The sequence below is a fragment of the Dreissena polymorpha genome, chromosome 10 (genome assembly GCF_020536995.1).
Source record: "Dreissena polymorpha isolate Duluth1 chromosome 10, UMN_Dpol_1.0, whole genome shotgun sequence".
In the NCBI taxonomy this organism is placed as follows: Eukaryota; Metazoa; Mollusca; class Bivalvia; order Myida; family Dreissenidae; genus Dreissena; species Dreissena polymorpha.
In genome coordinates this window covers 89,551,106-89,623,194 of record NC_068364.1, presented here as the reverse complement: position 1 = coordinate 89,623,194, position 72,089 = coordinate 89,551,106, and the positions used below count along the sequence as shown (strand labels likewise).

At 35.8% G+C, this 72,089-nt stretch overlaps 2 protein-coding genes across 2 annotated transcripts in view; both read left to right on the top strand.

Moving 5' to 3' along the window:
* Nucleotides 1-7,409, top strand: part of LOC127849320 (craniofacial development protein 2-like) — a 12,567-nt gene extending 5,158 nt beyond the window's left edge. The window contains exon 3 of the mRNA XM_052382040.1: nt 7,280-7,409. Within this exon, the coding sequence (XP_052238000.1) occupies nt 7,280-7,409 (130 nt within the window). The remainder of the gene's footprint in view (nt 1-7,279) is intronic.
* A 14,362-nt stretch (nt 7,410-21,771) lies between these two features.
* On the top strand, nt 21,772-56,292 carry LOC127849319 (uncharacterized). The gene is made up of 7 exons (XM_052382039.1): nt 21,772-21,898; nt 28,919-29,114; nt 31,720-31,826; nt 32,663-32,785; nt 54,520-54,702; nt 55,260-55,357; nt 56,131-56,292. The coding sequence occupies exons 1-7, from the start codon at nt 21,772-21,774 to the stop codon at nt 56,290-56,292; spliced, it is 996 nt and encodes a 331-aa protein (XP_052237999.1).
* The last annotated feature ends 15,797 nt before the right edge of the window (nt 56,293-72,089 follow it).

Below are 72,089 nucleotides of genomic sequence, written 5' to 3'. Positions count from 1 at the left end.
CTTTGTTTTTATAACTAGTATTCCGAAAACATTAGATATGTGCATAGTACTGCTAAAACTCTCTATAATGTTTTTTAACATGCTTGGTTGTGGAAAAAAGTATTTGTTGTCTTTGCACATGCTGTAAAATGATAGAACTTATTTCAATTCCTTTCCGATACGACATTTAATATCTATCAATATCTATAATGAAAAAACACTCGTAATTGGCGATCATCTCAATCTGTATCTTCATCCATTGAGCAAATAAACTAGTGTTGACAAAATGTTCCTATACGGGGTTCTGGCTTTGAACCATCAACATGTGCCGACATGAACACATGTATGCATGTAGGCGCAGAAGTGTGCCTGTAGGCGCAAACGTGTGCCTGTAAGCGTATATTGCATACGAAGGCATATATGTATATATATTTAAAGCCGATGTAAAGATTTTCTCGCGATAAAGAACTAAAATTATGACAAAATAGTTAAGCAACAATAAACATACCTGTTTTGGCTTGATTGTTGTTAATTTTCTGTTGCAAAAATATTAATAACAGTGCACTTCAAAATGGAATTAGCAGAGTATGTTGCATGCTCGACTAGCAATAAAAAGCATAGTATACAATACTTCGATTATGAAAGACAAAAAATAATATCGATGAACGTTCCTGCAAAAACTTTGTAGAAAATGTGATTGAAAAGTTCGTAGGACTTTGACACAAACTGGAATTGTTATATGTGTTTGCAGCCCGAGCCGCTTTAGTATGGACCGACTGCAGCAATAAAAACTGTTAATCCCATTTGTTTTATCGGATGTGTGCATATTCTAAGACGTATTACGCAGAAAATTAAAATCATTTCTAAAGAAGCATATGTTTTTGAATGTGTATGTAAGACGATTCGTAATTATGATAACGTTATTATTGTTTGAACTTAAAACACCCAAAACAGTGTGTTGATAATTTATGTTGAATAACATGCACGTAGTTGTACGTACTATTTTCTCTATCGATACGTGTACAAGCATACACAGTTGAGATAAAAAATTCTTATTCGCTTCATCCGGTGGAAAGGTATTTCAAAAGTAATTAAATACTGCAGTTAGCAGGTAAATATTTTCGTCCAATTAACATAAAAGTGACTTTTGCAAATGTTAACGTCTAAAACACGGTATTGGTGCTGAGAGTAGTCTCTCTCACTTAAAAAATTAAAATGTTAGATAGAACATTTCAATGAAGCTCATTGTATACCCTAGGGTATCCCCTAGGCAGATCAAGTTAAATAGATGATGCAACATTACATCAAAAAAGATGGAACTTTCTATTGAGAAAAACAATGTTTTAATGTAGAACAATACTTTTATCTTTCATTTTTATACCGGTTTGTGTAGTGTCTGTAACTTTTTTTTATTGAGTTGCTGGTTTTTTGAATTGTACAATATAGCACCACCAATTTCGGCCAACTTGGACATCACATGGATACACGTGAGCCGTTGTAGGATTTATACTTTTCCATAATGAAACAACAAAATTATTGCCATATTAACTTGTAATGGTTACAGACACTACAACATTTAGAACTGGACACTACTGACGGTATTTTGCTTATAAAAGCTATAATATTTTACCGATTTCTTTAATTCAAGAAGCAATATTTGCAGGATAAAATTCCGCATATAACAAGACCAATAAATGCATAATTTCAGTATGATATTAAAAGAATACTCTATTTTATATTAAAGCTTTTTTCGAGTGAAATGGCCATTCTTATAACTTGTTTGCATGCATATCTTAACAATGGGTTACACTAACCTCTTGAAATTTTCAAGAAAGTATATGTCAGGCTTACCAATTTTTAAAATTGGTTCATATCTTGTTAAATGTTTCTTTTTCATGTATATAACATGAACATTCCTTTATCAGCACTAATACCGTGTTTTAGCCGAAAGTGGAAGCGTGTCATGCACATCTTAGGACAAATTGAATATAGCACGCCCCATCATAAAAAGCACATTATCCCAAATGTTAGTTGAGAAACGAAACCTGTAGACACAAAGTTATGACCAAAATACAACAATATGTACTATTAATAACGATTAATTTTGAATAAACTACGACTATTTTTTGCAATGTTATTTGAATTACATAATATATTATTTATGTTTATTTGCTGAACGTGGCTTCATTACGGGCACTTAAACTATATTGTTTGTACAATATAAACAAATAAGCGAAATAATGTTTTTTTTATCAAAACATTATGATGATGATACAAGTTTATGTGAATTGATTATGCTTGCTTATGCTTTCATAGTTTATATTTTACATGAAACCGCGTCATGATAGTCCCGATTTAATTTCTAATGTTATTAAGATGATTGCATTAAACTTTCTTTTATTTTAATATAGACGCTTGTAACTATAGACAACTACCCTTATTTAGCAACCAATAATAAAAAGAAACAATTGATAGTCTCTAGTGCCAAATAAACCTAGCCATTTCGGCAAGTCATTTTCTATATATACTGAATGCAGTACTAAGGCTTTATTTTGTTGTCTTCTCTTAATCGGAGAAAAATGCGCTCGACGTTAATATATACTCCATATATATTAATTAAATAGTTATTTGGATTGCTGCGTATGTTTGTGTTAAGCAACCTTTTCCGCACCCAACACGTTGAGATAACATCAAAATAACCAGATAAAGAAAATAGCACATAACAGAACGATTGAGCTGAAATGTTTCTGTGTTAAGAACAAAACTGTCAATAAGGCTTTACTTATATCATGATGTTCTTTTTTATTATAATAACACTTATTATTAGTTAAGTAGTTTATGCTTTAAAAATTATGATAAAACGGCTATAAATATGTAAATTTGTAATGTTCTAAAGCTGACAGTCAATATAACTGCATATTTATAAATAAATAAAGACGAATAATATATACGTGTCTATGGCACAATTTCATTATTTGAAAGAATTTATTAACTACGTACGTGATGAAGTCGTATTCTATTCTATGTACACTGAGGTTGGTTAATCAAACATCTTCATAAGCCGTTTTGTGTATGAGCTAATTGTCAATACAGCGGGTCAAAGATTCCTAATAATTATTGTGGCGTTCATGTTAACAGTTATATGGGTATCAGATGAGAAGGAAGAGAAAATACGTCCAATCAAATTTAGCATACCTGAAGAATAAGGAGTCCAATATGAGTGAGTCATTTATTGCTTTCTTGAGTGCTGCATTTTTTCTCAATGGCGGGTTAAGACGAAATACCGTGTATTTATGAGTATAGAATCACATAATATACGTTTATATATGTGCGAAGATTTCCTTATATTGGTTCTTTGGTGTATTTAAACTTATAGTCTTTATATTGACCAAGAAAAGAACAAATGTTATCATTATGTATATTTGACGATTTTTTCAATAGGTTATGCTTTTGTTATATTTCTTCTATGAATTACTTATTTGAAACAGTCAACATTCACTTTCAGCAACAGCCTCTTTAGAAATGAAGACATTGTTAAACACAATCAAAAAATTATATTTCGCACACAACGAGTTTTAACCATTGTAATTAGGCGTCTTTCTGAGCTGCACCATCAACATTTTAAAATAAGAATTAAAAAATAATGGGTTCCGAATGTAAGTTGTTTTGAAAGGATATAATATATAGGTGTACTTACTTCAATACTTAAAACTTGAGAACAGTTATGTTACTTTGGTGGTGATTGTCCACTAACAAAACTACTTGTTCTTAAAAAGTGTTATTCTCTTTGAGTGCTGTTTAATTGCAGTGAAATGTGATTTATGTTTAAGTATACGTGAATTTAAAGCGATTATTTCTAGGCTACATGCGAGGTTCATATTAAAAGATGAGGCTTAAAACCGGCTTAAGCCCCAACAAATGTATTGACAGTTTTAAGGCGTGGACCAGTGTATTATGTGAAATGTTGTGATGTATATAAAGGCGCTTTGTCAATCGCCTTTTACAAAAGAATGACAGACGGTTACCAAAATACATCTTCTAATATTTATCTGAATTTTCATTTTTGTCCCTTTATATTGCAATGGTTTTCCTCACTCACTATCTTTAATGAGGTTATTTTCGATTTGTTTATATAATCCATATATCAATAAATACAAGAAAACACCTATTATTCTAAGTCAGTTATGGCGATCCATATAGCCTGCGACCAATATAGTTAGCTCATGGTTCTTGTCAGTTGCATTGAATTAATCAATTAATGCAATGCATATACTTACAGTATCACCTTCAGTGTTTGTATGACGGCGGACGTTGTGTTGCATTAAGTTTAAATAAAAAGTATCAGCTCGACCCAAGACAACTCGTGTCGTGTACGCTTTAAAATTGAATATACGATAATCGGATTATAATGTTACCTAAGCATGTATTCACCAACCCATTTTAAGACAATGAAGAATAGACTAACAACCGATGACAATGCGTTTAGTGTTATATAATGGCGGGTTATAGTTTTTGAGTATTTCCTAACTTGTTATAATGCAAAAGTGTGTACTTATAGTCGTTATAAGTACATTCCGCGACTAATTGTAAATTTAATGTACTCTGCAAGTATAACTGTTTAAATAATATTTTCTTCATTTTTCATTCTTCATTTTTGTAACAGAATGAATTTGTGAATTCGGGTCCATGGCGTAAAACCCACAGGTATGTGACGAAACGCTTGTCTGCATGTAAATGCGAATGTTAAAACAGGAATTATTTATTAAAAAAGCACATCGCACAACACGAAGTACTTCTCGTGTTGTTTAACATTTCAGAATGAGTAAGCTTGTGCTTTTTAAGTAACCCTACTAGACTACAGCCTTTGAATGACTAAGGGGACACACTACAGTTTTTCTCAAATCGGCTACTGGCTGCCGGGGTGGGGGCACTGTCCGTCCTCACAGCTGACACAACGTCTACACCTAAAATCATACAAAACATATCTTCCGTATTGTTGGGGGTATGTCTTCCAAAAATACATGGATAGCCATGGTGCAACCACTTGCTCTATATTTTTATAATGGAAAATCAGCCAATTTGGGGGTCTGAATATCACCCGCTTCGGCGGCCATTTCCGTGATTTTCAACACAAATTTACCACCAAACTGCAAATACCAGCTCATTAAACACTGTCTGTTTTACTGCATCACTAACCAGATAGTTGACCGACAATGAAGGATCCTAGTATCATCAACGTGGTTTTTCACAGAAATTCAGTTGAGTGGAGGCACCTTTAAAATTCAGGCAAAATTAGCCTTCGGAGCTGGAAACCAGCATGTACGTCTTTCATGACCTTGGCGGCACAGCAGAGACACTGGCTATGCACTGGACACATTTTCGAATTCACTAAGCATGCATTTCAAACCACCACCACTCAAATCTGATACTTTAAACTTGTAAAACACTATTATTGCTGCTCAGTTTCATTGTATCCCTATTTATTAGAAATTTCTCCCTTGCCAATTCGAAACTAAGGCTAAAAACTGTATAGTGCTACCTAAATGCTAGAGCGTTTGTTACGGAATACCGTTATTGCCATTATACAATGATATGAACAAAAAGAATAATCCCTAGTGAAACCCGCTCGGAATCATCGCAAAATTTGTTAAATGCAAATTTACCCTATGATAAAACAAAAACACATCCAAAACCGAATATTTTCAATAATGTTATCAACGCTCTGAAAATTTGGTACGTGAATTTACGGAATACCGTAAGTGCCAACGTTGTTAAACATTTAAATCCAGAGGGCGATGCGATAGTGCGATAGTACAATAGCGGCAATGCGATAGTACGATTGCGACAACGCGACAGTACGATGGCGACAATGCGATAGTACGATGGCGACAATGCGACAACGCGATAGTACAATGGCAACAATGCGATAGTACGATGGCGACAGTGCGACAATACGATGGCGACAATGCGATAGTACGATGGCGAAAATGCGACAATGCGATAGTGCGATTGTACGATGACGATAGTGCGACAATACGATGGTGACAGTGCGAGAATGCGATAATACGATAACGACGGTTCGACAATACGATTGCGACAGTTCGAAACTATCGCATTGTCGCCATCGTACTATCGCATTGTCGCCATCGTACTATCGCACTATCGCATTGTCGCCCTCTGGATTTTAATTTGTAACCACGATTGCCCTAACGGTATTCAGTATATTCACGTACCAAATCGAGGGGTTAGAGCCAGAACGTGATAAGTGCACTTTTTTATCAAAACTCACTTTTTGCACGTATAGAAAGCTATTTCAATGCTCTTCAATTTGCACTATTCCCTGGAATCATATCTTGTATTCAACATGGTATATCCGACAGAACCAAGGTGCACTAAGTTCATATCGACAAATCAGGTGTATGCCAGAATTCTTTATATCCATTTCATGACTGCAACAAAGCTTTAATAGCACTTAAGTCTTTTGGGCACAATATGTTTTCATACATATTGAGAGGAAATACATGTGCCAAAATGATTTTAGTGAACTTAAATCATTTAAACATAAGCCAGTGGTGCCCCTTACTCAAGGTAAAAAACAAAATATTAAGCCCTTACCTTGTAAAAAAATTACTGTATCTGGTTTTATCAACAGGAATACACAAACTATTGTGCTAATGGATAATTAGATAGGAAGAAATATGACATTACCGGTGTTAATGTTGATAAAAGACATTGTTCTCCCACTAAGATGGTAAAATAATATAATTATTTCAACACCTCTCTCATTGAAAGTTCTTTCTTATGGAAAGAAGATGTTTTAAAAGAAAACTACTTTTACAGTAAAAGATAAGATTTTTTTGTATTAGATTTGTGTGTAAAAGCTGTCTATTATCATTAAAATACTAAAATGCTTTAAATTTGGACTTGAAAGCGCAGGAAGAAATCACTGCTTATCTTTTTTGAGATTTTGCAGTTATCAATTTTATCCTTGTATTACAGGTATATGTCTCTCTGACTTCAGTGCCATTTAATATGTTCACTAGTGACAAATTTTATTGCAGATATATAATATTATGGTTATAGCATTCAAGCAGTTCATTACACATTGAAAAATTGGAACAGCATGTTAAAAGCTGTGCATCTATTCACTTTCTTTCAAATACAAGTTTAACATGCCAAAGTGATGGTGCTTATATTTTAACAAAGAGTCTTTAAAGGCCGAATCTTTTTTTTAAACCAATCAGCATCCTAAAATATGAAGCAATATGTGCATAGAACTGTTCTACAACATTCTTTACAGCATGGCAATATCAGAAGAAGACTTGGAAGAGATTTCAAATATATTGGACGAACAATTCAGTGATGAGATGGAAGAAGAAACCACACTTAAGTTTGTGGCTACCAAGATCGATACAGAAGGCTATATATAGTATTCATCAGCCATTGATTACAGATATTGAAACCAATTATAAAGTACTTAAGTCAAGCAATATGCAATTGAGCCAATGTAAAAAGGGGGACAGTGATTCTGACAGTGATTTAAACATTCCTCTGGCGAAGCTTATTCAAAAGAGATAATTGAGAACTAAAAGGGCATTTTTTCAGTTAAGTAGTACTGAAAATGAATCAGACTTTGATGACGATGTGAAAGATCCAACATATAAGGTACAACAGAAAGAATTTAACAATTCTGATTCAGACACAGATTCATGCGAAATCAAAAGTCCACATTAACGGCAAAAAGTCAAACCCAAAATATCAGGTTTCAAAAAATGTTTGACGAATCGAATAACAGATAAGAACTAGAAAAGAAAACAAACTGCTCTATCGAGAAAAAAGCGTGTGACTCTAGACAGACCTAATGTCTATCATGCAATACATAAAGCAAAAGAGGAAAGTTACAAAACAAATAGAGCAAGAACATTTCTCAAGGAATCATAGATATATAAAATATAGATGCTCTGCTTGCAAGCAACGGAGTAAAAAGAAAAGTTGTGGACGGTGATGGCAATTGCCTGCTTAGTGCCATCAATATGTCGACAAATGAGTTTCCTTCGCCCAAAAATCTTAGACAAAACTGATAACCTTAGTGCAAATTCACATATATGGACTATTAGCTTCTGAAGGACATTCTTGTCAAAATGAAAGACAAAGAATGCACACTGAGCAAATCAGTAACATAAGGGGAGTAGGCCATTGGTCGAATGATCTTGCTGACGCAAGGATGTTAGTCAACATATATAATATGAAACCTATTGGCATTGCATTTTGAATGCGCTGATGTTGAATATTATGTGATATTTATAAAATATATATAAACCATGCGACCCTAAACCATTCAGGTAATATTTCATTTGACTAAGTTAAAACAATCAAAGCATTTATAGGGTTCATAAGCTTTTGCTTAGATTTGACATGGTAACCTAAGTTTTTAATACACTTTACTTAGATTTCATCTGTGTTGTAATATTGTGATTATACCAATTCTTACCAAATGTCATCAACATTTAGTCATAAAGGTAGCTTCTACAGTTGTTACGACTTTAGCGTAACCTTTAACCTGTTGACCAGGTTTTTTATATCAATTGGCCCAATTTTTACCTTGACATGCATATTGTCGAGATAAACATTTTACTTTTATATTTTATTTGTCCTAAACCGAAAATCGGAGTTTGCTTTGCTAGATCTGTACTGTAACTTTGCTCTACTTTGCTGTCAGATCCATGAACTGTAATGGAATCATTGTAGGTCCCGACTTTGATGGCATGAAAATATTAAACTTTGCATGTTTTGTTGATTTACCCAGACAAATTGGACATGAGTTAAATAGAAGCGAATTAATAATTGTCTTCGTGAGGTAATCACTAACGATTTGGAGTTCCAATGAAAAGGAATTAATAACAAGCATCAGAATAACAAACCGTTGGTTATTACCTTAACAAACATTGTAAGTTATATCATTTTAAATATAATATGATTTGTTATACATAATATGCCCTTCTTTCACAAAACAATACATACATGTGTTTTCATGACGAAAACACACTTAAATTATAATAAGTGTTGTCAGGTTCATTAAGATTATTTGAGAAATTACATTACATGCAATGAAAATATTAAGCTTATCATGCAAAATGTATACCAAGTAAACATGTTTGGTAACTTATGTATGAACATTTTACTACTTAAATGTGGTTTCAATGGGCCGAATGCAGAGATGATATGTTTGTCAAACGTTTCCTATATCACATATTTAAGGAGGCACATTTTACTGAACTGAACATCTGGGAATTTCTTGAATTACTGTTATCCTCATGCCGTCCGTCCTTCACAGCTTCGTTTGCAAAACTGATCCTTCCTTCGGGAGCGTCCTATGGAAGTTTAAATACCATCGTTCAGTTTGAAATAAACATATGTCGACACATGTGAAAACCGTATTACAAGATATATAAGTTTATGTTAATTATCATCTGAGCGACATCTTGAACCTCTACTCCAATTATGGCATTTTTAAATTACAATGAAGTTTGGAAAAAGTTTTTCAATGTGATACGATCGGACTGAAAGTGCGCAAGCCAAATTGTGCTCGGTCTTTTTTGCCAAATTATACACATTGGTTTATGAAAGTAATGTTTTATGTGTACACATATTATTCGGATCCATCGAAATTCTTGCAGACATAAAAAATAAATCAAAAAGGTATTACAAAAAGGGCAATTCAGTATTTAGTTCACACTAAAAAACTTTGCAAAGCTACAGTATTTTGAAAACAGCTGTATTTTTCGGCTTTATGAATAGGACACGTTATAGCATACAAATAATACAAAAAAACTGATTGGTATTTATTATTGTTTAAATATTTGGATTTGACAAGGACTTGACAAGACCAAGGGTTGAACGTATGTGATGCAACAAACTAGTATATGTAGATCTGTTATATGGTTTGGTTAAACAAACACCTAATATTATTTTCCGTATGACTTTTCCAGATCATACCAGTATTATTTTTGTTGTGAAAGACATCATACTTGTAATGAAAATTTTTTGCAGAATGTTTCATTTAACTACTGTCAATTGTTGTCCATTAACCTCCAGAAAATAATTATTGAAATGTTATCTTAGTACTCCTGAGTTATATCTGAGAAACGGTTTAAACAATATTGCAGTTCGAACCACCCATATATGATGGGTTTGTGTCGGGTCTATATGTGAATCTACAAAGTTCACCATTAATATGTACTAGTTTGTGAGTTATAACTGAGGGGGGGGGGTAAGGTTTAGACAATGTATATTTAACAATGTGTACACGGCAGAACAGTGCATACATAATGTTAACAGAGTTTTAATTTAGATACTGCTCAACAGAACTACATTTAAGTTCATCGTCATTACTTTGGCAGTACTTTAGACTGAAGCTATTCGTCAGCATGACAGTTTACTTTAACACTAATTGCATTCATAATTGTAATACAATTTTACTGAAATATTGCCACAAATGCTCAACAGATAACTACAATCAGTATGGAATAGCTTACATTGATATGTATAAGCAGCATTACATTGTTGGATTCTGATTTTTCAAACAATACCGTTCCACCAGTCTTTTGAGAACAATACAGTAAAAAGTTTCTGGCACGTGAAAAACTAAAACAAGATCAAACATTGCTTACAAAACTGTAGCAAACGTTGTTAACTGCTTGGACGACTGTCGACTACACAACTTAGCAGATGTTTACACATAAAAAACTTTTGCTCAAGAGTCCTTTACAAAAACCCAATTTCATTTCTTAACTCATAGGAATTCTGAACTAAATGGGTATAATTGGCTCAACATTTTAAAATAAACATTTTACAGAATTGTTTCTAAAGGACTAAAATAGATACATGTTTTACCTATGACTACTGGAATAAACACTGTTTAAACTTTATTTCTTGAAATAATAACTACTTGTCAATTTCTTTTTTTTTTCTTTCCTTATGGCACTGGATCTTTGCCATTGATGATTACTGAGAAAAAAACTTTTTGATTTAGGGCAAACCACACACAGATAAAAACTAAGAAGAACTTTTTTTATAGTATTACATTATTCTTTCAATTTTAAAACACTGTAGAAAGCAAGCACGAAACAACTATAACGCTTGGAAAATTTTGGATTTATCCTAGTTGGAATGTCACTTCGGTGTAAAAATACCACGCTGTTTAGTATTTGAGTGACCTGTAAATACCATATTATACCAAATATAATATTGCATAATAAGCAATCAAACTTTTTCATTAAAAAAAATCAATCAAATATATATGATTTGGCTAAATGTTCTTATCACCATTATTACAAAAAACTAGGTATTTGTCAACTGTAAAATGAGAATTCATTATGGTGGTTTAAAAAGTCTTCAATTTTTCAATAAACTATGTATAATTACAACTGAAAATTTTGTGTTTACACAATGGGTTATGTAGCATCCTATCTTATAACTGAATCGTGTGATAATTCAGTAGCTTAACTAATTAATTTTGACATAAAGCTGTTCTTAACTTAAATGTTAATCAATAATCAATGCCTTTGTGTTCATTATATATTGCTACTTGTTATTTTCCCGATCCCAGATGCTGTAAAAAAGGTATACAGGCATTTTAATTGTAACGATATTCACAATAACGTGCGCTCTGAAAACGATGTTGAAGGCTACATACATGTCGGCATAAGCTAAAATGCGTATGCCCTTCTTTTTCAAAATACTTGAAAATTAAATAAAATAATTTTGATTTATTTGGATTATCAAACATTCTTACACGGCACGCGACTTGTTTTCTATAGACAAAGAAGGAAATCAAATGTGGGTTATTCTGCAATAATGTATGGGCAGAGCTTAATGTTTCGAAAAAAGGTTCCTAATAAATATAGAAAATATTGCAGTAAAATGCACGTGCTAAAACCTGCTCTCAAAAAAATGTAATAAATGTAGCATGTATATAAATGTAATGAAACAACAAATTGTATATTTGGTGATAAGTGGCATAACCACGCCTGCAAAGAATGTTATTTGTTAAGAAACGTAATTAAGAAAACATTTATTGCATGTCAGCTTTTCAGTAGCATCAATAAAAGTGACGTCAATTAGTTTCTGCGATTATTGTTTTCTATGAAAGTGACGTGGTTTGCAAAATATTTATGAATGAAAACGACGTCATATGTATGTACAATTCAATGACGTCACTAAATAGTGAACTTTGTACTAAGAAGGACGGAGTATTGGTAAATATAGTTCACTGCCAATCGTGAACCAAATCAATCAGAATCGTGTTAGAATCGAAATAATATTTTTCTATGATGGTTTGTTGTCGAATAACCCACAGTAAGGATTACAGGTGCGTGTTATCAAATCACTCGTGCTTCACACTCGTGATTTAATTCCTACGCATCTATACTCCTTACTGTGGTTTATTCGACAACAAACCATGATAGAAAAATATTATTTCTTAAATTTATTCTGTATAACTTAAATAATATCAGATCACGTCGTTAACAAACGGTAACGGCTGCCTTTTGCATTTCCCAATCATGTTTGTTAAATGGTTTCCAGACGACTGTACATTTGCTCATGTTAATCATATGGAGATACCATATACTATGTTCTAAGGAACATAGAGAATAATAGGTTAGTGTTGATTATAGATCAGGTTTATCATGCGAGGCTTAGAAAACAAAAAGCACGACCTATTATTCTATTTATCCCACTTTTTATTCAGTTAACTTTTTTTATTTAAACAAAATAAGTTTTCATGAGTGTTTGTCGTACTTTGATAATGACTGTAGTGTAACCAAGGTCAGTGTATTACTCCGCGTTCCAAAAATAACCGCTGATCAAATAATCTTTTTTTTTAATCAGAATATCGTTCTGTAACAAAGTGTCGAGCGTTATTAAGTACAATTTTAATCATATTGAATTGCAAATCTTAAAGTTTTATGATATCTATATGACATTAAGTTGTTATATACAAGGAACTACATTTGTTTACAACGTTTACAACGTAGCCTAACACCACACACAATTCACTTTCGATATGAAACTATCAAGTCGATCACGAGGTGCACAATATTTGCTTCTTTGTTATAATATGTGGATATTTCGTGACGAAAAAACAAAGATTGGCACCAAAGAATTGTGAGGCAAAGTTGATCGAACTAGAGAAAGACATTTGCTGGTGAAGTGACTGGGTGGGGCGAACATAAAGATCAACTTGTTCGACGGTAGACAGTGGTTGTCTAGGCTGCAGTTCGGCCATCGTTTCGGTGCATGAAGGTGAACGAGAGGAATCTGTTGGATTGTTACATTTACTGGACTGAGCAAGAATGAACACTTTTGCTGCTGTTTAACAGATATGTTGGAATAATTGGTAATGGACTGGACATTTTTGTGCCCTGTTATGCCCATGGTTTCAGTGGGTGGAATGTTTGCATTTCGAAGATTTTGGACCAGGAATTTGCGAACTGAGTTGTTCGTTATTCTCTTGTGCTTGAGAAAGCCGGCGTCTTTTGCCATGGCCTTCAGCATCTGACCTAGCTTGTTGACACCCAATTGTTGACGCAAAAACCACTGGGATGCAGTATCATTTGTGCGTATTGGCAGGTTGAAAAGATGCTTTGAAGAAAAATAGATGGATGCATATCCGAGTACAGCTTGTAAATTAACACAGGATTTATTGGTCCAGACGATTGTTTTCTACGGTCAAAGGGGAGCAACTCGAACTGACTTCTTCAAACGGGAGCAACAACAACAGAACCTATTTTCATAGTGTTAAAATTACCTAATACTAGAGGTTTTAATTAAATAAATGACAAAAACCACGTTTTTTTTGCTACTTTTCTTTGTTTTAAGGTCATTAAGATTGACAAACTTTTGAGATTGTTTTTATTATTGATGCACTTGGCAAATACAGGTGACGAGGTGCGTGGGAAAAAGTAGTCCCGGTTCGGCAGTTGATGACGTCATTTCGTGCCATTGGTTATAGCCTTGCCGTTGATTATAGATGAAATTTAATAAACGGGGCTTTAATCAACCGATTTCGCTGTAAAAGTGGGATAAAATAGATTAACTTTGTTAATTACACGAAATGGCTTGTATATTATGTTATATTTTAAGATTGTGTGTTAACGTCTGTGTGACAAATGCGCCTATTTAAAGGTCTGACCAAATTGTATGCAGTTTGATAATCGTAAAACTATAACTATTGGGTGTAAGAGCTGGCGACATTAATTTGGTAAACCTCGCGATGTTCAAGGGCAATCATTTATAAATACTAAATCGTACTTGGTCGCGAGTTCATGCCCACAAACAGTGTCGCTACATTTGATGATGGTACGATTAATACTGGTTGAGTTGGGGGAGAATATTTTTGCCATGTTTATTATGGTCAACAGTTCAAAAGTGCTTCATTCGATATGGCTGGTTATTTTAGTCGTGTTCTGAGAAAACTGGGCATAATGCATGTGCGTGAAGTGTCGTCCCATTTTAGCCTGTGCAATATGCACATGCTTATCAGGGACAACACTTTTCGCTTTCATGACATTTTTGTTAAAAGTACGTCTCTTCTTAGCAAAAATTCCAATTTAGGCGGAAAGTGTCGTCCCTGATTAGCCTGTGCGGACTGCACAGGCTACTCTGGGACGACACTTAACGCACATGCATTATGCACAGTTTTCTCAGAACGCGACTCATTTAATAGGCTAAGATTACATGTCCCCAAAAATTATCAAGTGTCATGATGATCCGATTGATGCTGTTTGAGTTCATGGCTTAACATCTTTCTACAGGTGACCGCTAGTCAAAAATGTTTCCAGAAAAAGCCCCATTTCTGAAATAAGCTAATAAAAATTGTAACTCAAGAAATCGAGTGAGAGGCAGACAACATTTAAAGTCTTTATTTTTTATTTTTATCGGAATAATTTAGTGTTGCCAAAATACGTTTTATTTACATAAACAATTGTTTGTGCTGCTCTAAATGGATGTTTCAAACCTTGGGATACCCAAATAAGATAAACAACGTTATATTGCGCATGCATGTTGTAATATTTACGATTCAAACTAACTAGTAATGCAACCGTTAACGCATTACTATTTTTACAAAACGGCTAATGATTTAATTTACAAACATAGCACTTTGAACTCATTATCTGCATATGTTAATTTACAATTTCCACAATGAAGTTCGGTCACCTCTCGACCAGTTGAGTGTGTCGAGTGAACTTCCATGTTGCTTTATGTGTAAAGAGGGGTATCGTAAGATAAGAAATCTCGTTTAATATTTTGATCGAAAACACCACATATTTGTTCAAAAATGGATTTGCATTTAAAGTCATGATTTGATTTTGACTTTAGGATACTGCAGGTGTATCTACGGTTAAGTCAGAAATGTATAAGAACTGCAGCGTAAAGCCACAGTTGGAAGTAACGTACTCTGGATAGTATTATTATTTTTAGGAGCCCAATATATTCAAATAACTATATAAAATCATGTTTTATGAGAAAAAAATTGACAAAGAGCCATGAAAAAAAATCCTCACCCTCTGATATTGGAATCATAACAAGGTCATTAACTAGAATTTATCATAGACCTGTCTTCGCGGGCCGCAATAATGTCAAAAAAAGATTTAATCCAAAGCATCCCTTGATCCACTTATGGGCAAATGGACAACCTTTAAAAAAAAGTTAACTTCAAAAAAATCTGTCCAGTCGTTAACTCACAGTCGGTCGATAACCAAGCAATATTTCCAGTCCGTTTATCAATCCGAATAAATCTTCGACAGACTTTCAATTAATATTTTTTATTTTTTGCCCCTTAATCGATTAGATCGCGTCCTATTCCTTTTAAACAACGAGGCGTGTCAAATAATGCATGCATATGCAACCACTTACCCCTAAAAACTAATTCCAAAAGTTTATATTTTCTTTGCAACAACTGTTTAAAGTCTAAATTTGATTTACTTGAAAACGAAAGTAGTCATCGCTCTTGAACCCGGCTTACCAGTGAATTACACTGACAGAGCCAGGCACAGAAATATCCAATCAACAACAACAACGACGTTTTAATAAATGTGAATAAATGAAAAATACTTATCATTCTGATTGTATTGGAATTAGTTTTTAGAGGTAAGTGGTTGCATATGCATGCATTATTTATCACGCCTCGTTGTTTTAAAGGAATAGAATGCGAGCTTTCTATTGAGGGGCAAAAAGTAAAAAATATTGTTTGAAAGTCTGTCGAAGATGTATTCGGGTTGACAAACGGACTGGAAATATTGCTTGGTTATCGACCGACTGTGAGTTAACGGCTGGACAGATTTTTTTTAAGTTAACTTTTTTTTAAAGGTTGTCCAATTGCCCATAGGAGGATCAAGGGATGCTTTGGATTAAAGCTATTTTTGACATTTTTGCGGCCCACGAAGACAGGTCTATGATAAATTCTAGTTAATGACCTTGTTATGATTTCAATATCAGAGGGTGGGGATTTTTTTTTCATGGCTCTTTGTCAATTTTTTTTTCTAATTAAACATGATTTTATATATTTATCTAAATATATTGGGCTCCTAAAAAAAACTATCCTGGGTACGTTACTTCCACCTGTGCGTAAAGCGCGAACATTAGTGTTAGAGCAATATGCGTAATGAGTGTTTTCTCTGTCATCATAATCGCCGGGTACCGTAATTATTGAGCAAATTTTAGGGAAAACACAGTGTTGGTTTTGTCAGTTTATGACGCTTTCTATTCACGGAAAGTAAGTTTGTTCCTTTTTCCTTGTTCCTCATTTCTTATTCGAATAAGGAATAAGGAACAGTTCCGTAGTCATTGTTCACGATTAACATATTTGATATAGGGGTTTAAAGAAAAATCATGCAAAAGATTCTTAAGTAAATAAAAACAAAATAACTCGAATACATTTACTTTATGTATTACGTTACATATTCTATGTTTTTTCTTCGCTTGCATAGGACTTCTTGTTTAAACCAAACCGGCATGCTCTTCGAATTCTAACATCACATAAACAAAACCTGAAGCATATAAGATTGTGTAAAATGTACGTGACGAAAAAGAACAATCTAGTACATTTAAACATGTTTGTTTTTATTAATAGTTCAGTTCCTTTTTCGCGGCTGAATGAGGAAAAAGAAGCCATGTCCTTATTCATTATTCAAGCAACAAAACAAGAATGAAAACAAGAATGCATTAAAGCAGCTGTCTAGGTGCCTCAAGTAGACTTAAAAGTATAATCGAGATGCCTCAATATTTAATTTTAAAATTATAACACTTGCGCGCATACTAGCTGTAATAGTTTGTTTCGTTCATAGATTTGTTTAAGGACGAATACGCGTTTTCTCGCTTATACAGGCCAACGGTACATCCGGAGACATTCAACCTCGGCACTCGACTATTGACCCTGGGATCTACAAAACGGCGATGGCTTCTATTGTGAACAGTCCCTCGCCGAGCTGTAACAGTTCAGCTCTGTATACGTACCGAATGTCAATATTTCGAACAGCGTCGTCGTCGGTGCGACATCACCATGAAGGCGAGACTGCACCGAAAGCAGCGACACAGGGGCCTCTAAAAAATCTGGAAGGTTTCATAGAGATGCTTCCGTTTCTTGTCTTTCAAATGAAAAACAAATGCGTATACAAGCTTTACTTGAGTGCTTATATTTACAGGTAAATATATTATTATCTCCGAAAACGAGTTTTCTCAATCTTGGATGCCAACGGTTGATCCGGCGTCCTTCAACGTTGCAACACGATTAAAGGTCGTGTTACCGACAAAATAGTGCTGGTCTTGCAAGTGCTGTTTTTTCCGAAGTTAGTGCAACTGGTAACTTTTTGCCACGAAAAAAACTGGTTACGCAAAAAACAATTTAGAACTTTACTATAATGCATATTTTTGATACCGAACCTTCATTTCAAATGATTTTCATTTATTAATTGGTCTCTCTGGTTCATTTTATTTTGTATATGTGTAAGAAAATGGCAGTTCCTTATTCGATTTGAATAAGAAATAAGGAACCAGTTCCTTATTCCTTTTTCAATCCGAAAAAAGTAACTAGGTTATCATTAAATAAAACTTAGAAGAGATGTACAACAATTAATGTGTTGATACCCAGCCTAAATTTACAATTATTTTCATTGATTTATTGGTCTCCTTGGTTCATTTTTATAAAAAGATTTAGGATGAAAATGCCAGTTCCATATTCGACTTGAATTAGGAAAAAGGAACCAGTTCCTTATTCCTTATTCACACCGAATAATGAACTGTGTTATCATTAAGTAAAATTAGGTAGAAATATATTGCAACAAATATTTTTTACGCCGAACCTACATATATCATGATTTTCATTGACATTAAGTATTTTTGGTTAATTTTAATTTATGTGTGAGTACGGCAATACCATTTCCTTAATATCGTCATAATAATACTTGTTTTCAGCGTTTATTGTCAAATAGAATATAAAAAGAAAAGTGACAGAATACTTCCATATAACAAGCATAAATAACACACACAACATTAAAACATAACATATCCGAAAGTGATTGTACGAAATACATGCTGCTGAATAAGGAACTAACTTATTACCAATTCCTTATTCAGAGGCCATTATTTCGGATAATTCAATGTGGATTATTTCCGAATCACATAGCGTTATATTCGTTATTTATGGCGATATTTAATGTAAGATTTGTTATTTATATCTCTGGTACAGTTCATGAAGTCTTATCTGACCCTGAACTTTGGTCAGGACTATATGAAGACTATACGAGCTGAAAACTAAATATGTTTTAGATATCTAATTCCGTTCTGATACGCAAACAGTTGCGAAGGGATATGATTGAGAATGCAAAAGGATTTTAACACGTCACCATAAAAGCAAGACTGCACCGGAAGAAGCGGTCCAGGTGCATCTAGTAGACTGAAACGTTTCATCGAAATGCCTTAATACTTTATTTTATTTTTTATTTTTTTTAACGCGCATACAAGCTGTAAAATTGTGTTTTCTTCTCAGATTGTTAAAGTGCAAATACGCGTTTTCTCGCTCATGCAGACCAACGATTCATTCGGCGACTTTCAACGTCGGCATACGATTATTTACCATGGGATCTAAACAATGCAAATGGTCTTGATGGTAAACAGCCCTTCGCCGTTCTTAGCGTAACAGTTCTGTATTCGCACCGAATGCCAATTAGTCGGACAGCGTTGCCATCAGTGCGACGTCACTGATGTCACACTAAAGGCGAGATTGAATTTGAAGCAGCTGCGAATTTGCCTCTAGTAGACTGAAAAGTTTCGTCGCCTATGTATTTCGTTGTAGTTTTTTTTCCAATTAAAACCAAAAGCTTACATTGCTGTAATTGTGTGTTTTTATTTCAATAGATTGTCTATCTCCGAAAGCGCGTTTCGTCCCTCTAGGATGCCAAATGTACATCCGGCGACCTTCAATATTTGCCCACGATTAAAGGTCGTGGGAACCGACAACTTGGCGCTGTTCTCGGTGGTTATCAGTCCTACATTTAGTTAGTGCATCTGGTTACTATTTCCTTATTCAGCCGCAAAAAAGGCATTGGTTTATCATTACACAAAAGAGCAAAGTAGAAATGTACTGCAATAAATATTTTATATCATTTCCAAACTACATTTACAGCGGTTTTCCTTGATTTATGTGTCACTTTATTCATATTAATATATTTGTTTTGTAAGAAAATACCAATTCCTTATTCGATTTGAATAGGGAATAAAGAACCAGTTCCTTATTCCTTATTCCAACCGATTAAGAAACTAGGTTATCATTAAATAAAACAAACTATAAATATACTGTAATTAATATTGTGTATACCCAATCTACATTTACAATGATTTTCGTTGATGTATGTGTCCCGTTGGTTCATTTTTATGTTTAATTTATAGAAAGAGCATTCCAGTTCCTAATTCGATTTTAATAAGGAAAAGGGAACCAGCTCCTTTTTCCTTATTCAAACTGAATAAGGAACTGGACAATCATTACTTAAAACTAAGAAGAAATGTGTTGCAATAAGCATTTTAAATATACAACCTTTATATTTATAATAATATTATTTTAGATGTGGTTCACTTTGGATCAGTTTGATTGATATTAAAGTAAGAAAATGCCAGTTCCTTATTCGGCTTGAATTAATAATAAGGACATGTTTTTTCATCATTCAGCCGCGAAAAAGGAACTGGACTATTAATAAAAACAAACATGTTTAAATGTGCTAGATTGTTCTTTTACGTCACATACATGTAACATAATCTTATATGCTTCAAGTTTTGTTGAAGTGAAGTAAGAATTCGAAGTAGAAAATGTCGGTTCGGTTTAAACAAGAAGTCCTATGAAAGCGCAAAGAAGAAACATAGAATATGTAACGTTATACATATAGTAAATGTATTCGAGTTATTTGTTTTGTTTACTTAAGATTTTTTTGCATTATTCTTCTTTAAAAAAAAACTCTATATCAAATATGTTGCTCGTGAATATGGAATAAGGAACTGTTCCGTATTCCTTATTCGAATAAGGAATAAGGAACTAGGAAAAAGGAACCAACTTACTCTCCCTTTTCTACTCGCATAGTGTGGTTATGTAAATGTCAAATGCTCATAGAACAAACTCAAATAATAGTATTATGTTATGAGTATTTGAAAATACGTTCATATTTATTTGATACATGCACTGGACCAATGGACACACATTTACCAAAGATGCTAAATACTGTCCATGAAACATCATCATGTTTGGCGATAAACTTGTTTACTAACAAGGAGTCGATCTGTATGCTCCAGCCAAGCAACCCAGGTACAGATCCCAATCTTTCTCCTCGTCAGTAAGGTATGCTTTGACCACCTTCATAATTAGGGATCGGTTGAATCTTTGAACCTGGCCATTTCCCCGAGAGTTTCGATGACTACTGCGGATCTTTATTATGTCCAGGAGAGCACACAGATCGTTGAACATCTGGCCTTCCTATGATGCCACTTGGTCACTATGTATTACAAATGGTGCTCCCCTTCGGACGACATCCAGAAGAGTTCGACTGCATCATCCGGTACTTTCTCATCTCTGATAAAAGGTATTGTATTTGTATCCTTTACATAACTGTTTATTCTGTTCCTTTTTCATATGTTGATTACAAAGAACGTCACATTGCCCGACGATCATTTGGGCATTTTCTTATATGTTCTTCAATTTCATGTGCTCCAGTATCATTGTTGTGAATGAAACGTAACGTTATTTGCCGCGCCGCGCTTTAGTGTAGTACGTCCTTGACGTCACGTTATATTTGTTGTTGTTTACATACGTCATGTTTATATTTGAATCTGAAGTAAAAGGAAGAACCTGAACACACAACGCTTTGTACGTTAAGTTTCAATTCTAATCATTCAGTCAGTAGCAATTCGACGCAATTTTACAGGCCACCTAAAATTTCATTACCAAGTTTTAGTGGAGATATATTGCGATGGCAATCCTTTTGGGATTCATATGAGTCTACCATTCACATGAACGCTAATCTGACCGATGTCCAGAAATTCACGTTTCTCAAATCCCAACTTCAAGGAAATGCCGCACGAGTAATTGAAGGTTTTGCCATGACTAACGCAAATTATGCACGTGCTGTAGATCTACTGAAGGAAAGGTACGGTCAGCAATACAAAATCATACACGCTTCCATGCAGGCTCTATTACAACTACCCGCTCCGTCCAGTAAAGCGTCCAGTTTGAGAACTTTTCATGCTAAAATGGAGACCTACATTCGCAGTTTAGAAGCTATGTGTCAGAGTCAAGACAGTTACGGCAGTTTGCAAGTCCCAGTTGTAATAGATAAGATGCCAGTTGAAATTAGGAAGCAGTTAGAACGTGAAAAGGGTTTATATACGTCATGTTTATATATGAATCTAAAGTAAAAGGAAGAACCTGAACACACAACGCTGTGTACCTTTATAATCCCACACGAACGCGTTAATCATATATGTCTTCACGCTCAACATTTACTCTTAACTGTGATTCTAAGCTCCGCTGTTTTCGGAAAAAAAGAGGTATTGTCATAGCCAGCTCGTCGTCGTGTCCGTCGTCATGTCGTCCGGGTCGTGCTAAAACCTTAACATTTTGTCAAGGTTTTGAACATTGGCTCTAAAATCAAAGTGCTTCAACCTACAACTTTGAAACTTCATATGTAGCTGCACCTTGATGAGTTATACATGCCTCACCCATATTTGGGTCACTAGGTCAAAGGTCAAGGTCACTGTGACCTCTAAAAAAATCTGACAAGCTTTCATCTATTCAAAACTGCACCCGCAGCCGAGCGTGGCACCCGTTATGCGGTGCTCTTGTTTCTTATTTGCAACAGATTTTCTGCAAAGTAAACCGCATCTTCGATTGTTTATGGATCTTTATTGAACTCCACTTTAAATCTTATCTTCAAGATGAATTCAATCCAGAAAGCGTCTTACCAAATCTTCATCTCTTTATCTTCTGCCTCGGCCACTATGTGCTTTGTCATAATGTCTTTTTTACCAACGGCATAATATGCCATTGTGTCCCTTGCACGCCGGCATCTAAGTTTTAAAGGATTGACATGCATCAGAAATACACCATTCAGGGATATTTAAAGATGTTTTCTAAAATAAAATTAACTCTAGAGATATCTTAAAATCTAAAGTTTTAAATTTTAAGAATATGTATCGTATTCAAATAAAACTGCATTCATATGCATAAGACATGTGCTATTGGGAAACCGCCGATAAACGTATGATAATATGTGTTGTTCATGAGAAAATAACAGATGAAATCTCTATTTAGCTTTCTAGTAGAAATAGTGAAAATATCTAATATATATGTATAGCACTTTTTTAAAGACGGGAATAAGGATAAAAGTACTTAAAAGTCACTTGAGAACACGAAAAACGAGCATAGAATGTTCACATTTATCAATCAACATATCAGCCTCTCTCTGTGACAACAGGGGTTAATGCATGTGCGTAAAGTGTCGTAACAATATACACTTATTTCATGTATGCGCGGTGAACAGTCAAAACTGTTTCCCAAGGTATCAGGGATGACTTTTGTACTGTTGCCCGAGGCCGATAGGCCGAGGGCAACAGTTCTAAATGTCAGCCCTGATACCGAGGGACAACAGTTTTGACTGTTCACCAAGCATCCATGAAATAAGTGCTTTATTACCTGATCAAATTTCCAACATAGAAAAAACAGCAAACTAAATTTTATTTACACACAACAGTAATCGATAAAATAAATAATTTTGACTGTTTAACTTTTTTCGACGAAATGACGTCATTATTCCAGCGGGCAACAGTTCAAACTGTTGACCGGTCAACAGTTCGATATTCACCGGTACCAGTTTAAAACATTGCAAATTTCTTTTTCGACGAAGAAATAGCAAAAAATAATTAATTATCATTTATATAAGACATCAGGTAATAAATTAGAATGTGAAGTCTGCACAGGCGCATCAGTGACGACACTTTCCGCTGTTATATTGTTCGTTTAAAGGGAGTATCTTATAAACAAAAAGCAGCCTAGGCAGAAAGTGTCGTCCGTGATAAGCCTGTGTTTACGGCACAGGCGAGTGTGGGAAGACACTGTACGCACATGCATTAAGCTCCGGTTTTCTCAGATCGAGGCTCATGTGGATTTCAAACAAAATAGCAATAACACCTAGTAATCTCAGTCTTTGTAAGTCAGCAGAAATATGGTGATTTACTGACGCATTGTTATAATCAAAACATTTAGTCATAAAAGGACTCGGAAAGAATATTTTAAATATTAAAACCAGAAATTTTGCCGACAAAAAGCGACCTTTTCACATATTATTGCATGAAGCATGACGTTATATGCTTTAAATTGATGAATGTAAACATTTTAACTAAATAGCTCCGGTATAATGCAAGAATACAATTAAAGGAACATAGGAGAATCGTGTGGATAGTCGCTGCATTTATTATGCGAAGTCAATGCTTAATACTCTACTGGCTAAAATGCTTCAGTCTGCAATTGACAGTTAAAAAATGGACAACCATTTGTATAGAAAAATAACGCATCGTGCATACGTTGATACCATAAATAAAACCTCGCTAGTAAGATATTTGCAAATTATACGAATTAATTTTCTGTTCTGTTCTGTGAACAAGCCAGAATATAACGACGACACAATATAACTACGACCACGTGAAAGGTACTCCGAAAGTCGTCAAATGATTGCAAAATGATGAGAAATCGCGCAGAAACGTGCTTGTTTCATAAAATGGTGATATTTTCTTGTTTAAAAACATGTAAAAATGTTCAGAAGAGTGACGTTAGAAAATCTTCAATATTAGAGCTGTTCAATTTTAAAATACTTTTCATAATCCAATGGAAAACGTGTGATTGTACATTCATTAGTTACGTTCACTACGGGATTGCATTACATTATAAATAGATATTTATCAGAAACAATTGCGGTACATGTATTTATACATATAATTTCTTGACTGTTATTCGTCTTCACGAGAACCATTCGTTTATTACACTCAAGCGAGTACACAACTACTGTTTATCTCAATTGATGAGACACCATCAAAACTGTGACCGTCTCCATTGTCGAGCACAGTTTGGTTTTTAACAAAACAGCAGCAAACATTTATACCGCTTCGTTTGTAATGTCGATTTCTGGGAAGGACGGCCATGTTATCAGCTTACAGTAGCCATGTATAATATCGATATCAATAAAATCAATGTCTACAATTCGGCCGATAAATGACAGTGCATCAAGAACGTTGCGATATGAACATCGCATTATAATATATCAATTTATTAACGTTAGGTATTTCTTTTCAGTAAATCAAAACAACAAGTTACGATTATTCCGAAATATTAATTTAGCAAAAAAATACGCGATAGTTGTAATCGAGAACTATGAGACAACTATTTAAAGTTGTGTATCACTGGATTAAAGCGATGTGTTTGATTGCACTACTTATCCCTAAGAATGGTAAGTCAAAATTGCGGATGTGTTTTTAATTAAACAATGTCCTTACATTTGAGAAATTAAAAGAAGTAGCAGAAAATGCATGCAAAGTACGGTTTTGTAAAAGATTGTGGCACAAATTAACATTCCACATGCGTACATCAATAAATAATTAAAAATATTAATGTAACATGTTACATGCGTTAATTAATTAATTGATTACATTATCGATGTAACATTTCAAATGGGTAAATCAATAAATGGTCAACACTATAAATGTAACACTCCACGTGCGTATAATAATAAATAATTAACACTATATATGTATCATGTCACATGCGTATATTAATAAATAGTTAACACTATTAAACATTCCACATGCGTACATTAATAAATAGTAAATACTATATATGTAACATGCCCCATGCGTACATTTCGAAATAGCTAACACTATTTATGTTACATTCCCATTAATATAATTATAATAATAATTAGTATTATTATTATTATGATGATGATTATTATTATTATTATTATTATTATTATTATTATTATTATTATTATTATTATTATTATTATTATTATTATTATTATTATCATTATCAAGGCGGTGGTGATGGCGGTGGTGGTGGCTGTGGTGGAAGTGGCGGTGATGGTTGTGATGATGATGATGATGATGATGATGATGATGATGATGATGATGATGATGATGATGATGATGATGATGATGATGATGATGATGGTGATGATGATGATGATGATGCTGCTGATGATGATGATGATTATGATGATGATGATGATGATGATGATGACGACGACGACGATGATGATGATGATGATGATGATGATGATGATGATGATGATGATGATGATGATGATGATGATGATGATGATGATGATGATGATGATGATGATGATGATGATGATGATGATGATGATGATGATGATGATGATGATGTGATGATGGTGATGATGATGATGATGATGATGATGATGATGATGATGATGATGATGATGATGATGATGATGATGATGATGATGATGATTTGAAGGTCGCCAACAAGAGAACATGCAAGAACAATAGAAAGAAATAACGCATTGATTCTATCAGTGGTGCTCTTTTTCGTCGTTCTTATGGGTATATTTTTCGTTGTCGTTGTCTCGCATTGTCGTTTTTGGCGACTTTCACACCCGCAAACACCAGAAGACGAAAGATCGACACATTAAGCTGTCAGAACAAGAACAAATATACGCGTCAGAACGAGAACAGATATATATATACCCGTCAGAACGAAAACAGATATACCAGTTAGAACGAGAACAGATATACCCGTCAGAACGAGAACAAATATACCCCTCAGAACGAAAACAGATATACCCGTCAGAACGAGAACAGATATACCCGTCAGAACGAGAACAAATATACCCGTTAGAACGAGAACAGATATACCCGTCAGAACGAGAACAGATATACTCTTCAGAACGAGAACAGATACACCTGTCAGAACGAGAACAGATATACCCGTCATCTAACGAGAACAGATATACCCGTTAGAACGAGAACAAATATACCCGTCAGAACGAGAATAGATATACCCGTCAGAACGAGAACAGATATACCCGTCAGAACGAGAACAGATATACCCGTCAGGTCGAGAACAGATATAAACGTCAGAACGACCAAAAGGGAGACACAATTTCTTATTGTCGCATTGTAGCCATTTTATGGTGTTCTGGCGGATATATTTGTAGTTTTTTTTCGTGTTGTCGAGTTGATGACTTTCAAACCCGCCATCACGCCACCATGAGAAAATTAAAACTATACCTTCCGGTACGACACAACTTGTGACAAATGTATTTTTATTTTATATATTATTATTTTAGTCGGTATGATGTCATGGAGACATTGACAATTTCTTCACGCATTCCAACATGTCAGAACGATATGACAAAAATCAGCCAACACAATTGGTGCTCTTGAATGTTCGCTGATTACACTTCTGAACCTTAATTCACGTTAAGGAATTTTAACTACCGGTACTAATTTTTTCTTACTAAAAAGTACGTCTGAAAAATTGTGTTGTAATAATCAGTTTGAATTTATATGAATTTCTTTGAGTCGATTTTGTCCGTTTTCCACACAATAACCGTTTCCAATGATATCGAAAAACACACGTGAACTCAAGAACGAGTAATCGGTGTTTGACTTGCATTCCACAGAAATAAATCAAACCATGAGCGAGTTAAGTGACGGACGAATCGTTATTTAATGTGTTGGCGTAGATCTATCGTATAAATATTAAACATTTTAAACGTCAACAATAATGTAATGAATCTACACGTTTGAAATGTTTGTATGCGGAATCCATGACGATTCAATAGACGTTGAAATGTTGTTAAGAACGAACGTACAATGCCTGACGCCTGATTACTTTCGCGATGACAAGCCTTTATGTTCTACATATAGAAGCCTTTAGGTGAGGATTATGTGATAAGAGTGACTGAGAATGCACGGACTCTAGATGAGAGAATTTACGCTCCGTGGAGAATGTAATAAATGAAGGGGTGTACGTTAACGATAAATCAGTAGGCATTCATGTATTACTCTCAACTGATTTGTGTTGTCATTTTTTTCAAACAAGCAGTACTTTTTCATTCATATGAGTTCTGAATGGCAAAATATTTATTTGTTCGGTAAGAAGTCAATTAACACATTATTTCGTTTAAAGTAGACACGGTTTGTTGACAAAACATAAGAACTGTTAATAAAGTAATTGAAGGCAAAAATTGTCGGCGTGAAATACACATAAACGAATGCATAATGAAAAAATGTTATTTTCTGTGCAAACATATATTTAATATCGCGAACATATGCATGTTTATGTGTTTTTCATTTGCGTATGTTTTACATAACATAGTATAAACATATCTACAATCATATGTAATTTTAAGTCCATTAAATGTCTACGTTGGATGTACGTCAAATTAAATAAACTCTTAAGTAAATTCAATACTGGTTGTCCACAAGACGTTTGTTTTTCAATGTGAATGTATTGTTCAACGAAACTCTGTACATGCAAAACTTTAATTTGACACTATTAATAAGTCACAAGGTGAAATGATTTTTTTTCAGGGATTTTTATTAGTGTAAGTGGCTGTTGTAAAATAATTTGTAGCATTAGTAGTAGTAATATGCTTGCACGATAGACAATTTCAAGACCCAAATTAATATTTACACGAACCGTTTGTCGTTAAATGTTCGATATTTATAAGATATTTATAATTTTTCGAGAAAATTAAATACATATAGATTACTTTAATTTTCGCTAAAAATTTCTTACATAAAATAAATTGTGTTTTGTTAAGTTTCTTTCTAAAACAATAACTACTGATACGGATGGATCACATCATCACACTTATTTGCAGTTATGTAATGCCACTTTTTTAGTTGTTTTTCGCTCGTTGTTTTCGCTAAATGCTCTAAATAGTGCTGTGTGTCTTGAGCATTAAATTCCACTATGTTTTATAAATAATGATTTTCTTAGAGAAAATACATAGAAAACAAATGTGCCACAAAACTGAAAGAGACGCTCCAGAATAAGTGCTCTCACTAAGAAGGTATAACGGATTCGATTGTTATGCTATGTACTTATCCTAATCAAAAAGCAGATGCATTTAAACGTTTGAACGTTCTAACAATAGACGATGATGACGATAAAGACGACGACGATGATGATGATGGTGGTGGTGGTGATGATGATGAATGATGATGATGATGATGATGATGATGATGATGATGATGATGATGATGATGATGATGATGATGATGATGATGATGATGATGATGATGATGATATAAACAAAATAGCGTTAAATACAACTTGTGCATTAAGCAAGTATTCATTCTTACTCACTTTTGACAGACTGCGCATGCACGTGGCCCGCTGCGTTTGCGAACAGCGTCTGGGAGGGAACGCGCGGACAGTTGACGTTTGGAAGCAGCACGTTGGGCGGTCTCGCGATTGACGTCAGCAGTCTGGATCCCTCCGCGGGAAGTCTGTCTACGTGGGAATGCGTGAACACGGACTACTTTCAGGCGGAGGGAATTTTGCTCCTGAAGTACGTATGTCGCCAGCATGGTGTACGTGTCTAAATATTACGATGAGCCGTGTGCTTAGAAAACTTGGCTTAATGTATGTGCGTCAAGGGTCAGCCCAGTCTCAGTGCAGTCAGAACAGGCTTTTCAGGGACGACACTCCGCTTGTATGGTATTTTTCAGTTAAAGGAAGCATCTTCTAAAAAATCGCAGGTTAAGCGGAAAGTGTCGTGGCTGTTGAGAATGTGCAAACTGCACGGGCAAATCAGGTACGACACTGTTCGCACGCGTATTAAGTCCAGTTTTCCAAGACTAAGCTTAAATGTTTGAGAATGCTTCATTTTGTTCATAGTCGTTGATTTCAATGTTTTGGGTTAACATGTTGTTTTTTTACCGTGCATTATTATGAGATTGGACCTTTTTAAAGCCATTCGAGCAACGCATGACTCGTATTGCACGCCTTTTGAAAGGATGAGGTTCGGCTAACCCTCAATCCGGTTTAAACCCCCAAGCTTTGCGTGGGCCGTTTTAATGCGGAGATTCCAGTTATAAATATATTATGCTTATAGTTGGTGTTCTGTTATAAAAGTAGTGGATTAAAAAAACAATATTTTTTCTCTCGATTTAGTGTCTGAATTTCATCATTAGCTATATTTGAAATCCTGTTTTGTCTGCATTTACACTCGATCTACTTATTCTGCAGTTATCCTTAATAAGTGTTTTTTGGTGTAGCTTTTTTTAACCCAGCTTTTCACCTTAAATGACCTTATACCTAAGGCCAGCAGACCCGAGTGAATACACTTCATTTATTCAATTGGCTGATGAATTTAATCACCCAGAACATTGACAACATCACCGCGTCTTTTTAGTTTAGGATGTAGTACTATTCAGTGTAGTGAGATGCGGACACACATTTTGGCCCAGTTACAATCACGGAATGCCGGTAAACTCCATCCCCAAGACTTTCAGGGTCAGAGCTTGGTCAGGAAATTGTCAGGTGAAGATGGAATGCACTATTAATAAACGCCTTTTGTTGATAAAACAGTATTGCTTTCCAGATATCAAATTACACGAATTTTACGGAAAGAAAAAAAACTTTTGGTAAATGCCAAATCGTCTTGTATTGTGAGACAACACGTGTTTCTTTATGATGTGTAAGCATGTATTTATTTTTGTTTTCTAATGCGAAAAGCGTTTCATGTAAAATAATTACGTCCCCATATATCACAGTACGCAGGATAATCCCTTTTTATGTGAAACGAACACAGTTTTTCCCAACATTTTTAGCTCACCTTGTGTCAAATAATGATGAGAAATTGGGTGAAATATTTGGGTTTTCTTTATGTACGAAATATTGACAAGTATATCAGTAGCGAGTATGCATGGCGGTCAAAAGAATAAATATTTGGATCTGGTGTGTGTTTAACAACAAAGGGGTTACAATGCTGTTGACACAAGCCTTAGGCTGTATTTGCATTATTTATTATTTGTACCACAACGCTCATTAACGTGTGCATACTTGAATAGTGACTTCTCCAGATTGTATTTCAGCCAATTAGAAATAAACACACATAGAACACTGACCAATTGGATAGATAACTTAGTTTTACGGGACAGATGTTAGAGGGAAACAAGACAGTTAGCGTTTAGACTTGGAGGTGCGCGGATCGAGAAAGATACGATCATGTAGCTATCAGACTGTATTTGTATAACCGAAAATATTAAGTATGTTAGACATTAAATTGGACTAGAAACTGATACATGATGTTGTTGAATATTTTATCCTGTATTATGCAGAGAAAATAACATAAATAGAGAGGGACCGACTTGTCCCATGCGCGGCACGAGAAAATGGGAGTTAATGCAAAACTCGTCATCTTGGCAATTCGCGCATGACGAGATATCGAATGATAGGCTACATACCGGTAATTTAAGAGTAATGAACATTGTTAGTAACTATGTGTCGTCTATGAACTATGAACGATTACGTGACACTGAGCACAACGCTTACTTATCATTAATACTTCTAAGGTGAGCGACCTTGGCCACCATGACCCTCTTGTTTATAATGAAATCTATTTTTCTTAAATAAACATAATGATCCTTTTCAGGTCCGTACGCCTCACCGCTCTGTGTATTAAATAGAATGTACATGGCCCTATATAGCACGGCCTGTCTCACCGGACAAATGTGTATTAATCGCTCACTGAAATAAACTATGTTGGATGCAGTCCACAGCAATCTATGTGAATGTGAAATTTTCTTTTCAATTTATGGGGTTTTGACGAAAAAGTGTCACTAGTATTGCATTATGTTTGTCTCTTTGAAATGATGTTTTTTTTAGACCTGTTTGCGTTTTTTGCATTTAATGAAGAGTTGTAATATGTGATAAAGATGCAGTAGACGGTATCCCCGCGCGCTTATTCAATGTTGTCGTTTTGTTTCGGAACAGCAATTCTAAAGCATTGTCGAGCAGATGCTGCCGAAGGCGCATCCTCCCCGACATGGTGTCCTATGGGTAGATCTAAAGAACGCTGACGCAGTGGAGATAGAGCCCGTGCCATCGCGGTCGCTAGGCGGACATCATATCCACTACAACACGACAACCTTACTTTCTCTATCTTACAGGTCAACTAAGAAGTTCAATCATATCAACGCTCTCTTCCTTGCCTACTTCTGTTTCACGATGACACGAGTGACAGGCGTCGAGGCGTTCTACTTTTATCAGTCGCACGGTAGGTATAAGCATTGTTCAGGGCAAAGTGGGCTAAATACGCTTGCTTAAAGTGTCGTCCCAGAATAGCCTGTGCAGACCGTACCACCGTAGCTCATGTAATATTTTTATTTATTTCTTTATATAACCCTTGTAGTTGAAACTTACGTTTTATCGGTTGAACTTCATAACAAAACAAAAAAGAACGAACGTTACTATTTTTTCGATATTGGGAAACGAAAATGCTTTCACAGAATCAGCTTGGGTTCGTTTGATCTATTCTTGACACACTATTGAAAGGTAGTACTTTTCTAATAGTAGTTGATATATGCATGTCAATATTATAAAAGTAAAATGTCTAACGCATTGCATAGAGTTTAAAGATGAAATCTCCTTTAAAGTGTTGATATATACCTAATGTGGCAATAACCTTAAGGTTTACCTAGGAAACGTGGGACGATTCCATTTCAGTGGCATTTTTACCACGTGTCGTGGAAACCCTTAAGTGACAATGCCTCATAAATAACGAATGGGAAAATATGAGCCCCGTTCTGGGAAAACTGGGCTAAATGCATTCGCGAAAAACGTAATCATTAATGAACATGTGCAGTCCTAAAAGGCTAATCAGGGACGACACTTTCTGCCGTGGCTGTAGTTCCGTTATTAAAAGACTTCCTTTAAACGAAAAACTCCATAAACGCTTTTAAAGTGTCTTCCCTATTTAGCCTATGAGGACGGGCTTATGTTTTCCCCTTTCGTTGATAAAGAGATATTGTCACTTACAGGTTATTTCGACATGTAGTAAAACACGTGGTTCATATGTTAAAATGGACCTGCATCCACTTATTCACCTTTCAGCAATGGAGCCTTCCCTTAACAACGAACGTATCAAGATACACCAGTCTGAAACGTTTACCACCAAGGCCCAGATCTGCGGTGCCACCCCGCCCATGCAGGAGTTCTACTACATGGTCAAACAGGGTAAGCAAGATTGTTGCGGCTTGGAAAGTATTGAAGACTTTGGCAAATGCAATTCTTTCAATTTATTGAAATATTAATTTGCATATAAGCAGAGGTGTGGGCAGCTGTTAAAAGCAATACGACTTGCAGAGTTATCAGCTGACAAATTCGAGATTACTAAATAGGCTAAACTACGACGGCAATTTGCGTAGGAGCATTAAGCTCCGTTTTCCCAGAACAAGGCTCATGTATGTAATGTATATCATGCATTCGTAGACCATGGCGGTCTCCGGACTTATCACAGATGTTTTAGTCATTGCATGTAAATATTAACCGATGTATCAGTGAACAGAAAATATAAAAAAATAAAATATTCCACTATTAGATTGAAAAGTTCCATACTTGAGACTTGCCGCTTTTATGTTATTTTCGTTCAAAAGGTTAGTCTCTTCAAACAGTTTAGACGTGAAGTGTCGTATATGACTAGCCTGTGTGGGCAGCACAGGCTAATCTGGGACGAAACTTTTAGTACATGCATTAATTAAAATGTTTTAGGTCAAGAACTCGTGTCTAAGCAGTTCTGTCCGCCTTCACTGCTAGCCCGGATGGAGTATAACGTTACGTCATCGAACGGCGCCGTCAGCTGTACTGGCCCTGCGGATAGTTGGGACGTCTGTACGGACAAGACGAAGATGACGTTCAACTACTCCACTTGTGCCACGCAGATGATGTATTCAAGTAAGGAACATAGTTGTTTTTACACTGGCGTCCTCTTCATGCTTTTATAGTATATGACCATGGATCTTGGAAAACGGGGCTTAATGCATATGCCTAAATGGTCCGCACAGGCTAATCAGGGACGGCACTTTCCGCTTTTATAAAAAAATAGTTTAAAGTAGGTATATTCGTAGCGGAAATCCAGTCAAGGCTAATCCGGGATGACACTTTACGCACATGCATTAAGCCCCGTTTTCCCATAACGAGACTCAAATGTTTTGATACATGAACAACCAGTATAGAATCTTATATGTTTTGATATTTTAAACATTATGTAAAATGCATGTTTCATACACGCATGTCCGATAAAATTGTTGGCGATTATAATGAAATTCCTTATTTGATAAACATTCACAAAACATCACAGATTTGCCATAGGAATTTGACCTCTGTTCAACCTTGTGTGATAACAAAATAATAAGTAGAGTAAATTATGTGCTCAAATATTGTCAAGAATACGAATTTGTATAGTTTTTCTTAACACTAACATTCAATATAACACATGTGTAGGTGAGGGTCGTGCCTACTGCCTGTTTAACCTGACGGCTACACACCACTATACCATGGTCTACAGCAACGGCACTTCCGGAAGCAAATTTATATGTGTGGTAACATGGCCTTAAATCGTCTTGAGTAAAATCGAGTTTTTGATGAGTCGATATAAAATTAGCCGAGCAAGAAACAAAATGTTTGCAAAGCCTTGTAATTTTAACAAAATACATAATATTTTCGATTTGGTACCATAGCAAAGTTATATGAGATGTGTTGAGAGGTGTGCATATTTCATTAAAAAAGCACCTCTATAGAGTGTGATATGGAAACTTATGAATTCAACACAAGAAGTTACATAGACGGATTTAATGTTGTAATAAAAGTTGGCTGTTCCCGTGCGATTATTCTAGAAGTGTGAGGAAAAGTGCACGACGTTTGGAAGATTATGATTGCACATAATTTGTTAATTAAAAATCGTAAAAAATGTAAATACATAACTTTTTTATCAAAATGAAAGGAAGGATTCATCAAGCATTTCATTCGTTTAATGGAAGAACAACAGCATTATTTTAGCCTCGCTGTGAGAAACCAAGGCTTACTGCATGTGCGTTTTGGCGCCTCAGATGAGTCACTGCAGTCCATATATGCTAATCAGAACGACACTTTTCGTTTAAATTTAAATTTTCCGTTTTAAGGCAGTCACTTTTAATCGAAAATTTCAGTCTATGCGGAAAGTGTCTCCCTGATAAGCCTGAGCGGACTCCACAGGCTAGTCTGGGACGACACTTTACGCACATGCAACAATCATGTTTTCGGCTGATTTGCTATTTCTGTTTTCCGTCAGGTTTCGAATGCAGCTGGCACCGCTGCTAGTTTTGTAGAAGGACGCTGCGGACAGAGCAACCAGTCGCCAACGACCTTCGCCACTTCCGACGGAAGTGACGTCGGCTTCATCGTCACCATGTCGGCTGCAGGTAACCTTGGCATATACTGAGCCAACAAGTGTATTGCATTATTGAAATTCCTTCATACTTTCTGTCGAATTAAGTCACATAGGTCACCTAACACCAACTGTTATGTTAAATGAGTGGCATCGGCCCTTGACGACTGCCAACGGACAAGATGGTCAGTATCAAGTTACAAACATACTAAAATATACCAAATAACTAATAATTATTTTATGACAAAGTTTCAGACTTTCTTCAGGATGGCATGTTGTCCGTGTAACGCACTTTTGCGTGTGCACCTAAAACTTGTTTTGTTGAATACTTTTAACATCAGCACATATTTACTATTAACGCATCGCCATAATGGCAATACAACATATACTAGTAACTACATTGTATAACCAGACATCACATAAGAATGGTCAGAAAGCACAAAACTATTATCAGTCAGCACAAAACTATGGTCAGGCACAAATCTATAGTCAGACAGCACAAAACTATGGTCAAACAGCACAAAACTATGGTCAGACAGCACTAAACTATGGTCAGACAGCACAAAACTATTATCAGACAGCACAAAACTATGGTCAGACAGCACAAAACTATGGTCAGGCACAAAACTATGGTCAGACAGCATAAAAACTATGGTCAGACAGCACAAAACTATGGTAAGACAGCACAAAACTATGGTCAGACAGCACAAAACTATGGTCAGACAGCACAAAACTATGGTCAGACAGCACAAAACGATAGTGTCAAATCGTATTCAATAAGCTCAATAAAAAATGCATAGCATCAGTTACTCGTAGAAACATTAAACTTCACTAGCAGTGCACATATATGCTATTTTACATTGAAACACTGCATGCAGATAATGTCAAACATACCGAGCAGTTGTTTCCCTTGTCTGCCAATGTTGGCTAATAGGTTAAGGTGAGGGAAGATCATTGTGTGGATGTGTGGAGCATGACACATACTGAGATAATCCGCCTTGCGAGATTGAATAAACCGGAGTCTGAAAATAGAAAACAGCCATACCATTCCCTATCTACCCATATCACTGAACATGGACTATTCTCTATCCACCCGTATTTGTCAGCATGGGCCCTTCCCTATGCACTTATATCAACCAACATGGATCATTCGTTGTCCACTATAATCACTGAACATGGAGAATTCCCTATCCACCCGTATCTCCCAACAAGGACCATTCCCTATCCACACATATACACCAACAAGGACCATTCCCTATTCACACATATACACCAACAAGGACCATTCCCTATCCACACATATACACTAACAAGGACCATCCCCTATTATGTTGTGTTTTTTTTTTTAAACATAACATATATTTATTCTGGCATAAAATAGCACAATGCATACTTATAGCCAACAATAGAATTATAGCGTGAAAAGTGAGAGGAACATGAAATATTACAAACATCAATCTGAAAAGGTTTAACATAGATGTAAGTGCTGTGCAAGCAAAATTTGCATAGTACATAGAACATAGTACAATAACAACAAACATCTATTTCCATGAAGGTGACTTAGAATTTCAAACAAAATAGACAATATCTATTGCGACAAAATGTTGCTGTATAAATATAAAATGAGTTACAAAAAGTTCATTACACATATCGATTAGAGCTATTTTTGCGTTAAACGCAATATGATCTTAAGAAAAATATATAAGTTAGTTGCACATATCAATGACGGCTTTATTATAAATAATAACTTTATGATTTAGCGTACTTTAAACTATCTTCTTATACATGATGCAAGAGACATTAGTGTGCTTTTTAATTAGGGTACATTCGGAGTAATAGAGTTCGTGATCTTGTTGCATAATATATGTACTTCGATAAATTGTTAATTACTTTAGTGGATTTTGACGACATAATAGACCGGAACTTGTTTATTGATGGCCAGTGACAGTAATATGGTTTCAAATATTGTTTTCTGATTGTGGTATAAGCTGGACATACAAGTAAGAAGTGGTATTCACTTTCGATTACCTTCATATTACAATATTTGCACAATCTATTTTCTTTTGCGATATTTTCATGTCGTCCTTTCTCAATCGCAAGATTGTGCGCGGATATTCTAAAATGAGTTAGGGCAATTCTAAATCTTGTAACGTTTATGCTATTAAGATATGTCTCGAATTCAAAATCTTCCTTATAGGTGCTATAAGAGGCTAGTCGATTTGAATTATTTATGTTTGAGTACCACGACTGTTTAAAGATATCATATATTCGATCTGATATAATTTTTAGGTCATAATCATTTGGTATAACTTCGTTTTGATTCCACCAGATATGTGCTAGTCCAATATTTTCTAGTAGAGATTTTATTTCAAAGGCCCAGTTTTTATTTCCGTATGTGATATTTTCATCAGCATCCTCTTTTAACATATGATAAATATTTCTTGTTAGTAATTTGTTATTTGGGTTTATTGTTTTTATCCAGTATTTAAGTACTTTTAGTTTTTGTTTTATAATAATTGGGTACCTTCCTAATTCTCCATATAGACCATCTGAATTTGTTGATTTTCTAACCGTGAGGATTTTCCTGAGAAATTTTCGGTGTACTAGTTCTATATCGTTACTTTCTTTCAAACCCCATATTTCCGCTGAATATGTTAATTTTGTACCTACAAGACTATCAAATAAGTTGCATTTTTCTTTAGTGCTTAATCCTAACTGATTGAAAACGATAAATAGGTTATGGAGCGCTGACTGTGAGTGTTTTGCAATATGTTTCTGTGTTCTATTCCAATGGCCGTTTTTAAAGAGATGCACACCGAGATATTTAAATGAAGTGACAGTTTCTAGTGTAACGTTGTTAAATACAAAATCATAATTCGTATTCCTTCCATTTTCGAAAATCATGATCTTAGTCTTTTTAGTATTGACAGATAGGCGCCATTTTTGGCAGTAATTTTCGAGGTCTTTAAGCATGGACGAGAGCGCTTGCGGAGTATGTGCGAACAAAACGGCATCGTCGGCAAAAAGTAACAGGAATAGTTTTTGGTTTTCTAACGTGAATAGTCCGTCTATGTTTTCATTAATGTTAGTGAGAATATCGTTTACGAAGAAGAGGAAGAGTAACGTTGAGCTTTGATCACCTTGTTTTGCCCCGATGTTTGACTCGAAAAACGGCGAGTACGTAGAATTATATCGCATGCATGCTTTAACGGTACTGTACATACTTCTGACCGCGTTAACGAATTTGGAGCTAACATTTTCATTAATAAGTTTCTGGAAAATAAATGTTCTCTCCAATTTATCAAAACATTTCTCAAAATCCACGAAGGCGCAATATAATTTCATTTTTTGACTAAGTGTTTTTGTAATTATAGAATGCAGAACGAAGATGCAATCTATTGTTGATTTACCCTTTTGGAAACCAAATTGGTTTTTTATGATAGTTTCATGTTTTTCGGACCATTTCGTCAAACGATTTAAAAGTACAGTTGAATATATTTTTGGCAGGATATTAATTAAAGTGATTCCTCTGTAATTCGCTTCATTTCTATTCACACATATACACCAACAAGGACCATTCCCTTTCCACACATATACACCAACAAGCATCATTCCCTATCAACACATATACACCAACAAGGAGCATTCCATATCAACATATATACACCAACAAGGACCATTCCATATCCACATATATACACAAACAAGGACCATTCCATGTCCACACATATACCCCAACAAGGACCATTCCCTATCCACACATATACATCAACAAGGACCATTTCATATCCACGCATATCACTGAACATGGACCATTCCCTATCCACGCATATCACTGAACATGGACCATTCCCTATCAACCAATATCACTGAACATGAACCATTCCCTATTCACACATACATGTGTATACACAAACAAGAACCATTCCCTATCCACTTATATAAACCAGCAAGGATCATTCCCTATCCACACATATACACCAACAAGGACCATTCCCTATTCACACATATACACCAACAAGGACCATTCCCTATCCACACATATACACTTACAAGGACCATCCCCTATTCACACATATACACCAACAAGGACCATTCCCTTTCCACACATATACACCAACAAGCATCATTCCCTATCAACACATATACACCAACAAGGAGCATTCCATATCAACACATATACACCAACAAGGACCATTCCATATCCACATATATACACAAACAAGGACCATTCCATGTCCACACATATACCCCAACAAGGACCATTCCCTATCCACACATATACATCAACAAGGACCATTTCATATCCACGCATATCACTGAACATGGACCATTCCCTATCCACGCATATCACTGAACATGGACCATTCCCTATCCACGCATATCACTGAACATGGACCATTCCCTATCCACCAATGTCACTGAATATGAACCATTCCCTATTCACACATACATGTGTATACACAAACAAGAACCATTCCCTATCCACTTATATAAACCAGCAAGGATCATTCCCTATCCACACATATACACCAACATTAACCATTCCTTATCCACACATATACACCAACAAGGACCATTCCCTATCCACACATATACACCAACATGAATCATTCCTTATCCACACATATACACCAACAAGGACCATTCCATATCCACACATATACACCAACATGGACCATTCCTTATCCACACATATACACCAACAATGACCAATCCCTATCTACTTATATCAACCAACATGGACCATTCCCTATTCACAGATAATACTCAAAATTTACTATTACGTTACCATTCTGTATCAACCCATATGGCCAACGTGTTCTTTTATGTTGAATTTGTGTTAGAAATGGACTATCCAGCACCGACCGGGGGCATGTGTGTTTTTCAATAACATATTCTTGATTCCAACTTAAAACTTTCATTAAGGTTTACTTTTCACTACCTTCACATGGTTAGACAAATTATTAATAAATTTATTTTGTGTCTTTCAGAGACCTGTCGTAAGTACATTATGCCTTAACGTGTTTTATTATTTCGTTATATCTTAAGGTGTTCTCAGTATTCATCTACATTATTGTGTGGTCTTAAAGTATAAATACACGTCTACAAAGAGCACATGCACGGTGCATTTGATTTATATAACATACGTACCGATCCCCTTATTTTCCAGAGACTAAGATATGAATAAATTGAATGTTATTTTGCAAAAATTATTTAACGAGCCTACACGAGTCATATTTATATAATTACACATTTATCATAAATGTTTGAAGCATTGTTACACAAACATAATATAAAATAACGCGAGATACGTGTATAATTATATAATTACACTAAAAAAAAAAGATCCATAAATACTGCCCATTACTTTAATGAAATATAAAACTGCAAATAGCAAAATATGCAATACGAAGGTTAATTACAATAGGAAAACCCTAAAACAAATAGAATGGGTGTAAAAACGTTTCGGTTTACTGACGATCTTGAGTCAAGGTCGAGCTCATACGGTTTGCGTAAATTTACATTATTTGGACCGCACTTGCCGGTGCTTTATATTAGGTCAGCGCGCTAAGTCTGTTGATCTTGTTTTAATCTTAAAAAAACAGTACTCCGATGCATGAAAATGACACATATCTCCCCTTCAAGTGAGGCCATAAGGCCGCATACAGTCCCATGTATATCTTTTTCATGTGGACGTTTAATCCATACTGTTTAACAGCTTTTCTCGAGCCCACTACATCCGCCGTCACCACTACAACGCCAACACACGGGGCCTCCTCTCCCAGCAACACCGACATCGTGCCTATCATTGTCGGCGTCGTCGTAGGTGTTCTGGTGGCGCTCGCGATAGTCGGCGTCGTAGTGTATTTATTTAAATGCCGGAAGCCAGCCAGAGTGGAACACTGGGATGAGAAATCGGGGCCGCCAGGTATTCGCAGGCTCCGGGCAGATACACTGGCATCGTGCATTTATTTGTTTTACATATTCGTAGTTTTAACATTAATCCTTAATCAGCACTGGACGATTCATACTTTTTGTGTTTTCGTATTATTAAAAAAAAAGAATTTTCGTTTTACGTTAAATGTAATTTCTGTGGCGTCATAAAAGGAAGAACGTGCATGCCTGTAAATTGTAAACGAATGATGTTTGTGACGGGAGGGGAGAGGTTGAGCATTCCAATGGTTGTATTTACAAGAAATATTTATGAGCCAATATGGGTATTTGCTTGACGTCATGACTGCGTCAACTGTTCCAGGGAAAACGGTCAGCGGATATGACGTAAATCAGGCCGACGGCCAAGGCCTGAGCAATGCGACCAATGGTACCGCAGGGAACCCACAAGACGAACTTACGCCAGTGGGCGACCCCGAGAATCCGGCGCTAAAAGAAGTACAGCGCCAAACTCTGTCCCCACTTCCAAACTCAAAGGCGTCAAACGTGACCATTCAACCAGTCATACCACCGATCAATAACACATTGTGAAGACTGCTCCATTTTCCTCCAGCGTTTGTGTCTCAGAACATTTTATATTAATGTGTGTATTGTTGATTTATGTTTATTTTGATGTAAATTTTGTGTAAGAAATACTAGATAACACCAGAATTTGGTTGTTAAGGCCGTTCGTCGTACAAGCGTATGTGGACATTATTCGTGAAAGAATGTGCATCTTTTACATGACATTGAATATTCGCCATCGTTGCTGTTTATCATAATTAGCCGGTTAGCCCATGGTGACTTTCATCCACGCGGCTCTTTATTTGGGTTTTGGCAAATACATGTTGTTGTTGTTGTTTTTCCTGTTTTCATTTAATGTGTGCATTTCTAACTCAGTCCAAAAGTTAACCGTGCTTAAATAAATCAGCTGGAAGATACACATATTTTTAGTTAAAATTTTTTACAGACAACGTAGTACTTATGACTTTTTATCGGTACAGATAATCATCCTTTTTTGATGAACTTGTGGGTTTTGACTTCAAGTGTTGTTTCTAAAATGTGACGCAAAACATTATTTCATTACCGGGTATTTCTTAAAAGAATTAATTAGTTAGTTTTACATTTTTAGCTGTTAACTTATTCATTTGGCTAGAGTTTACATAACTCACATGGCTTAGAACTATATAAAACAGAAACATTAAATTAAACAAGAGATGTGTTTGTCAGAAACACAATGCCCCCTATTACGCCGCTTTGAAGCCATATGTTTGACCTTCGACCTTGAAGGATGACCTTGACCTTAACCTTTCACCACTCAAAATGTGCAGCTCCATGAGATACACATGCATGCCAAATATCAAGTTGCTATCTTCAATATTGCAAAAGTTATCGCAAAACTTTAACCAAGGTTAAAGTTTTGGGACAGAATGACAGAGTGACAGAATGGCAGACAGACAGACAGACAGACAGGCCAAAAAACAATATACCCCCGATCATTCGAACCGGGGACATAAAAATATATACGTTGAAAGGTTAGCTCATTGAAATATTTGTTTCGGCTTCTTACCGAACACGTAATAGAAGTTTCACGGATCCTTAATTCTTTATTGATCCCACACCATGTAGTGTGTGTGTGTATATCGAAGTTTATGAGGTTTTTTCGGAGAGTGTCCATCTATTTTAAAGGGATCTTTTCACGCTTTGGTAAATTGACAAAATTGAAAAAAGTTGTTTCAGATTCGCAAATTTTCGTTTTAGTAATGATATTTGTGAGGAAACAGTAATACTGAACATTTACCATGGTCTAATATAGCCATTATATGCATCTTTTGACGATTTTAAAACCTAAAAATTATAAAGCGTTGCAACGCGAAACGATTTAATAATTTGGAGAGTTCTGTTTTTGTCGTTATATTTTGTGAAACTACGAAGATTGCTTATATAAGGTATAAAATACGTCGTGTATGTGTACTAGGCGGAATAGCTCAGTAGGCTAAAGCGTTTTTACTTCAGGACTCTGGCAGGACTCCAGGGGTCACTGGTTCGAAACCTGCTCCGGGCAATGTTCTTTTCCTTTTTTTAATTTTATTCTTGATTTTTTACTGGAGCTTTTACGATCCAATGTTTACATTTATCAATATAAAGCATTTAATGAATAAGTTAAAAAATGCCAAAATCTGTGAAAAGGCCCCTTTAAATGCTTTCGCATCTGCTGTAAAACACTTGATTAGTAAAGCAAATTAAAAACATCAGTTTTGTACAGACGGTACATCTTACCATATTGGACGCACGCGAGTCCAATATATTCCGTACTGGACGGTCTAAGCTTATCAGGAACATCCAGAGAAGTCTACTAGTAATCCTTCAATAATTCTACATGGTGTTGAAACTAGACCTGTTGCAGATCTGCTCAAACGCGGGAATATTTGCCTCGCTATGGGAAAACGGGGCTAAATGCACGTGTGCACAATCCGCACAGACTTATCAGGGACGACAGTTTCCACGTGTATGGTATTTTCGTTTAAATGATGTCTTTTCTTAGCGAAAATCAAGTTTAAGCTGCAAGTGTCACCCCCATAGACTTCTGCTTACTGCACAGGCTGATCTGGGATGACACTGTACGCACATGCATTTAGTCCAGATTTCCAAGAACGAGGGTCAAATAATTTAGTCATCGCGATTTTAATGTTATTTTGTTATAGAGACCAAAATGAACTTCAAGGTGCCAACAACAAACATTTAAAAATTAAACAGTATAGCAGTAGTATTTTGGAAAGCAAAATGCAATTTCCAAACAAGACTCAAAATGTTTATCTTAAATATTTTGTCAAATATAATGAACGCGTACACGTGACTGTTATAACGTTCTCTAGGTTGTGTAAATTGACACATGGAATGTAAAAAAAAGTTGTTGATGTCTGCTGCGAAATGTGGAAAACAGCCATCATACACCATAACGCATTTTGGATGAATTACCTAGTATTCCTGCGTAAACAATACATCAGTAATTATTTTGATAAATAGACCTATTGTGTAAAAATGATGCATTAATAAATAATATAGAATATGCATATTTTAATACATTAAAACACTTAACACAAAATGATAACAAGATTTGTTAATGCAATTAAGTTCTAGATCTTTGTCAAAAACATGACTTGAAATGGCGATTGCGCTTGTGCCACAGAAAACCGGGCTTATTGCATGTTTTCCTTAAGTGTTGTCCCAGATTAGCTGGTGCAGTCAGCAGAGCTAATATGGGAAGACATTCTCCACTTAGACTAGATTTTTGTTCAGATGAGTCTTGCTTAAAAAAGAAAAATTCCATAAAAGGGAAGATTGTCCCTGATGAGCCTATGCGAAATGCACACGCTAATCTGGGATACTTTATTTAAATGCATTAAGCCTGGGTTTCAAAAGCTGCGGCTCATCTAATTATGATGTTGATTGCGTAGACCGTTAGCAAAAGAAGTAACAAAGTGATATATTAGACAAAATTTTGGGTCATAAAAGCAGCGTGCATAATCTCCTACATGTTGTTAAAACTATAAAACTATCTTTTTCTAAAAGAAGCCTTGTAACATAAAAATTTAGTAAAAATTAAATATTTATATAGTCTGGTATGACATAATGCCATTGATAACAAGACACAACACTGCTTGACAATCAATCACATTACAATCTCAATTTCCTAACTCGCAGCCTACACAGTCAAGGAGAAGTTCCCCCAACGCTGATCCCTAAATACCACTACCGAAAAAATCATGTGGGCTTGCACCAAAAATCTTTACACAGGCTTGCACTAAAAATCTTTACATAATATTTGAATAATCAAAATGAAAGTCTACAAATCAACAAGAACTTGAGCAAATAATCATCAAATAAAAAATGCAATCGTTCATATAACGCTATTTTATTGAAATAAACAAATACACTACCTAGCTAAACTCAATATGAAATTATAAAATGTAAATCTTATAATCTGGAAGATATTTGTTAAATCTTCAGTTGTAAAAAAAATTCAACAAGATTCTTATACATGTAGCTAAAATCTCACTTTAAAACCACAGCATGTACATGATATTTATAAAATGTTTGGCATCAAGTTAGTTTTTGAACAAGGGCTGTTTGTAAAACATGCATGCCCCCCCCCCAAATGGGCTGTCAGTTGTAGTGACAGCCATTGTGTGAATACGTTTTTTGTCACTGTGACCTTGACCTTTGACCTAGTGACCTGAAAATCAATAGGGGTCGTCTGCGAGTCATGATCAATCTACCTATAAAGTTTCATGATCCAAGGCGTAAGCTTTCTTGAATATCATCCGGAAACCATTGTAATGTGTCAAGTCACCGCGACCTTGATCTTTGACCTAGTGACCTGAAAATCAATAGGGGTCATCTGCGAGTCATGATCAATGTACCTATGAAGTTTCATGATCCTAGGCGTAAGCGTTATAGAGTTATCAGCCGGAAACCATTTTACTGGTTCGAGTCACTGTGACCTTGACCTTTGACCTAGTGACCTGAAAATCAATAGGGGTCATCTGGAAGTCAAGATCAATGTACCTATGAAGTTTCATAATCCTTGGCGTAAGCGTTCTTGACTTATAATCCGGAAACCATTTTACTGGTTCGAGTCACCGTGACCTCGACCTTGGACCTAGTGACCTGAAAATAAATAGGGGTCATCTGCGAGTCATGATCAATGTACCTATGAAGTTTCATGATCTAGGCGTAAGCGTTCTTGAGTTATCATCCGGAAACCATCTACTGGTTCAAGTCACCGTCACCTTGACCTTTGACCTAGTGACCTGAAAATCAATAGGGGTCATCTGAAAGTCATGATCAATGTATTTATGAAGTTTCATGATCATAGGCGTAAGCGTTCTTGAATTATAATCCGGAAACCATTTTACTGGTTCGAGTCACCGTGATATTAACCTTTGACCTAGTGACCTCAAAATCAATAGGGGTCATCTGCGAGTCATGATCAATGTACCTATGAAGTTTCATGATCCAAGGCGAACGCGTTCTTGAGTTATCATCTGGAAACCATTTTACTGGTTCGAGTCACCGTGACCTTGACCTTTGACCTAATGACCTGAAAATCAATTGGGGTATCTGCCAGTCATGATCAATGTACCTATGAAGTTTTATGATCCTAGGCATTAGCATTCTTGAGTTATCATCCGGAAATTTTTACTATTTCGAGTCAATGTGACCTTGACCTTTGATCTAGTGACCTGAAAATCAATAGGGGTCATCTGCCAGTCATGATCAATATACCTATGAAGTTTCATGATTCTAGGCCTAAGCGTTCTTGAGTTATCATCCGGAAACCATCTGGTAGTTGAACCGACCTACGGACCGACCGACAGACCGACCGACGGACCGACCGATGGACCGACGGACCGACCAACCGACATGTGCAAAACAATATACCCCCTCTTCTTCGAAGGGAGGCATAATAATGCGGATAGTTTCATTTGTTTTACAGTTATTTTCTCTCTTAAATCTCTCCTAGCTGAAATACCAGATCTGTATCAGTTTGTAATTTTCAAATTGAAAACACCGATGTTTGGTCAATTATTTGTAGACATAACATTTTTTTTAATTAGACGAGAGGAAACAACATATTGTATTTGATTTTGATATACATAAAGGATCTGGCACGAGTTGTCATATCATACCATATTTTATTAAACAAGTTCAGGAATTTTGTTAGTAAGCGAGCCTTTGGCGAGCTTACTAACGAATTTCCTGGACGAGTTTAATAAAATATGGTATGAAATGACAACGAGTGTCAGATCTTTTTTATCACATGCTTTTAAATGAGCAAATTAAATAAATATTTACGCAAACATAATGATAAATCCGAAATGTTGTTTACATTTCGTGACGTCATTTGACGTTGCAACGTCATTTCAGCAAAATAACAAAATGCGATTGGTCAATAAAATGAAAACGCTTACAAAGTATATTACACATGTGCAAATTAAAAATATTCCTAATGGGTATTATACATGGGAAACTGGGTATGGAATGTGATCAATTAATTTGTATTGCATATATTATTCATTAAATAGTCTATAAAACATTAACAATGATGCCAGCATTTAACAGACTTAACAACAAGAATAATGTTCTAGTATACAGACCATAACCATAACACAACAGTATGACCATAATCACCTTCCATAACAACCACACAAAAGTTAGTACACATTATTGTTTATAAAACAACATTGACACCATATATTTACCAATTACAAAGAAACCATACATGCCAGAATTTTTCAGGTCCAAGTCGGGACTTTCCATAACAAATTGTCGGGGAATTTGATAAAAAAGCGGGACACCTAAAACAATCAATCATTCTACCTAAAATTAGTCAGTATATTACTAACAAAAACTATATATTTCATTCCAATATTTACGACCAATGTGTGTTCAGAAACCTAAAACGATCAATCATTCCACCTTTCCTAAAATTAGTCAGTAGTCAGTATATTACTTACAAAAACTATAAATTTCTGCCCAATATTTACGATCAATGTGTGTTCAGAATTTCGTGAACACAGACGTTCTCCATTTACCGGAAGTAAACACACTCCATAAACTGAAATGTGGGGTATCCCCGTATGCCTCGATTTGACATCCAATTGACATTACGCCTTATCTATGATCGCTCCGCACACTTAATCACGTGACTAAGCGGTTATCAAACCTAGACAAGCTAACACCAAAATGGCTTCTTTGCCTATAGACTGCATATAGTTTAACGCGATATTCCGGATGAACTTTTTTAACACCATATTACACTTGTAAAGGGGTTGATGCCATTAAGTTATTCTGCAAATGCAAAAAATATACGATTAAAGAGAACATCAGCTGTTTATAACGGGTAAATCGGTACATTAAACATGCTCTCAAACGCTTGCGCGCTTACCGAAATCGAACCCGTTATTACGTGTAATGGTGGTATTTGCAATAAATTAACACTTCACCGGTATTTACCCGTGTTATTAACAAAAATTGTACCGAAACATTCCCCTCTACCCGTGTATTTGACACGAAATAGCGCCTTATAACTGGGAATTCGGTGAAGTTTTACGCGCTTTCTGACGCCGGGTGGGTACCTCAATCCCACATGTTATTACGTATAAAAGTGATATTAATCATATTAAACATTGCTTATGGGACATTTATCAATCACTATAATTTAAAGCGCAAAAACAACACAATAAGTTTGGATATTGTCTGATATAAATTAGCGTTGTACGAAATAGAATACGGTCAGGCTATTATAAATTAATAAGGCTACCAATATCAGACGCTCGCGCAGGTACCGACTTCCCCGAAGTTACCGCATTTATTGGTTAACTAATATCAGTAATAATAACTCTTTTACAATAGCATTTATCGATACGTCTTTATATAAAGAAAAACAAAATGGTTTTCACTTGTTTTTGACACACACAGAAACACGATTTTTAACGGGGATTTCGTAAAGTTACACGAAGTGGGTACCAAAATTCTCAATTATTTTACATGCACACGTGACATTATACATACTTAATAATGCTTAGTTATTGCTTATATGACATTTCAAGTTTTTGAAATAAATTAATGTTCTATAATGGGGATCTCGGTAATTCTTGAAGCTTCCACTCGCTCTTGTCAAGACCGCATTGCCGCGTTGGAAATGGTGTAAATTTAATTCATCTAACTTATCTTTCTGGATACCAAATGTCAGAGTTGCATTAGCCCTATTTACACCGTTTTTTGCCAGATTTCATTTCCGTTTTTTATCCGAACAAAATAAACTAAACTCGTTTAAAAAATGAGATCTAGGCATTCGAGCACCTAGTGTGGATTAAAAGCGTTTATTGGTGACACCACATGACTGCAAATGTGTAGATACCGTTAATAAGATAAGATATCACATGTTACCTTCAAATACTAGGTATGATGTCAATTGAGTGCATTACTATCAGAGTAATAAAACACAGCATGAATTAGGCTTCATGCTGGGTTTCAGTTCTCGTAAAGTAATGCAGATGAACATGTCTATGATACGGTTAAGCGATATTCCCGATGATTTTGGTGAACATTTTTTTGCCGTATAGATGCTCTCTACGTCAACGAATTCAAGGAAGAAAATTTGCTAATGAGTCTTACATTGACTCTGCCGAATTTTAAGGGGAAATAACGATGAAATCGACGTCAAATCCCGTATTTGCGGAAGTCAACGAAAGGGAGAGGATCCCCATACCGTGAATTTCTCGATGTCCAAAACTGCAATTACGATCGCACATTGTAGTCGTAAAGCAGGGTAAGCTCTTAAATAGTTTGAAGAAACATATTGATGTTCGTTATGATACTGTTATAACACATATTATCACTTCATATGAACGACACTTCGAGCATGTATCAATATGCATATGCTATGGCAATTTTTCTAGTGATTGACTTAAAACACCCGATCTTGATTTGAAAAGATTATTATACTTGTTATTTATACTAATTATATAATGATCCTTAAATTCACAAATCTGTATTTCTTATTAACAGTTGTATTAATATTGTTAATATGTATGTTATTATTAATTTAGATGTATAATTTGCATTGTTATTTATGTGCAGGATTGTTGGAGAATGCTCTCATCTGCTGGCAGTGGTTTTAAAGTTAACAGACTGGATTTTAGACGGCCTAACTAATGTGCCAAGCCAGCCGTAAACCACCTCATGTCCGCAACAGTGGGACAAGCCGAGAGGATCTAAGATCAAGGCTGAACCGGTCTCTACCATGGTTTTGTCTAGGTCTTTCAATGTGAATAGGAAGAAGAGACCTATGACCACAATCTTCAATGACAACAGGTTGTTATTCTGTTGAATGTAACACAAAAATCAAAATAACAAAAAGACAGAGACTTTTATTCAAAATATATAACATACTATGGCGTAAAAACAGTGTACAAGTATTTACAGCAAATATGTTATATTCACTACAATAAAAATACAAATAGCACGTTATTCACTTTTTGTTACTTTTTCAGACAAATCCGGCTTACAGAAAAAGATATGAGTTTACTGGCATCACTTAATAACACTCCACTGGGGTACCTGGCCTGCACTCAAGATCAGACCATACTGACAGACAAAGGGCCTCAAGCTGTTGGCAGCACCCTATCACATCAGGTAACAAATATATTAGTATTGCACAAGCGAAGGCATGCATGCTGTTAATAAACAGCAACAAAACCATATTTGGTTAATGGATGGAAACAGGCTAATTTCAATTCTATGGTCAACAATTTTAAATTGTTTAACCCGAGAAATGGCACTCTCTACGTGAACACTGTGTCTTGCTATTTTCCTCTTCAATTTAGCATCACTGTCCGACATTTGACCTGATCCTGGAGCAAATGGGGGCATGTACAATTTAAGCCCTTATTTTTCAACCTCCTCTTTAATTAAAAAACCTTTATCCACCATAATTCCATCTCCTTTCTTTATTTTGCCACAGTCTTTCATTTGTTGAAGCATTTCCAGGAGTCCACATTGACTTGTCATTTCTTTATCTGATATGCCACCAGAAAATAACATGGAAATAAATGTGAAGGAGCCCCTAGGGTTTATTCCAACTAATCCTTTCAAAGTTGTGGCTGATTTGTAGTCGGAGTAGCATTGACTTTGTGTATGTGATGATGATGGCCTTTCCAGTTTTAATTCGGTTCCATCCAGTATAAGAAGTGTGTCTGGAAAGTATTCTCTGTAGTTATTCGGCATTTTATTGACGAATATATCACTGGCTGGCCAAATGGGTACGGATCCAAACCGATAAAACATATAGTTTATCCAATTTCTAAATAGAGCACCTGCATATTGAGGGTTGATGTTAAAGAGATTCGCGATGTGCTTGAACTGCAGGTTCAGTCTTAGTTTTATTAGTGTTAACAGGAATTGATCACCCAATTTCATAGTTTTAATACTGAAAATTGTTCTAGGAACATCAAACGGGCATTCATCAATATTTGGGACAAGGAATTGGAAAATAGCCATGAATATCATTTAAACAAATCCGGTGTAATATTGTAATATTATTTTAATGCGGAGATTCCAGTTATAAATATATTATGCTTATAGTTGGTGTTCTGTTATAAAAGTAGTGGATTAGAACAATATTTTTTCTCTCGATTTCGTGTCTGAATTTCATCATTAGCTATATTTGAAATCCTGTTTTGTCTGCATTTACACTTGATCTACTTATTCTGCAGATATCCTGAATAAGTGGGTTTTTTTGGCGTAGCTTTTTTTAACCCAGCTTTTCACCTTAAATGACCTTATACCTAAGGCCAGCAGACCCGAGTGAATACACTTCATTTATTCAATTGGCTGATGAATTTAATCACCCAGAACATTGACAACATCACCGCGTCTTTTTAGTTTAGGATGTAGTACTATTCAGTGTAGTGAGATGCGGACACACATTTTGGCCCAGTTACAATCACGGAATGCCGGTAAACTCCATCCCCAAGACTTTCAGGGTCAGAGCTTGGTCAGGAAATTGTCAGGTGAAGATGGAATGCACTATTAATAAACGCCTTTTGTTGATAAAACAGTATTTCTTTCAAGATATCAAATTACACGAATTTTACGGAAAGAAAAAAAACTTTTGGTAAATGCCAAATCGTCTTGTATTGTGAGACAACACGTGTTTCTTTATGTTGTGTAAGCATGTATTTATTTTTGTTTTCTGATGCGAAAAGCGTTTCATGTAAAATAATTACGTCCCCATAGATTTCAGTACGCAGGATAATCCCTTATTATGTGAAACGAACACAGTTTTCCCCACATTTTAGCTCACCTCAGCACAACGTCCTGAGCACAAAGGCTCGCATTTTGCCCGTCGTCAATCGTGCGTCGTGCGTCCATCATCAACATTTTGCCTTGTGAACACTCTAGAGGCCACCTTTCTTGTCCGTTCTTCATGAAACATGGTCAGAACATTTGTCCCAATGATACCTCGACCGAGTTCGAAACTGGGTCATGCTGGTGCAAAAAATAGGTCACTATGTCAAGAAAAAGAAAAACATACTTTGATAGAAATTAACACCTGTTTTAATGTAGCAGAGTGATAATGATGTTTGAACAATATCTTAACGTATAAAAATATTGTCCATATAAGATTATGGATTTTACATCAAAGCTCAAGATCTTATGGACTACAATAGAAAGCTTGAACCACTTGATAGAAGTTTGCAACTGTATTATGTAACACAAGTATCACATGTGAATTGAAAAATGCATCAATCATTATGGCCTTTATATATAAAGCACTGTCCAAGCATTTGGGAGCAAAGTAAAGTTTACAACGCTTATTTATCATTAATACTTCTCAGGTGAGCGACCTTGGCCACCATGGCTCTCTTGTTTATTATGAAATCTATTTTTCTTAAATAAACATAATGATCCTTTTCAGGTCCGTACGCCTCACCGCTCTGTGTATTAAAAAGAATGTACATGGTCCTATATAGCACGGCCTGTCTCACAGGACAAATGTGTATGAATCGCTCACTGAAATAAACTATGTTGGATGCAGTCCACAGCAATCTATGTGAATGTGAAATTTTCTTTTCAATGTATGGGGTTTTGACGAAATAGTGTCACTAGTATTGCATTATGTTTGTCTCTTTGAAATGATTTTTTAATAGACCTGTTTGCGTTTTTTGCATTTAATGAAGAGTTGTAATATGTGATAAAGATGCGATAGACGGTATCCCCGCGCTTATTCAATGTTGTCGTTTTGTTTCGGAACAGCAATTCTAAAAGCATTGTCGAGCAGATGCTGCCGAAGGCGCATCCTCTCCGACTTGGTGTTCTATGGGGAGATCTAAAGAACGCTGACGCAGTGGATATAGAACCCGTGACCTTGCAGTCGCTAGGCGGACATCATATCCGCTACAACACGGCAACCTTATTTTCTCTATCTTACAGGTCCACTAAGAAGTTCAACACGACAACCTTTCTTTCTCTATCTTACAGGTCCACTAAGAAGTTCAACCATATCAACGCTCTCTTCCTTGCCTACTTCTGTTTCACGATGACACGAGTGACAGGCGTCGAGGCGTTCTACTTTTATCAGTCGCACGGTAGGTATAAGTATTTTTCTGGGAAAAGTGGGCTAAATACGCTTGCTTAAAGTGTCGTCCCAGAATGGCCTGTGTAGACCGTACCAACGTAGCTCATGTAATATTTTTATTTATTTATTTATATAACCATTGTAATTGAAACTTACGTTTTATCGGCTGAACTTCATAACAAAACAAAAAAGAACGAACGTTAGTATTTTTTTGATATTGGGAAACGAAAATGCTTTCACAGAATCAGCTTGGGTTCATTTGATCTATTCTTGACACACTATTGAAAGGTAGTACTTTTCTAATAGTAGTTGATATGTGCATGCCAATATAATAAAAGTAAAAATGTCTCACGCATTGCATAGAGTTTAAAGATGAAATCTCCTTTAAAGTGTTGATATATACTTAATGTGGCAATAACCTTTAGGTTTACCTAGAAAACGTGGGATAATTCCATTTCAGTGGCATTTTTACCACGTGTCGTGGAAACCCTTGAGTGACAATGCCTCATAAACAACGAATGGGAAAATATAAGCCCCGTTCTGGAAAACTGGGCTAAATGCATTAGCGAAAAATGTAATCATTAATGAACATGTGCAGTCCTAAAAGGCTTATCAGTGACGACACTTTCCGCCGTGACTGTATTTCCGTTATGAAAAGACTTCCTTTAAACGAAAAACTCCGTAAACGCTTTTAAAGCGTCTTCCCTATTTAGTATATGAGGACAGGCTCATATTTTCCCTTTCGTTGATAAAGAGATATTGTCACTTACAGGTTATTTCGACATGTAGTAAAACAAGAGGTTCATATGTTAAAATGGACCTGCACCCACTTGTTCACCTTTCAGCAATGGAGCCTTCCCTTAACAACGAACGTATCAAGATACACCAGGCTGAAACGTTCACCACCAAGGCCCAGATCTGCGGTGCCACCCCGCTCGTGCAGGAGTTTCACTACATGGTTAAACAGGGTAAGCAAGCTTGTGACGGCCTTGGAAAGTGTGGAAGACAAATGGAATTCTTTGAGCTTTTTGAAATATAAGTATGCAATAAGCAGATGTTTAGGCAGCTGTTAAAAGCAATACAACCTGTAGAATTACCAGCTGACAAACCCGCCATTACATACGGACTGTACAGGCTGAACTACGACGACAGTTTACGTACACGCATTAAGCTCCGTTTTCCCAGAACAAGGTTCATGTATGTAATGTATGGCATGCATTCGTAGACCATGGCGGTTTATTGACTGATCACATATTTTAGTCAGTTAATGTAAATATTGACCGATGTATCAGTGAAAAAAAAATATAAAGAATTACAAGATTCCACTATTAGGTCACTAGGTCGCATCAAAGCAGTCCCTCGTTCAAAAGGAATTCTCTTTAAACAGTTAAGACGGAAAGTGTGTTATCTGATTAGACTGTGGAACGAAGTTTGCATTAATTAAAATGTTTTACTATATATTAGGTCAAGAACTCATGTCTAAGCAGTTCTGTCCGCCTTCACTGCTAGCCCGGATGGAGTATAACGTGACGTCATCGAACGGCGCCGTCAGCTGTACAGGCCCTGCGGATAGTTGGGACGGCTGTACGGACAGGACGAAGATGACGTTCAACTACTCCACTTGTGCCACTCAGATGATGTATTCAAGTAGGGAACATAGTTGTCGTTACACTGGTGTTCGTGCATTAATAGTATATGAGCCTTGCTCTTGGAAAACGGGGCTTAATGTATATGCATTAATTGTCCACACAGGCTTATCAGAGACAGCACTGTCCGTTTTATATAAAATGAATCGTGTAACGTATTATCTTCTTATCGGTAATCCAGTCAAGGGTAATCTGGAACGACACTTTACGCACATGCTAAAGCCCCGTTTTTCCATAACGAGACTCAAATGTTTTGATACATAAAAAATAACCAATATAGAATCTTTTATGTTTTGACATCTTTAATAGTATGTTAAATGTATGCTACAAACACGCATTCCCAATAAAATTGTTGTTGATTCTAATGACATTCCTTCTTTGATAAATATTCAAGAAATAAAAAAAAATCCCAGATATGCGATTAGAAATTGGACCTCTGTCCAACCTTGTGTGATAACAAAAATAATAACTATAGTAAATTATGTATTAAAATATTGCCAAGAATGAGAATTTGTATAGTTTTTCTTAACGCTAACATTCAATATAACACGCGTGTAGGTGAGGGACGTGCCTACTGCCTGTTTAACTTGACGGCTACACACCACTATACCATGGTCTACAGCAACGGCACTTCCGGAAGCAAGTTTATATGCGTGGTAAAACGTCTTGAGTAAAAATCGTGTATTAGATAACCAAAAAAAACAGCCAAGCAAGAAACAACATTGTTGCAAAGCCTTGTAATTTTAACAAAATACATAATATGTTCGACCTGGTATCATATCAAAGCTATATGAGTCGTGAAGAGACGTGTGCATGTTTCATTAAAAAATCAATTCTATAGAATGTGCTATGGACACTTATGAATTCAACAGAAGAAGAATGTGCTCTCTATTTGTGTGTATTTACCAGTCAAGTTACATAGACGGATTTAATGTTGTAATTCAATTTGGCTGTGCCCGTGCGACTATGAACGCAATACTGAATATGAGGAGAAAAGTGTACAGCGTACGGAATATTAGGAATACACTAAATTTATGCATTAACAATCGTAAAAAAATATTAATGTATAACTTTGGTATTAAAATGAAACAAAGGTTCATAAAACATTTCATTAATTGCGTTTAATAGAAGAACAACAACACTATTTTAACCTCGGTATGGGAAAACATGGCTTACTGCATGTGCGTTTTGTCGTCTCAGATGAGCCACTGCAGTCCATACATGCTAATCAGGACGACACTTTTCGATTAAATTGAATTTTCCGTTTAAAGGCAGTCACTTCTAATCGAAAATTTCAGTCTATGCGGAAAGTGTCTCCCTGATTAGCTTGTGCGGACTCCACAGGCTAATCTGGGACGACACTTTACGCACATGCATCAATCCCGTTTTCACAGAGCTCGGCTTATTTGTTATTTCTGTTCTGCGTCAGGTTTCGAATTCAGCTGGCACCGCTGCTAGTTTTGTAGAAGGACGCTGCGGACAGAGCAACCAGTCGCCCACGACCTTCGCCACCTCCGACGGAAGTGACGTCGGCTTCACCGTCACCATGTCGGCTGCAGGTAACCGTGACATTTACCTAGCCAACGAATGATTGACTGGAACCAGCATAGCTGGAGGTCACAATATACTAAAAGATTTTCTTAACAAATTCAATGTAAAAGCAATAACTTTAACAAAAAATAAAGTAAAACTTTTGCGCATAAAGACCCTCATAACCATACCTTTTCTCGAAGAGCATTCCAAGCGAATAGATAGAGGGTATTTGTTGGATTCGGTCGAATATCGATTTTATTTCACGAGTGATTATAGCAAATATATTTTTTCTATGATCACTTGTTAATTAAAATCGATATTCCACCGAATCCAACAAATTTTCTTTTTATTTAATGCTTGTTTTCACCGTTTATTTACATTGTGAAAGAGTTAATACGGAATATTTCGCTGGTATAATGACGTCATTTCGTAAAAAAATGACGCCATTTCACAGTAAAACAGTTATAAATACCGGTAACGATATTTTTCACTGTTATTTTTGACTGTTTGAAACAGTTAAATATCAGTTTTATTTCACTGATATTTCACTATAAACCACTGAAAAGCATAAAATAAATTTTAACAATAAAAAAGATAAGTCATGCGATATGTTAGAAAGAACTCGACACAAAGCAAAATATATAAGTCACTGTTTTACGGCCACCTATTTACCGGCTTCTCTTCATTTGATGAGGGGTTCCCACCATCTGTCAAAGTGTTATGTAGACTCCAACCTTCAAGTAAAAGAGTGAATTTCTAGTAAATAACAATGTTTTCCCTACCACATGCACACAGAAATATTCTAAAATAAAGTCATGGCAAGTGACCCTACAGAAAACCGTGTCTTCAAATAAATGATTTCATGTTTTTAGACGGTAAAGCATTTAGTATACTATAACCAGGATCAAATTTTATTTGAGAGCATGGAACGACAACTCTGAAAGGAGATTGTAGGTCATGGTAAGGGGAGATCACTGTGTGGAGCCTGACATATACTGAGATTATCCGCCTTGCGAGTTTGAATCTACCTCAGTCTGAAAATAGAAAACAGCCATATCAATTTGCATATAGGATAACTTTACTTTAGTTTTATCCAAATGTGTTTATTGAATTTCTTGAATTTCTATTTATATTTGATCTATATAAACATTGCAACGTCATACTAAGGCATATGTCTTCAGTCTCATATTTGATTTTACAAATATACAGACTATGCTATTAAGTTGTTCATAATAATTGTGTTTTGTCCGTCTGTCGTTACATCCAAGCTGTCGAGCTTCGAGGTTGCCCTTTTATTCTAGCACCTACGTGACTTGATTCATCTCATTTAACATGCAGTTGTTGTTTATGGACCAATCCCTATCCACTCAGATCACTCAACATGGGCTATTCTCTATCCACCCGTACTCCCAGCATGGACAATTCCCTATCCACTTATGTCAACCAACATGGACCATTCGCTATCCACCATGTCACTGAACATGGACCATTCCCTATCCACCATATCACTGAACATGGACCATTCCCTATCCACCATATCACTGAACATGGACCATTCCCTATCCACCATATCACTGAACACACATATACACAACCAAGGACCATTCCCTATCCACACATATACATTCCCTATCCACGTAATGTAAAAAAAAAAAAAAAACTATATCAACCAACATGTACCATTCCCTATCCACACATAACACTCAACATGTACTATTACGTTACCATTCTCCATCAATCCGTATAGCTCAGCAAGTCCTTTTACGTTCACTTTGTCTTAGAAATGGACTATGCAGTACCGATCGGGGGCATGTGTGTTTTTCAATAACATATTCTTGTTTCAACTTAAAACTTTCATGTACGTTGTAGGTTTCACTACTTTCGCACGGCTAGACAAATTATTAATAATTTTATTTTTTATCTTTCAGAGACCTGTCGTAAGTACATTATGCCTAAATGTGGACGTGTTTGAGCCTTTTGTTACACCTTAATATGTTATCAATAATCTTATAAATTATTTTGTGGTCATAATGTATAAATACACGTATATAAAGAGAATATGCATGATGCATTTAAATAACTTACATGTCGCGCCCATTCTGTTCTATAGACGAAAATAGACATCAATTGTCGTTTATTTTGCAATATTTTTAATGAGCCAAGTGTTTTAAAAAAAGTTTTATATTTCTGAACTATTCATTGAAAATTAACATTGAAATGCACATGCCTACACGCGTCATATTTATATAATTACAAAGTAATCACAAATATGTGAAGCATTGTTACACAAACATAATATGAAACAACGCGATATACGTGTATAATTACACTTACACGCAAAAGATATAAAAACTCCCAACAGCAAAACGTGTCATAATTACAATAGGAAGACCGTAAAGCAAGTAGCATGGGTGTAAAAACTGTAAAATACAAACATTCTGCAACTTCTTAGCATCTAAACATCGTTCCAGCATGTCGTCTTGTTTCGTTTAACAGACGATCTTGAGTCAGGGTCGAATAAATGCGGTCTGCGTGAATAGTGCATTATTTTGACCGCACATGCCGGTGCTTACTTATTATTAGGTCCGCGCGCTAACTGCTATCCCCCCCCCTCAGCTGCTTCACTTACAAAACACCTCCAAATTGGTCAATTTGATATACACAATAACATAACACAGTTAGTTGAATTTTTTAAATATAAATAGCAAAGCATAGCAGTCCTCGATGTATTTCTTTTTTATGAAGTCTTCGGCGTCGTATCATACAAAGGTTTTGCAATCTGTTGGAGTAGTGAGCTTCGTAAATTGACTGGTATATATACATATATAAGTAAAAAAAATACTTTAATGTTATTTTGTATCGCAAGTGAACACTTTTGATGGCATTTGGATGGCGTAGAAGCTAATGCCTAGTTAACGGGCAACTTCAAAATCATGGTAAAAGAAAACATTCTTTCCTTGACGCAGTTGCATTAAGTTTATGTATTGCGCCACAAACACTTTCATTTTTGCACGCTCTCTTTTCTTTTTTTCATGAATCGCTTAGAACAGGCATCGCTTGAGATCTGCTAATTAATAACATAATGATTATTCATCAGAACTACGCCATGTTTCAGACGTTTTCCGAAGCCAATCTCGCGTTCGCTAATAAATGTTCGGATATCGTCGCGGGAAATTCGTGCTAAAATCTCAATTAGTTGCGTCTTGTTATTCCATTTCTACCAATCTGTACTCGTGACCGACGGTACTTTGACAGCTAACTATAATAGAAAGATATTTTTTCGTTTATAAATCATAATAATGTCTCTTTGGTCAATACATATTAACGAATAAAAATACATATTCAAATACTCACACATTTTTTATGATGATGAGTAGTTAAATGTAGAAAATACTAAATTGTACAATTTTAAACGTTTAATAACTCACCCTGCTAATCTTTTTTAAATCTTAAAAAACAGTACTACGATGCATGAAAATAGCAATTATCTCCCCTTCAATTAAAGCCTTTTGGTCGCTTACACACTAATGTATTTTTTTTTCATATAAGTTTTATCCATACCCTTTAACAGCTTTTCTCGAGCCCACCACACCCGCTATCACCACTACAACGCCAACACCCGGGGCCTCCTCTTCCAGCAACACCGACATCGTGCCTATCATTGTCGGCGTCGTCGTAGGTGTTTTGGTGGCGCTGGCGATAGTCGGCGTGGTCGTGTATTTCTTTAAATGCCGGAAACCAGCCAAAGTGGAACACTGGGATGAGAAATCGAGGCCGCCAGGTATGTGTTCGCAGGTCCAGAGCGGATACACTGGCCTTTGTGCATTTATTTGTTTTACATATTTCTAGTTTGAATAAGTAACATTAATCCTTAATCAGCACTGGACGATTCATACTTTGTGTTTCCTTAAAAAAAGCGTTTTCATGTTAATTTAAATGTTATTTCTGTGACATTATTTAAGGAAGAACGTACATGCATGTAAAATGTAAACGAGTCATGTTTGTGACGGAAGTATTTAAAATTCCAATTGGGCATTGGCTTGACGTCATGGCTGCGTCAACTGTTCCAGGGGAAACAGTCAACGGATATGACGTACAGCGTGCCGACGGCCAGTGCTTGAGCATTGAACTCAATGGTAGCACAGGGAACCCACAGGACGTACATACGACAGTGGGCGACCCAGAGAATCCGGCTCTAAAAGAAGTAGAGCGCAAAACTCTGTCCCCGCTTCCAAACTCAAAGGTGTCCAACGGGAACATTCAACCAGTTATACCGCCAATCAATAACACCGTGTAAAAACTGTTGCGTTTGTTACCTGCGTTTGTGTCTAAGCACAATTTAGCCGCGTTCGTGAAAATCTTGGCTTAATGCATGTGTGCAAAGTGTAATTCCTGATTAGCCTTTGAACTGCGACACTTTCCGCTTTAATAGTATTTTTTCGCTTGAATGGAGTCTCTTGTAAGCAAATATTCAGTTTAGACGGAAAGTGTTTTCCCTGATTATCTTGTACGCACTGCACCTGATAATATTGGACGTCACTTTACGCACCTGCATTTTCCCAAAATAGGCTCGTTAATATTATTTGTATTTTTTTAATTATGTTTTTTTTATGTTTATGTTTGAATTTGAGAAAAAATATAATTTCAAGAAGGACACGTCAAAATTAGGTTGTTAAGTCCTTTGACATGCACGCGTCTGTGGAAATTATTGGCGTTTGTGAAAATTATTCGCAACTGAGTTTGAATAATAATTATTTGATTAGCCTAGACCGAGTATAGTCCACGCGCTCATTTGTTTGAGTCTTAGTTAATACGTTGTTGTTAATTTGTTGTCATGTCGTTTTACTGAATTTTGTTTTATATATATTTGTTTCTTATTTATTTTATATATGTGCGTATTTCCAACTCAATTCAAAATAAAACATCAATCACTGCTAAACTGTGCTAAAGAAAAGAATTACTTGTCGGAATGATTACTAGATTCCTATCGAAGCTTGCAATTACTGCATGACAAACACACAATCCGAAATACGTTTTGGATTCGTTCCATGCTTGAAAAATATTAAACTTTTAAATGAAAACTCTTCACGTCCGAATTGTTATCCCTGAATTCCATAGTCAAACTAAAGCTGGTGTTATTCGTCACAGAAATTACATCACATGAAAAACGTCATAAATTGCGTAATCAATTGAATGAAAAAAAAGTACGGAAAGCTGGTTATGTGATATTTTTAGCGATGGAACAAAATATTACGATATGTAATATAAACGATAACACACGGCAGAGCAAGTGAAAACTGTTTTATGATACTATTTTAATAAAAACGTATCGATACCACCGTTGTGTTATCCTGCACTTTCAATTATAATGATTGATAAATGTCCGATCAGCAATATTTCATTTTCGTAAATAATATGGGTGAATTCCAATGTAGAGGTGTTAATTTATTACTAATACCACCATTAAACGTAGTAACAGGTTAGATTTCGGTAAGCACGCAAGCGTTGGGAGCGTGTTTTTAGTACCGAAATACCCGTTATACATAGCTAATTTCTTTATAAACTAATATGTGTTTGCCTTTGCATAATAAATAGAGAATATATGGTTGGTGACTTATGAAATCATGTGATATCAGACGAGTCTGATATGGCGTAGGAAAAGGCATAACCGTACCTTTGTTTTTAACAGTTCTGACTCCCTGGCAGTGTATTCCAACGAAAGTAAAGGAAGAATCTTGCCTGGAACGTACTTATCTTTTCTCAAGAAAATTAATGTGGAATATAATGGTGTTAAGCTGTCTATCTGATCACTCCAATAACTATGAACCGCCTTGTGTACACGTGTCTTCCACCTTCCCTTCGTGGGTGTGTTGTCAGCAAGGTCAGCAACAGTTCCCAAATCGTACTTCCACATTATATGCTGCACTTGTGTGAACCAAGATGAGCTGTCGACTGATTTTAAGTTAATCTGACGTTCAATTAGCGCCCACTCAATACTGTTTTATCTTGCGAGCATTTAGTATGTAATCAGTGCCTGTATGTGAATTTGTGCTTCGATCGGTAAAAGTCTGGAAAGAAGATATATTGCAGCATTGGCTGTGTTATCGGGTAACCTAAGAATTTCTTTCACAAACTTTCTGTTGAATGTCTCGAGACAGTTTCTAATGCGTGCAGTTGGTATTAACAGTTCCAATCCATATAATAGCACCGGAAGAACATAAGATTTGTAAAGATGAATAGTTGACAGTACATTTAGACCCGTTTGACCACTACCGAATATACTATATCATTTTCTTCTTGCTTTTTTTTTAATTTTTATCCACATAAGCTTTTTGGTTTTTCTGCATAGAATCAGTTCGTATAAGACCGAGATGTGTAGCCCTTTGCACATATGGTATTTCCACATTGTTCATGAAGAGGGAAGTAGACACTCCCGTTTTACGTTGGTGAATAACATGGATATGTACGCTCTTGGTGGGTTGTAACAGGTATCGCTCCATATTGGCGAACTCTGGTGAAATATTAAACAGTTCTTGAGCTTCTCGGACTGTCTCGGCACATAAACAAATATTGTCCGCACAAGCACTGGCCGCACATTTAACGTCACCGATAGTGGATCCCACCCTGGCTTCTTGTAGACGATCAAGCAGAGGGTTAACGTAGATCTTGTCGGTGCTCAGTACTCCTCCTTTCTAACGCCCTGTTGGACACCGAACTCTGCCGAGACACACCCCTTCCACTTCCACTTCACCGCACTAGTAGAGTCTCTAAGGAAGCTATCGATTAGGGACCAATGGTTGTCAGTTACTCCAATGTGACCCAGTCGCCTCATCAGGTGCGTGTGGTCCACCACATCGAACGCAGTTTTCGCATCAAGTAAGATCAAATGCATTTCGGATCTATTGTCATTACATTCACGATACAGTTCTTCTACTATAAAAACTGAATCTAACGGTGAAGAGTTCTTTGTAAAACCCCGTCGGTATATATTCTGACTGTCCTTTACGTTTGGTGCTATCCTATCACACAGTATTGCTTCGACGATCTTGCCAATCACCGGTAGAACTGTTATGCCCCTGTAGTTCCCTGATTCATTGGGTTCACCTTTGTTTTTAAAAAATGGAAGTCACCACACTTCTCTTCAGAGCCGCAGGAAAAGATCCACAAGCAAACACATGGGATACCACTTTCAAAAGATACTCATGAGTGCTTTCTTCACAGTTCAATATATGTTCGACTGACATGTTGCAAACATCCGGCGCTTTACCAATATTCAGACTTTTAAATGCTTTTTCAAGTTCAATTTTAGTTACAGGTTTAACATATTGATTACGGTTCACATTCACAGTCAGTTCATATTCAAGATTCACGATTTCATCATATACATTGTCGAAGAAGTCATTGGTGGCCTGTCGCCCAAGAGCTTCAAAATGATCGTAAAAAAACCCATAAAATTTCATCTTCTTGGTACCGTTGGTTACCCACGTATATATCTGTTATAAACCTGCTCTGCTTGTTACGTTGGCTATTCACTAGTTTGTGAAATGTTCTAGACTCATATTTCCTGCTTTCAATTATCTTCTGTTTTAATTCATAGTCTTTTTTCGCAATTGCCTGCCTAACAGTAGATCGTAACGCCCTCTTAGCTAAGTTCTTTTCAATTAACAAACTACTCTCTCCACGAGGTCTACATGCACGCTTCCAAACTGTGCATGCACTGTTCATGTTCATGACATTGTCTTTAATTTCCGGGTTCCACGCTTTTAACTTAGGTTTAGATTTTAACGGTTTCCTTCTACTGGCAAGATTAGACGCATATTCACTCAAAAGCTCACAGAAATCTTTAACAACCTCCTCGACATTCTCATCATCAATTTCAGTTTCTAGGTCTATGAGACCGTCTTTGACCCTACTTGCATATACATGCTTATCGATAGTTTTCCAGTTCACCATAGCACGTATTACGCTCTCTTCTGGCGTTACATTCAAAGTATAATCACACCAGAGTTCAACCTTAATAGGATAGTGATCCGATGTATTTGTTAGCACCTCATTAAGTGCGACCTTTCGTGAAGTGAGTAGCTCTGACGACACGTTATACAGAAAAAGTCAATCTCGGTACACTAATTGCTGCGACGGTCTAAGTATGTTTTCCCGGAATTCTCAAATTTAACATCAAAGTCGTTTACCATTTCTTTGAAGTAATTCAGTCTTCTGGATCCATGAGCCCCTCCAAGATTTTCATTAAAGTCGCCGCCCACAAGAATAAAATTGCAAGCGTTATGTTTCAAAATAATTTCCCTTAACTAATCCGCACAGTCACAAAACGCAGTCACATTACCACGCAACCCTCGACAGGGCATGTATACAGACACTATTACTAACCTCATATTGCCCTTGAAGTTAGAAAAGTGCACGCACTGAATTCTGTTTTTTTTAAAGCGAATGTGTCGTGTGAAAATTTGAAACAATAAAGACAATAACCGAATGGAACGGGATTTTAACGTAGTGCGCAAATTGGAAGCAATAAGAGTAATTTATTTTTCAACTTGTCCATCTTCGTAGTATACCTTTAGTTGTGAGATATTAACGGTCTCCCCGAAAAACAGGCCTTCGCCTGCGAATTCAAAGTGGGTGGGGAACGAGACTGCTTGTGGATTTCGAGTTGCTGGAACTTTCTAAGGAAGCTGCTTTTTTGCAATATTCAGCGATTTTGCAAGCTGTGTGTTTGGAGTCGGAGATGTATATTGCTGAGATTAATGATAGTGTGTTCGTTCTTGTGACCAATGATCTTCATAATAGCAGTGGGAGAGCAATCTTAATCCCAGATCGCCTGCACCTTATGTTTTCTGGTCGAGTGGTTGGTAAGTTTCATCGTTATACATGTACATTACACATGTTTTATTATTTGTGCTATTTTTGACACCCCTTCTCATGCTGTAATATGAACCAATGGCCATTGGTTTGTGTGCGTGTTGAAAGAAGAATGGGTTGCTTAGCTCCGATAAGCTATGGGGCTGTTTTTTAATAAAGTTTCTGGCAGTGGGCTTTTTTCGTCTTCGTGCAGCAACCTCGGCCCCCTTATTTTGTGAAAAAAATAGTCGCACACTGTTCAAAATGCTAAAAAGATAGTCGCGCAATGTTCACAATTGTGAAAAATAGGTGATGACTATTCAACATTGCGAAAACATGAGTCGCGCATTGTTCAAAATTCTGAAAATATCAGACACGAACTAGTTTTTGTTTTATGTTATTGTTTCATCTTTGAATGTTATAGATCTTAATTCAAATAAATAGTCCAATAATAATTTACAGATCTAGATTTTTATTTGAAAAGTAGTTGGGCAATAAATGTTTAATTATGTTTTTTATAAAGGTTTCTTTATTTCACTTTCACGTTTACTAGACTACCAGACTACCAGTGTGAACAAACATTTTCTTTTTTTTTAAGATGTGGAGACAGAACCAGTTTTATGTACAATTTCGATTTCATACACTCAAAATTGAATAGTTCATGTATTATTAGGTATGGCAGGTATTGACTAAGACCGCGTCTTTATTATTTATCAGTAATCACTTTGCAATTCCATTCATTCATTCATTGGATCCTGCTGATACAGCACATTTCAGTTTTCAGTGTTATCTCATAATCTTAGAAGGAATATTTCAACTTTAAAATTTTATCTACTTTACTAATAAATAAGCATCATTTTAAAATAAACAGACATTTGGACTTTAAAACCTTGCTGCAAAAATTTCTATAGTTTGGATTATTTGACTAATTATGAACTAAAAGTGACATAATGGCTTCAAGAAATAGCAGAACGACTCAACGAGCATTCGCGGCGAGATCGGTCACTCGTTCTCGGGCAGTTTCTCGCACGGAACATGTAAATGAAAATAGACAGCCAAGTCGTTCACCTGTTAGTAGGCTTGATGAAAATAATCCTGCGAATGGGACTTAACAAAATTAAAGCAGAATTTAAAGGACTTTGGCATTGTTTTGCCAAGCACGCCTAACAAATCACTGCTGAAATTGTATGAAGAATTGAGTAATAAAGACAGGAGTGCCCAAAAGGATGTGTCATCACCAGTCTTATGCCCCCTCAATAACATCTATACATATCATATTCCGATTGTGTCAAGTGCAAATACTAAAATGCCCGTACCTTGGAACTGCTATGTTATGTGTAGATGTTATAGTCTCATGGAAATTATAGCCAATATTTTGCACATGTCACGTCAAACTCGCCCATATAGATCTAACTTTTCGAAGACCACTGCTGTCGCTCGCACTTCTTATATTCGAAGACCACTGCTGTCGCTCGCACTTCTTACTCCGCGAAGACCACTGCTGTCTCTCGCACCTCTTGGTACCCTTTAAACGCAGGGACCACATTTCGCGAAGACCGCTGCTGTCTCTCGCACTCCTTAGTTCCTTTGAACGCAGGGCACTTCTTGGTCCCTTTGAGCGCAGGGACCGCAGTTCTAGGACAAGGACACCTCTCTGTCTACTGAAAACGACGAACTGTTTCTGTGTTCTACTGAAATTCTTAGCGATGTTTGACGCAATAGGCCTCGGCTTCACAGAGCTCCCATTCAAAAAGAAAAGCATTTCCATCTTTAAAGTATTAGTTTTCCTAAATTCCTCTTTTAATCAAATCTGTCATGTTTATGTTTTTATTAAAATGTATTAAGTTTATTTTTATTAAGTTAATTTTTTCTTATTATGCTGTATAATTTATGTTATTTTTCAGTGAAGCAAGTGAGGCCCAAATTTGTATTCGTTTTATTTTTCCCATAGATGAATGCTCATTCTTTCATGTTTTCCATTTTGTTATAGTCTTATTAAATGATATAAGTTTTAACTATTACTTACCGCTTATTAATTTTCTGAATACAATATGAATAGTTCAGTTTGTTTACATTTTAACGAGTTAAGCGGCATTCCACGCCTACAAAAAAGTAGTTCTCAGTATGGGCGGGACTAAGCAAGCATTGAACGCTGCTCACAATACTGAAGAACCCAAATGTAGGCGGAGTTAAAAATGATATTAATGGGTGGAGCTTAAAAGTGTTATCGGATGGGTTATGCGATAACACTTTAATATATCATGTCAGCGTCTCCAACGTAAATGTGCAGTAGTGGCATAATAAATATATGACATTTACCCCTTTTACCAGTGTTAAAGGGGATCCAAAAAGTCCATGAAAATCATACGGAATATCGCGTAATTTAAAGGCAATCTATAGGTAACAGTATACTGAATAATCTTGTCATGTAGGGCTGTACTCTATAATAAAATATCATAGTCGACTCGAATGCACGTTTTACACTAAACTATTGTTCTTGTTTTATCTTTTGGAGATAGTGGTCGGGCATGAATAGATGTTCACTACTAAATCCCTGAAATATGATAACCGTTGGGAATATAGTAAAACATGGCACTGAAAATAGGTTACATTCCACTAGAAAACGGCCGGAAAAAAAGTTGCTTTAAGAGTCGATTTTGATTTGTGTAAAGTTCTTACTTCGTTTATACATGACATATAATTTTTATTGATAAATCGATCCCGCTTAGAATGGCTTTTACGAAAAGGTATGGTTACGGGAGTCTCTATGTGCAAAATGTTGCATTTATTTTCGCTTAAAGTTGTCGCTTTTACATTAAATTGCATAGGGAAACTCTTTAGTATATTATGACCTATATGCAAAGATGTCACTTTTGTGTAAGCTTGTCTAGGTTTTCTAACCGCTAAGCCACGTGACTAAGTGGACAAAGCGATCATCGCCCAGGCGAGATACCAATTGTACTGGTGACATAAGTATAACGATCAATGCAGATTACACAAAATCGTACTCCAAAGACTGCGTTATATCAAGTATGAAACTTAAATTCAACTATTAATAGTTATTATCTTAACCCATTTATGCCCAGTGGACTCTCCCATCCTTGTAAATTGGATCAATTTATTTCCAAAATTAGGGATGTCTAGTTTATTTATTTCTATATTTAGAATATTACTTACTACAATTCCTTTAAGCAAACAGCGTAGACCCAGATGAGACGCCGCATCATGCGGCGTCTCATCTGGGTCTACGCTGTTTGCAATGTCCTTTTTTCAGGACGCTAGGCATGAATGGGTTAATTTGAGATAAAAATATAATGTAAACGATCTGACCTTAGACAAGTTCAAAATTAATGTAGACAATAACGCGAAACATCCTGTGGACGCCCTAACATTTAACCGGTGTGTGTGAGCTGATTTTTAGATGGGCGCTTTAGCGCCCGTCTAAAGTGCTTAGTGTGAAATTCAGGTCGATACGACTAGGTATGATTAACCCAATACCCGGTTGCGTATCCGCGCAAGAAAGAGTTGTATAATTTATGCAAGAGGTTTGAGTTCTCCAATTATGTGTATTCACAAATGGCAACATTATATTAATATCGTGTTACATTCAATATTTTCGAACGGTGTTTTATAGAAAAGAATCAATAAACAATGATCGTATTGTACGTGTCGCGGAGGAGATTGTTTATGAATTATTAAAATAGTCCACTTTCTGCTGCGTGTGCGTGACGTAGTATTTTCGCTCAGCTCATGCATAAATCTGAGGCTGGCGATAAACAAAGGGGAGTCCGTGTGAGAATAACGCAGTAGTATAAGGTTACGCTTGTTTATATTCACAGGTCTCAATTAATAATACGTTGACCAAGAGTTCAACAATTATTACAGGGATACGATAGACAACATAAAAACATGTTTCATTATCGCTTAAACTGTTAAAAAAATATTTAAATATTACAATAATATTCTCTAAAAAATGTAGTCTTGCTGTTTTGAAATAAGGTTTGGAATTTTGTTTTCTAAATAACTTAATTCAAAACAAAAGTTTAATTATAGTGTTTTTTACTTGTTAGTCGCATATTTACCGCATTATAATGTGTGTTATAATAGGCAAACCATACATTAGCAAAATTCAATCTGCCTTCGCACATTAAAAGGTATGGGTCAATTAGGTGCTGCGTTTCCTTTGCTTACTTCAGTTAGAGGTCAATTATTTAAGTAATAACAATCACAAGGCTCCGACTTCAAAGGAATTGCGGAGCTTTCTTACATAATAAAAGTCGTAGTCGCATGGTATTTGCGTTTTGCGTCCTATTTGGTCACGTGGTTCTTTTTCACGGTTGTTTTGGTATTCATGATATATGAGGCTATTAATAGATGCGTCTGTCGATAAACAAAGGAAAGTTTACGGGTTAAAACAACGCAATAGGTTACGCTCTCGCATACAACTCAATGACGTAGTACAGGTCGTAAAATGAGAGATTCGGGAAAAAGTTGACGCTTATTTATATCAAAGACCCATATTATCTATAGGTCAACAATAACTTCAGCGATACGATAGACAAAAAAAAGTTTCATAATTGCTAAACCCGAATATAACAAACAATTTATAATAATAATACGAATGCAATAGCAGAAGGTTAGTAGAAGGTTAAGCTTGTTTATATTCACAGTTCTCAATACATAGACAGTTGGATATGAGTTCATGAATTACTACAGGCATACTATAGGCAACCTCGAAAATGCTTTTTAATCGCTAAAACCGAAAACAGCCTAATATATTATATTAAATATATTTATAACAATAAATGTCTTTTAAAAATGTAGTCGGCGTATACGCTGACTTTGAAATAAAGTTAGCAATTTACTTTTATAAATAATTAAATACAATTAAACAAAAGTTTAACTATTGTGTTGTGTTTTTCACTTGTAAGCTGCATATTCACCGCATGAAATGTGTGTTAGCATTGTCAAACCACACATTATTGTGAGTAAAATAAAAAATATACTACGGGAGAGCACTTCATATGTGTCCTCATATGCCTTGTTATGAGTATCTTTCTTCACTATCGAAATATATCGTATGTTTATATTTGATTTAAACGCAGTTTTCTTTCGACACATTTAAATCACACGTCAATAGCGCCGTCATGCGAAAATGGGTCTTATGCGTTTCGGCAAGCGTTTGTTAAACCCAACATGTGCTTTTGCGCAGTCAGGCCATAGGCGATGCTGTTCGCTTTAAAATCACTCAATATGTTATGTTTCTCCTTACCAGAAGGAGTGATAGCTGAGTGGGCTATTTATATAATGGGCGCATATGGAATAAGACCCATTTTCACATGACGAGGGTCATTACAAATCTCATTGCGAATTAAAAATGCCACATTTAAGAACAATGCTTTTTGATACAAAATTGAATTGAAAATAGCAAACTTGTTAATAATGGCAGCCTATCCACACATTAAGGAATGATTTCCAGACGTGCTGACCAAGTACGGCAAACATTGTGGTATGATAATTAAACGATTTTCTCTTATCGTGACACTATACTATTTCGCTAATGATTGTTTTCTCATCTTGGAGGCGAAAGTGAAATTCTGCGAGATGGATTGTAACGCGTAATTGTAACAGGGCCACAATTTGTGTCGTTTGAGCATACAGAGAGTAGTCCGGAATTCCTTACACTGAACAGTGCTACATCCTTTGAATTGAGCACATACGCAGTGATGTAGCAAAAATTCAGAGGTTGTAACTCGAATCAGCTTATTAAATACTCGAAAATATTCATGCGTGTCTGTTGGCGTTATGTAAAAGTCACTAAGATGAAAACTGTAACAGCTACGCCTAAAAGCGCATGAGTGCTCTATACCTATGTTTATGTTAGCGTTGTTGACACCGTGTAAACTGCTCGGGTAATAAGTAAAGCATAAATAGCAATGTTTATATACTTTTGTTCCTCCATATACAAGATACGAAGATTGTTGTATATTTTGAATTTGTATATGGTGTCAAAAATCAAAAGTTTTGTACACGGAACTTTCATTATGAATTTATATTCTTGGTGAGATAGTCATTTTATATAAGAAAAAAAGTATTCCTTTGATATGGTGACTGCAAATTTTCTTTATATTAAGTTATCATTACTATTTTCATCATACTTTCTATGCTTTCAGAACTTCCAAAAAGCATGTTGTTTTTATTTTGTCTTAGTTATTTCTATGAAATAATAAGGATGATAAAAAGTGCACACAAAACTCGACCCGTGCGTTATGACACACACTTTATAAAGTTGAATGGCGTATGTTCATTTCAAACTTGCGATTGATTTTCAAAAATGAATTGCGTGTTAAATTATGCAATAGCGAACATCTTCAGTGCCTTCAGCGCTTTGATAGATAATGCGATCATTGGTGTCATGAGGCGACTTGAACGTACGATAACTGTAAGTATAGCGTGTGTATTTTATCTATCTTGTTTTTTCAATTTATAGAACATAGGATGGTTGAATCAAATTTTCCCTTACATTTGATATACAAACTAATGTTGCAAAATATGTCTGCTGTCAGCATTCAATATTATTGAGAATGTTATAAAATATCTTCCTTGATTTGTATTATTGTGCTTTTTGAGTCATGTGTTTTCATTTGAGTCGTGGTTACAGAGATTGCGTGAAATAACGTGATAGAACGATCCCGCAGGACGAAGTCGTTGCGGATTTGTTTGGACACAGTCACCACCGTTTAGCTCATCAAAAAATGCGACAAAAACACGTCAACATTTTTATTCATAAGAATTCAATACGTTCTTATCAAATATTTCCTCTTGTATGCATTGTTCATATGGTGTTCATAAGTATAACAGACTCGTTTATGTATGAGAATTTTCCATACAACATCATTTATTGACATTTTCTTCACAAGGCACTGTCAGTTTTAAAGCAAATTATAGTATGCAAATCTTAAAATTGGAATAGCCAATACTAATCAACAGTTCAAGAAGAGC

Bases quoted from the DNA above. Each gene is read 5' to 3' on its own strand.
- LOC127849319 (XM_052382039.1), top strand. From the start codon at position 21,772: ATGGAGACCTACATTCGCAGTTTAGAAGCTATGTGTCAGAGTCAAGAC. The intron at 29,115-31,719 runs GTACGTATGTCG...TCTATCTTACAG, and splicing joins GAGGGAATTTTGCTCCTGAA to GTCAACTAAGAAGTTCAATC. The intron at 32,786-54,519 runs GTAAGCAAGATT...ACTATATATTAG, and splicing joins CTACTACATGGTCAAACAGG to GTCAAGAACTCATGTCTAAG.